Below are 65,952 nucleotides of genomic sequence, written 5' to 3'. Positions count from 1 at the left end.
AAGTTTAGAGTTTCTATAGGCTCCTAGACAATTTTTAAAATTTAAAGATAAAAGGATAATCAATAAAAATCTGTCCCCAAATTGAACAAATAAATGCGAAAGAAAAGCCCAAACAACTGAAATTTTAGGTCACATAGCAGATATATGTTAAAAGGGGCTGGTAAGCCAAATCTGGGTAGAGCAGGTCTTTAATAGAGCAAACATCTTTGATCTTGACCATGAAAATTTATCAGACTGAAACAGAATTTGCAGTGTAGTCTTAAAGTTACACCCTTCTAAGGGCCAAGCAAGATGTTATACTGATGCCATGTTTGATATGAATTAAGCCATTTAAAAATGCTATGAAGGTCTGATCCTGATTGGGCCACTGCTGGACTTGGGGAACTTGTTTCCCTCTTGTGCGCCCTTTCAAATGCCAAAACAGCCCCCCATGGCTGTTTCAGCACATGAAAAGGTGCACAGGGGGAACAACGTTGCCTAGTCCTGCCTTGCTGTGGGGCTGATCTGGGGAGGGGCTGTAGCTCAGTGGTAGAGCATCTGCTTGGCATGCGGAAGGTCCCAGGTTCAATCCCTGGCATCTCCAGTTAAAGGGACTAGGCAGGTAGGTGATGTGAAAGACCCCTGCCTGAGACCCTGGAGAGCCGCTGCCAGTCTGAGTAGACAATACTGCCTTTGAGGGACCAAGGGTCTGATGCAGTATAAGGCAGCTTCATGTGTTCATGTGATCTGGATTGGACCTTGCAGCTTTTTAAAATGGCTGAATTAATCTCTAAAATGTATCAGCATCCGCGGGTTGGACTCATGGACTTCATAATGTCTAGTTTGGCCCAAAAGACTTCAACAGACTTAGAAGAGTATATTCTATTTCGAGTTGAAATCTTACCTAAGCCACAAACTCACAGGAGAAACTACTGACCTCTTGGTGTCAAGCATTCCCTACTTGAAATAATGGGGAGTGTCTAATTAAGAATTACAGCTAGAATGTAGTTTCAGTTTTCTGAACAATCAATGTGCTACATATATTCCAGTGAACCTTGGCCATCCTAAGAAGAGTTACACCCTTCTAACTCTGTTGAAGTCAATGAACTTAGAAGGGTATATAATTCTGCTTTGTAGGGTTGCCAAGCCTGCCCCAGTGATCCCAGGGGCAGAGACTGGGAAGCAGTGAGATTGGGTCAGTTCCCACAACATTGTGTGTATGTGGGGTCACTTTACCTGCAAGTGATGTCAAAGCATCAGTGACATCGGTTTCCCCCTATATTTTCCTCCTGCTGTTCTCTGGATCAAGGGCAGGCAATGGAGAACACTGGTGGAAATGTGGAAACATTGCTACTTAGGATGGCTGTGTAAGTCTGCAGTCAACATAAACGCTGTCTTGCATAATATTCTTAGTTGTAAGCATCATCCCTGCAGGGTGGAATGTACTCTCCCCTCCCCTAGACAATAACAATAATGCTTATTTATCTTCAGAAAAATTGTGTGGAATCATATCATGTGATTCCAATGAAGCATTTATTGACACAGAAAGGGAGCTATAAGGATGGCACTTGTCTGTCTGAACACACTGGTGAAATTTTGTCAAAAAGATGTGCTTACTTGACTCAGCAATGGACATCAGAACTTGTGGAGAGAGCAACTATACCTTCCAGCCATCTTAGTGTTTATTTCTTGTACCTCTTGGCGCAGTTGCACACTAGTATGTCAAACACACTCTCAGGTGGTGGCAGACCCCCCCCCCCCCCATCTAGTGTATAAGCTGCTGTTCAACCTTATTTTGGCTTCCGACCTCCAGTCCTAACCAACGGAACCTTGTGTTCTCGAGACCTTCCCTTAATCACCTTGGTAGTTTGCATATTGTCCATGTTTCAGCAGAGAACCCGCATGGTGGCAGTTGCTACCCACTCTGCTTCCTTAGCACAGAAAAGATGGTATCTCACATCTTTGACATTAACAGTGGAAGACTCTGGAGCATGATAGTCTCCAGGTTTTTGTTTGTTTGTTTAGATCTGAAGAAAAAAACCCACCTATGGACCAACTCAATAAAAGGTCTTCTGTGGGGCTAGAGAATTTCATGGTTAAATAAATAAAACAAACTGAGTCAATTTATAGATACCGGGTACCAATAAATAAAAGGGCGCTGGTGTAAGCTGGTGTTAGCTGTGGTTCTTATCTGTTGTCCGGAAGAATGTATTATTACAGTTCAAACTGAACAGTTTTAATTTGATAGCCATGTTTGTTATATTGTTGCACGTGAGACCCTTCTGAGCAAAATGGAGTACATGTATGCACTCTTGTCATTATTATTATCATGCCAATAAAGGTGACTGAAACTGAGAACTTCATGGTGAACATGTTCAATAGGCAAATACACCATATTTGACAGCAGTGTTCACTTGTGAACTTTAGACCTTTCACCTACTTCAAACAGCTTTGCAGCTGTGCAACAGCTGTTGTAGTAGACCATCATTTCGTTTGGGGGGGGGTTTTCTGTGCAACAGGAAAAATCAGTTCTGTAGCAGGGGCATGGATGGTTGGGTCAGGTAATTAAATATTGTGTGTGTGAGCTAAACTTTCCATATAAGCATGCACACAATAGCCTCAACACAAACAAGCAACGGTCAGTCAGTAAGGCATATCAAAACACAGTGTTTATAATTGCTGATTGATTGGGTGCTGGCTGACACACAGCAACAGCAGGTTTGGGGGAAGGAAACCAGAAATCTCACTGCGCTGTGAAAGGCTGCAAGGATGAACCATTGCTGTCTCTAGTGCACTGTACTGTTTGAATATGTGAAAAGTAACCTGATGAACAGGCTCAAACTGTTCACGAACAGCCAAACTGATTAAAAAAATCAGCTCCCTGTTTGTGACTGGCAAGAATAGGAACTGAACTGCTAGATGTTTGAGCTAGTCTTCTGTGTTTTTTCATTGCTGTTCAGTAATTATAGTGCACATTCCTTCCCTTTGCTAGCAAATGCACTTACACTATCACATCCAATGTATACGGACATTTCAATCAGAGTTTCATACATCTCTGCCAAGGCTTTATCCAATTTTCCTGCAGTCAAACACAATGATGAATAATCAACCTCATCTCAGGATCAAGTGTGGTTCAATGCTATGATTAAAAACCCAAGCACAATAATCTGTGTCTACAGCAAGAACCACAACAGATCAGCCTGGACTCCAAGCAGCAATAGCAATGTCCATCAGAGTACATTAGCACAGAAAGAGATTCAGGGACTAATGTTTTTGGTGATATAGTAAGTTGGCAGAATCCAAGAACAAACGTCACGCCAATACCTTTTATTAAGACCAACCAAAATTATTCAAAATAATGTTTTATTCCAGTCAGTCTTAATAAAAGTTACTGTGGGCTTTTGTTTTTGGCTTTTGCTTTGGGCCAGCATGGCTAACTATAGCCTCTTAAGATTAGACAGTCACCCCTCTGTTGAGATCCACAGAATTTATGGGATTACAGACTAACATATCTTATTTAAACTAACACAGTGATGGGTCTGGTTAAACTATAACTGTGGTATTACTAATGGCCTTCAGCACCTGAAACAGGATTGTGAATCATTAGAGAAAACTGGCACACCACTCATACCAAAAGTCACCTTGCCTGCAACATAAAAGCTGTATCTTTATATTCAAGGCTGCAATCAGAGGTTTCTTCTCCTGTGAAAACAACTACGCAGTGCAATCCACTTTGTAGATCTACTGCAGACCATGACTAGTTTGTATTCTTATTTTTATGTGTGCTCAAAGTGAGGAGTTTGCATTTTGGACAACTTGGGGACCATTAATTTGACCACAGAATACTGGTTACAAGTCTGCTCTCCTCCTGCTTGGATTCTTTGATGCCCTCTTCTATGCTTGCACAACTCCTCTACTCACAGCAAACATTATTCAACATGTCACTACATAACCTACAATGTGAAAGTTTGCAATGACAGTCACCTAGTATGCTTACAGAATGATTCACTCTTCTTGTTCACTATGGGTTGAACAGAATTGTAATCAAGGGAAAAGCAGTCCATTAATATGACGGTTTCCTGAAGCAACCCTTAACATGGCAATGCCATGTAGACATTAAAATGCAACATATCGCTTCAAAATGTGGCATAAAAGCCATAAAATGTCCCAATTCATGATTATGAGCCATTTCATTTCTTGCTGAACTAGTAAATTTAGTCTCCTATACCTTAAAAAAAGACTGATATATCAGGAGAGGTTTGCTTGAAGAATTCCACAAAGGCAAGACTGATACTAAGCAGAGGCTGCTGAAACTGGTGGGGGTAGTGTTCCAGTTATCATAATAGCCAGCCCTCCCTGCTGATAGGCTATCTCCTTCCCACCCTACATCAAATCTGATGGGGGACACCCCCCCCCCATTTTCCTTCCAGTTTGGCTTTATGACCTAAGAGCCATAGGCAACTGAGGTGAAACCTATGCTAAATGATTAGTCCTTTAAATCTGGATATTGGACATTTTTGAAGGGCTACCCCCTGTTGGAAGATGGATGGCGGCCTATTATCATGGGGCAGACTGGAAAACATGCTTCTGAGGACAAGCGTGAAGGGTGCTTCCTATTTTGATCCTGGGTTGGGGGGAGGATGGTACGTGCCCCCTGTATCAAGAAGTTGGTTATTAAAGTACCAAACACTCCAAGTTTTGTAGAGTCTGTTAATACTTACATTTTGGTGTAGAAGATGTGACCATTTAGATCACTAGGCCATACTCACATTTTATAAATACACCAAAGGGTTTAGCAAATTAATATAGCCTACTGCACTCTCGTATTTCTATAACAGTGTTAAGTAGATAATCTCCCAACAGAGAAACATACCTATTATTTCACAGTTGTAAAATTCTAAAGCACACAATCTCAATGGTCTATGACCAAAGTATCACCTTAAATTTGATTTATACCATGTTTTCTACTTGTGTTGAAAAATTCTCAATACATTTTTTAATTTGATACATCTTAAAACATTGTCAATGTTCCCGACAGCATAACATGACAAGAAATCCACAAGACTTTAAGCATGCTTTAAAATGACATTCAGCAAAATTATGTGAAATTTAATAAATAGCATACAGTCACACAAAAATACTTTTCATACTAAATCATTAAGCCTACCTAGACTGGCAAAGAATAAATAGAACAGCAACTGACAGATTTAACCTTCTCAAAAGATGTAGATTCTCGATATCATCTAGTAGCAACAACAACCACCTGCTGGTCACAAAATTGTAAGCTATGAACATTTGTCCCCCAATGGCGGTTTTGCACCAACAATGAAATAAAACAAACAATTTAAAAAAAACTTCAAATACACTGAATATTTTTTTTAAAAAAGCACAATTGACGCCAGATAAACCAGCTCTTAAATACAATGAATAAATAGTAAATTAGTAAAGCAAATTCAATTGCAGCAACAAGTACTGATGAAAGCAAGAACCTAAAACCAGAGCCATAGAAATATTTATATATATATATATATATTTGTTGCTGTATTAGAGAATAGGTAAAGTGATAGTGCTTGTGCACTAAGCTCTTCAAAGACTTTAATATAATTTTAGTGCAAATCCCTTTAAACCAAACAAATTAAAACCCTATCAGGGATAAGATCCATTAGAAGTTCCTCGAGTAACATGTACCTGTTTCAGCTTTTTTTTTTTTTTTAAGTTAACACATTATATACAAGAATGCATATTTTAACTGCGATCTATCTTTAAAGACAGATGGAAAAGTTACTTTGAATTTTGCACCTTATTTGGTTGTACCGTACTAGACCAACTTATTAAAGTCAATGTTATAAAACCTATAAAAGATTTTTTTTGCCCTCAGTTTATCTAAGTTAACTGCTTTTTGAACTCCTAAAAGAAAAAAAAATATATATAGTGTATTTGAGAAATTTTCTCCTCCCTCTGGAAAAAGTTCAAACATGATGACACTCAGTAACAATTAGACAAAATATTACAAACCACAAAAGGAAAAAATATTTAGCAATAATCAGCATTTAGCATGTTCAGTTAAATTATATTGGCAATAGTACATTGGATCTGACTTCAAAGGGGAATAAATATTCTGTACAAACTAGCCAGTCAACCTGGAGTGAGTGGCATGCAGCCAAAAAGGTAGTTGAGCAGCCAAGTTTCTATTGTGAATTACACACCATGTTAAACCTATTTGATGTTGAGGATCATTTCCCATGTTAGCTCACCCTGCCTTAATCCTTAAAGTATGTGTAAAGGAATCAACACCAGATGGATGCTAGCAGTATGCAGTTCTTCAACATGCAGACCATCAGATGACAAGTCTGGAATATGCACATTGCAGAACTCCATAAAGGTCTTTTGTTGCTTGTTATCATCATATGTTATAAAGAGGCTGTGTCTGGTCAGTTCCCTAAACAAGCTTTAAGAATACAAAGAGGAAAAGCGGCTGTGGCAAAAGTCCTCAGATGACCTTTAAAGAATAACCACATTTAAAAAGATGTACATTACATATGCTGAACTGGGAAAACTTTTGCATTATATGCCCACATGACAGATTCATTAAGTCATGCACAATAAAATGTTTTTAAGTATCATGATTTGCCCTGGATTCTTTATTGGAAACACCTCCCCCCCCCCTTTTTCTTGAATTACGAAGTACAAAACAATCACCAATATTGCTCCAACTTGCATACAACTCCACCCATTCAATCCATACTCCTAACAAAGTAGCAAAGCCTCATCATCGCTAGTTTCATTTTTCAGTGTTGCTTCTAAGCAAGTGTCAGGTATCTGAGCAGTATGTACCATCCCACAGTGCTCACAGGGACCATCTCGATTACAGGACCGTGTCCCGTTATGTGTCGTGCTATAAGGCTGTTGGAGCCCTTGTCCTTGTTCTGAGGTGAGATCAAGTAGAGGTCTTGAGCAGTCATTCGCGTCAAAGTCCGATGCTACATCAGAAACTGGAATTAGCATTTCAACATCGTCGTCTTCATGTCTTCCTCCAGCCACCCCGTTATCAAGCTGTCTCAAAGGACTTTGGTTCTGATTTGCTGAACTCGATCTCCCTAAAGTGAAGCGTACCCAACGTAACCCTTGAGTCATGCGACTTAGTGCACTAGAAAACTGATGGCGTCCAGGACTTGAAATTGGGTGTTCCGCACTAGCTGCTTCCCTTCCGCTATCTGTACTACTGCTGGTATTCTGAACTGAGGAAGTTCCACAGACTACAGTGGCTTCCACGGCTGTCGCGGGAGGGACCTTTTGAGGCAAAGTAGCAGCAATGCCACCAACTGCACCCGCAGTGTCTCTTCGTTCGGTTTCTGTGTCTGTATCATCAGACTCCACTGAAAACAGACTTCGGTGAGAGCCATTTCTTTCCGCTTCTCTGTTAGCATTCTGACTGGTAATATCATCCCCATCTGATGAAACTAACGCCAGGGACCCAGAATGACGAGATCTTGCAAAATTAAAGATTCGGTTCCAAATATTGGTTGACCGTCCAGCAATTGGAAGCCTAATTGAGGTAAACCCAAGCTGAGATCGCACTGCTAGTCTCAAATTTTCTAAAACTGAAGCCTGAATGGGGAACAAAACAAACAGATACAAGTTAAAAGCTATGAAGAAAAAAAATACACATGCATACACCTAAGAAGAATGTAGAACTTATTTCATTTCTCCAGGGTGACTGTCTCATGGTGTTTGTTCATAAAGATACAATCTGTTGATTTCTTATTAAAATACATCAGTGCGCAAATTAAGTTGGTCCTGAATCTGAAACTATCATTTTTTTCGGGCACTCATTCAGGTATCAACATAAGAACATAAGAAAGGCTGTGCTGGATCAGACCAAGGACCATCAAGGCTAACCAGGTGCCTCTAGGAAGCCCACAAACAAGACAACTGCAGCAGCACTGTCCTGCCTGTGTCCCAAAGCACCTAATAGGCATGCTCATCTAATCCTGGAGAGAATAGGTACACATCATGACTAGTATCCATTTCTACCAGTAGCCATAGCCCTTTCCTCCATGAATATGTCCACCCCCCTCTTAAAGCCTTCCAAGTTGGCAGCCATCAACACATCCTGGGGCAGGGAGTTCCACAATTTAATTATGCGTTGCATGAAGAAATACTTCCTTTTATTTTTTTTATCTTGGGCACTCCCAAGAGCCCCAAAATTGTTTACTAGGACAGTCCTGGTGGCCAAACTAATTTGTGCCAAAACTCCACCTACAGGATCCATCCACTGCTCCTTTCTGTGGAACAGCGAACTGGCGACCTCTTGAGCCTGGGCAGCAATTAGAGAATCACTTATAATAGGAGTTCTTCAGAGAAATGTGTATACACATTGAAGCCTGGTCTTCATTTATAATAATTTCAAGGGCTACTAAGTTATATACAAATTGTCATTTGGGCACTCAAAATAACTGACCCAGTTTTTCAGTGTAAGTCTGAGTAGCTTTTCCACAATTTCTTCAGCTCTTTCCTAAGAGACAAGGCAATATTGTCTCATTTAGATAATACAGATGGGTCTGTCAAAATATTCTTCCAAACAAATACGGTTCTGTTAGAGACAAATACCTTGCATAGAGAAAAGGTCACCTGACTGCATACATAAGACCACAACCACAAAGAGTGAGAGTCTGCGATATCTTAATTACATATGTGTAGAGAGAATAGTCAAAGAGACTGGGAAAGTCTCTGACTTTTAAAAGAATCAGTGATTACGAATAGGGACTGAGGAGGTTTACATAGCAAGGTTTTTAAGCACCACCATGTGGTTGTAAAACATGGAAGCAATGCAGAAAAGATTTATTGCTGGTACTTAATGAAGAACTCAAAGGTGGGTTGGTAGTCTTATTGTGCAAATTACTTATAGAAATATAATTATTAGTCTATAGTATTCATATCACTATAAATGGACAACACATTGATTGATAATACAATGTAAGGTAGAAGTAGGAATATGCAGACACGTTTCCTGGAAACATACAAGGAAATACACTTTTCTAATGACATCGCAGTAGTTATCACAGAGGCAGTTTAGAAAGAACAATACAAATAATTATATATATTGTTTCTCTTGAAGGCAATTCTTCTTCCTTCATGACAAAGCACTTCTAGACTTGGGAGGGGCAGGGTGGTGGGAGGTTTCAAAAGTAGATTGTGCTATAGCATGGGATTTACCATTTTAAAATGTTTTTTTTAAATTACACTGGGCATGTCTGAGTCCTTAGAAATGGCTTAGTTATTATCACTTGGCATCCTCGCAATTATTTTATAGGGAGTAATACAGCAACCGTGCAGGTTACCGCTTGCCTGGGGTGAGTCACTTGTCCCTTCACAATGCACAGTTAAAAGGTAAACGGTGCATGACACTACTTTATGCTGCCTATAACTGGAGTCTGCTCTGGCCTAAGAGCCAACAGGATCCTGTCAACATCGACTTGCGAAAGCCAGCTGAATTGGTCCAAGAATGGACCAGAAGACAGGCAAGGGGCCCCTAGTTCCCTAACTGTATCAAGGTTGGCAGGGAGCTCCTGGTAGAGCAACAAGACCTTATCCGCAAAAAAGCTCACACATGCCTTCCAGCTAAGTGCCGAATTATTAGTTAAATTTGGTTGTCCATTCAAGGACATCAATGACCTAATTATTCTAAATAATTGTGCCAGGCGAGAGCTAGTGTTCTTGGCTTCTAGAAATCTAAAGTTTCCAGAAGTTTTGAAGCTGTGGAAAAAACATTTCCCCCCCAGAAAAAAAACAAATGATAAATTATGGGGAAATGTGAAATATATGCAGCAATCTCCCGTCAAACCTAAACACACTCTACTGCTTTTGTGCCATAAAATGCATCATTTATAACTCAGTTATATAAAATTGTACTATCTGGCATATTTATGTAACTTTAAAAGTATAAATGCCTTACGCTGCAATCTAGAGGCACTTTCCCTGGCAGTAAGCCCCACTGAATAACAGAAGACTTACTTCTGAGTAGACCTACTTAGGATTGCTTCCCTAATTCTCTTCAAGAAAAACTGCAAATATACCCAAATACTCAAGTGCTGCTGCTCCCTATGGTACTTTAGCAAATCTATCTTAATTTTTGATTTCTGTGACAACATAAAATAAATAAAATTTGAAATCAGAATACAAATGAACCATATGGCTAGTCAACTGATAATACTGACTGATGTGCCAAGCATATGCAACAGAATTATTCAAATTAAACTTATCACACATTAGCTACAATCCAGAGAAAGGCACTGGGGAATGTGCAACCTCTTGGAGAGCACACAACCTCTTACCTGATTTGGTGAACAAACAGGGAAGTCTTCAACAGGTGGAATTAAGCCCTGAGCAATCAACTGTCCATAAGAAGGAGGTGCTTCTCTTCTTAACAACTCAGCTTCAACCCTTGACAACTGCGTCTCAAATGATCTTTTTAAAAAGTATGAAGAAATCTAATCTTTAATAATACAGTCAATGACCAACAGTACGTATACAGAGTATTATAACCTGAACCTATTTGCATATTACCAATCTAAAAAGTAAAGTTACAAATGCAAAATATCACAGGGTTATCGATGGCCCCTGTACATAATATGTTGTACTACTTATTCTTTTCCTAGCAAGCTACGCCAAATTCTAATGGCAGCAGTACAGAATTTAGTGGTCTGGAGAGAAACCTGAGGTTTTCCATCTATTAATAATAGCATCTTGGCCAGAAATAGTTCAGATCAGCCAGGGAAGTTTTTGACCAAAGGAAAAATGAATCTTATACAGACTTCCTGATAGTATGGGCATCTAATCAAGACATGTTCTGTGGTTTCAACATCCCCTGACCCTCAGGGGCAGAGCCCTTCTGCTATGAGGAAATTAACAGTTGAAGCAAGTTTAAGTTTACAGAGGACTGCAATACAACTGTACCCATGGTACACCTTCACAGTTTAACAGAGAACTGTTGCCAATATGCAGGATCAAATCTGAATTTCTGTCTTCCAAGTACTGTGTGAAGTATCACTTTGCTTCCTTCTATTTGCACTAATCAATTAATTTAAGGGCACAGATAGGTCATTCTTAAGATGTGGCCTCCATGTAAATAGCGCAAGCTGCAAAACAGAGGTAGGTACGAGGGGATAGAGATGTATTAGCTGCATCCCACCAACCACCCTATTCAGAGGGAAAAGGGGATTCGTCCAATTTGAGCATGTCTCAGAGATGCAAGGCAGACAGGTAAGGTTGGCTGTCTGATGTGCTTAGTCAAGCAACCCAAACACCACCTGCATTCAACTGCATCAGAAGTGTGGATCCTCAGAGTGGCACTGAAGTAGACAGGAGTTATTCTCCTGGACTCTTCTGGCACAGCCTTGAGCTGAAAGCAGCTGCTGGTAGAGTCCCTTTACATCTTTCTTGGCACAGGAGAGAACAGGAGAATAGCTTCCAATTGACCTCAGCTCAGAAATGCCTGCAAAGATGGTATTCGTCCCGACTTTACAGACATGCTTGGTTGGAAACAGCTGCTTGAACCATGTAATAGAGGAAGAAGGGTGATAGGAAGGTATGCAATGAGTGTAAAGAGAGTGTGAAGAGGGTCTGGAGGAAGGTGAATGGGTAGAGAACAAGGGTGGGAATGGGTAAGAATCAGCAACAGTGAGTCTGAGGTTAATGATACGGGGAGGTGGTGAAATGACCACATGGAGAAGGAGATCAGGAGAGAAAAACAAAGGGGGAGGGGGAAGACAGTACCGGAAGATGAAAGAAAAAATTAGGGAAGAGATAAAAGGCCAGAAGAGATCTAAAGTTAGCAGAAAACAACTGTTTTGATCCCCATCAGCTCACTAATTCATGATCTATCCTGAAGTTCGCAGGATTGGGCACGAGAAGCAAGCTAACAATCTACAACAGAGACCAAGAGGATGCCCTAAACGTTCAAACGAGAAGATCAACAAGCGGTCTTGGAATACTACGCTACAGTTCTGTTGGCCTGGAAGGTACATTTAAGGGCATGGCTACTGTTCATTTCTGTCCAAGAAAAGCAGGTGATATTTCAGAAGCAACTATCAGATGCCATGATGGAATCTGGCAAATCTCCCTAGCAAGCTATTTCATGGTAAATGTGGGTTTAAGCCTCTTAGCTGAAGTTAATGTAGTCCTTGGATAGCATCCAGAGGCCTCCGCTTGTGTTGTATCTTGTTAGGAACAGATTGGCTCTTCCAGATTGGAGGCTGTGGAAAGGGACCAACCCACACCATAACAGTGACAGCCTGTGTAGAGGTCATTTGAAGTCATGCTTCTTCATTGTAGGAACTGTACTAATGGGAGACGTCCAAAGCAGGAAAATAAGTGTAAAAATGCATCACAGTAACCACCCACTGCCATGCCACGACTTCCAACAGTTTAGTTGGGCAAACTAGATGTAACAAAATAGCCGCTGAGGTTTTAATAATACAATACGTACCTTCGTTCAAACATTCTTAACGAATACAGCTTACAAGTGCATCCCAAAGCGATGACAAGCAGAAGCCCACAAATAAGGCTACCAATGACAGCAGCTGTTATTACTCTGGTGGGCACAATCACTGGGCAATTCTCTTCATCACTGCCATCTCCGCAGTCGTCTTGAGAATCGCAGACCCAGCTTTCAAACACACATCGGTTATTTTTGCAGTGGAAGTTTCCTGGCTGGCAAAAGAAGCAATTCTTTTCATCAGAACCATTTGGGCAGTGATTCTGGTAGTTGCAGCGGTCAGAACGTGGGTAGCAGGCACCATTCCGAGAACAAGGGAATTCTTCTTTTTGGCACATGGTGCAGTTGGTTTCGTCTCTTCCATTTGGGCAATGCCAATAGCCATCGCAGCGCTGTTGTTCTGTGTAACAACCCCAGTTTCCGCCACATGGGATTTCCCACGGAAGACAGAAGCCATCTACTTGATAAGTAGCATTGAATCCTCTAGCAGCATTCACCTTATCAGCACAAAAATGCACTCTGATTTGACCAGAAGAAGAAACAACCGTAAGAGGGGCATGTGAGTCAAATGCAGTTAGAACACGCAACAATTTGCGAGGATTCTCTTCCAGTCCATCGTATATTTTGACATAGTCCCCGTAACCTGTACCATCAAGTTTAAAGTCAGTGAAACGCAAGATAACTTTGCGATGATCCCCAGTGTCTATCAGCCAAGTGCAATTGCTCCCTGGAGGGTAAAAGTCTGGATAATTAGGAGAATTGAAAGTACCATAAAAATATTTTAGCCACTGTCCGCAAGTTGGGACATCGCAGTCTATTTCATCTCCAAAGTCTAGACAGTCAATGTTTCCATCACATTTTAAGGATTCTGGAAAGCAAGTATAAACTTTGAGGCGAGACAGACACTGAAACTGGTTGTATGCACATGGCTGGAAGGAAGGAGGAGTTGGAGGATTTGCTTTGGCACAGGTTTCTTCATCAGACTTGTCTCCACATTCATCCATGTTATTACATTTCCAAGATTCTGGAATACATTTCCCATTAGCACAATGGAACTGGTTACAGTCACAGCTTGGTTCATTAGATTTCCCTAAAACAGATTCACATTTAAAAAACACACATTAATTTTGTTTTCTAAATTAACACCACTATATTTTTTCATTGAGGCACATCACAGCTGTAATCATTATGGCTTTTGCCATCAATATAATTAATGTCCGCTGAAGAAGAGTATTTTTAAAAAATTGTTTAGACCAATGTGATAAATTCAGTTTCTTTCGACTGACGATAAAATAATATAGATAAAATAATATATAAAATAATAATATATACCCCCCGAAGATCTTTACGATCATCAGATAACAACCTACTGGTGGTCCCTGGCCCTAAGAGTGTGCGGCTGTCCTCAACAAGAGCCAGGGCCTTTTTGGCCCTGGTGCCGGCCTGGTGGGATGCTCTGGTAACATCAGGGCTCTGCGGGACCTTAAAGAGTTCCGCAGGGCCTGAAAGACAGAGCTTTCCCGACAGGCCTACAGTTGAGGACAGCTGCGGGTATCATCCTCTGCTAGCCTCCCTATCCCCCCCTTGTTCTATGTTACTCTAATGGGGGGGGGGAAACCTACTGCCTATTCCAGGCACTATGGGCCAAATTAAGCGCCATCTGGAGTTTTTAATGGTTTTTAATTGGGTTTTATTGTTTGTTTTTAGAATTATTACTTTTACTGTTAATATTATATGTGTGATGTTCCCCGCCCTGAGCGTGGTCTTGGCCGGGGAGGGCAGGTTATAAATTGAATAAATAAAATAATAAAATAGTTTCAGCAGTTCTGGATGCTATATTTCAAACTCTGGCTTTTACGATTTAATACAAAAGGCACCAAAATACAAAATACACAAGTTTTCTCAAATATTGATACAGGGATTGCAAAATTTGGGACTGGCAGGGAAAGAACCACTTTTAACAATAGGATGCAGCTCCACATCTATAAAAAAATAATAAAAGGCTGGTCTTCAGAAAACGTTAGATAAATTGATACACCATACTTTTAAACATACACAAAAGGAAAGAAATCACCAGACAAAATGGGAATATTGTAACCTTTCTGCATTTGACAGTTACCTGCAAAATAAGTCAGTCTGAAACCTTTCCTAGATATACTTTCATCTGAGTGAAATCTGATCCAAACATGGTCTTGTGAAGAGATGTATGGAGATGGAATAGAAGACCCGCATGCTCTGTACCCTTCCATGTTTTTGTAGGCCCCTATCGTTAGCCAATCGGAACTGCATCGCCGTGATCCCTGAACATCAAAGTCCTGAAAACTACGAAAAGAATGAAGATTGTTACAAACCTGCATCATTTAACAAGTTAATTTAAAACCATACAGATTTTTTAGATAAGTTTTTGCAACTATGAGGTCTATCAAAACCCCAGGGCGCTTGCCAACGATCACGCACGATGTCCCCTCATTTGGCTTCCTAGAGGCACCTGGTTGGCCACTTTGTGAACAGACGGCTGGACTTGATGGGCCTTGGTCTGATCCAGCAGGGCTTTTCTTATGTTCTTATGTGAAAAGAACCTTTCCACTGGAGAGAACTGTCTGTAGTTCATACTTATCTATGATAGCTTACATGTGCTTTCATAATACAAAATTTCATATATACCGTATATACTCGCGTATAAGCCGAGTTTTTTTTTTAATATAAATTTTTATTGATTTTTTAAAGCTATAAATTCTCCATAATTTTGACAACAGCGTAAAAATAATATCACAATCGCAATTATATTGATTGTTGTCTTAATTACCATTAAACATAAAAAATATGACAACTTCCCCATCACCTCCATCTACCTCTTAATAAAGTATTATTAGCCTTCGTTAACATATACTGATCCTAGCATTAATTTCATTCTAAAGTTTCATGTTTTATAAAGTTTTACATTCTGGATCAAAATAAAAAGTAGCCTTCCATTATTCCCAGATCTTGTACATTATCACAATGATTCCTTCAATACTCCCCTTTTCCCCAGTTTCTCCAACTCCACCAGTTCTAGCGTTAAAATGATTTAATCCCTTTATTCTGAAACCTTTGTCCCTTTCCATTTAACATAAATTTAAAATAGCCATGCCACCCGTCCACACTGTCAAAGCCTTCCAATCCAGCAATCATATTTAAGTCAATCCTTTAACCATGGTCTAATACTTCCTTCTGTAACTGAAATAAGTCAGTCAGGTATGGGAACAAGATTTCTTTGTTTTCTCTCATTTCCTCAGGCAAGGTGCATATCCAAAAATAATTCTTTCTGGGCTTAATCCCCATCGTGGCTTCAATCTGTGTTCCTTGATCTGCTCTCTTCTTCCTTGTATCCACACGTCCTTCCATGTCTTTTTTAAATGAAAAGTCCATTTCTTGTATGTCTGGTCTCTTTGTCGCCGGCTGGTTACTTTCTTGAACTTCTGTCTTCTTCTTTATATCCTGATATTCTTCCGTGACTTTTTGGGCAGAAGAATCCATTGCTTGTATGTCCATATTTGTAGTCATCATTTGAATTTTCAAGACTTTTATGTCTTCTGTAACCAGATTCAACTTCTGATTACATACCAGTGATGATTGGTCAAGAGTCATCATCACTGAAATCAATTGAGCCATCTGTGTAGAAATCTGTTTTAATTGTTTAATTGTCGCCTCAGAATATTTAGCAAACATGTCCTGTACTTTTTTTTCCATGATTGAATTCAGTAGAATTCCCTTTGATTTCATAAGAGCAGGGCTATGTATTTAGCCAGATCAGGGAGAGGCTCCAGAGTATGTAACTTTATTAAAAATTTGATGGTCATCTAGCAGGAGTCCAGCATGTAGTTAATAGAGAATACTTTATTGTCCAACTTAATATCTTTTTCGGGTTGAAAAAATAAGTATTTAAACTTAAAAAAACTTTTTAAAGTTAAAAATACCAACGAGTTTTACCAGACGCTCTAGATCGGCTGAGCCAGGAAGTATTCCAGGGATTACCTAATCGTAGACCTTCTATCGTCTCTTCTCTATGGTTATTACCTTCAGGAGTGGTTTTGGTGTAACACGAGTAAGACGAATTTCCGGTCTTACGACCTTCTTCCTGTTGATTTGTAGAGCAGTGGAGAGGTAAAGCACAGAGTCTTCCGGTCAAAGGATCCTCTTTGTTGTACACGTGGCTGGAGGACCTTTTTTTCCTCATGTAACTTCTCAAAAGTTCCTCCCTCCCCTTCCTTTAAGAACGCGTCGGATTGGCAGATCTTACATCAATCATTCAAGCTCGTTGTTTTAATTTAAGTTGATCAGTTTGATAAGGCTCCTGCTGCTTTATCTGATGGATCTCATACAACAAAATCATCCAGTTCAATTAAGGGAGAAAAACGGTTACCAGGAATATTTTCTTCAACCCCCTGTTATTCGATGACGCCAGTGAAAGACGAAGGATTCTTATCTACTCACTTGGGCGCCCGGAGGTGAGGCTTTAATCTTAATGTAGTCCTTATGATGTTTATAGGGTGCTGGAGGGTAGAGTCTAAAGCCGAAGTTGCGCGCTGGCGATTTCAATCCCTTCGTGCCCACGGGACCAAACGTCTGAAACTCCGGGGGGCTTATTAAAGCTACCTCAGAGTATTCAGGAGGTCAAACCGCATATATGGCTGCAGGGAATTCCTGCCTCTCAGCCCACTTGCAAGGGCTGGGTTGGGGTGCAATAAAACACCCCAAATCACACGCAAACTTGGATACTCCCCAGGAGCCCCTGGGAAGACGCAGCACTCAGCCCAGCTCCGGAAGTTTTTTCGCGTATAAGCCGAGTTTTTCAGCCCAAAAAAAGGGCTGAAAAAGCACAACTTGGCTTATACGCGGGTCAATACGGTAGGTGGAGGGAGGGGGGGACTTACCACTGCCTGCCTGCGCGCCTTCCCTGCGGCCTGGGAGCGGCCTGCGGGGCCTCCTACGCTCAGGTAGGGGGCTGCCGCCGCCTGCCCGCACGCCTTCCCTGCGGCCTGGGAGCGGCCTGCGGGGCCTCCTGCGCTCAGGGAGGGGGCCGCCACCGCCTGCCCGCGCGCCTTCCCTGCGGCTTCTTTCCCCCCCATCCCACCCCACCCCAGTGCGCCTTCTGCGCGGCGGCGGTTTCTGAGGAGGAGTGCAAGGGGCTGCGCCGGCGCCCGGGCTTCTTGCACCAGTGCTCGGACCACTTGCGCTGCCGAGACAGGCAGGGACACTGGCGTGGCATCCCAGCACTGGCGTGGCATCCCAACCCTGGGACACCGGCTTGGCCTCCTGCCGTCGTTCTGCCAGCACAAATCCCCGTGCCGTCATCCTGGGGGTGTTCTTGGGGCATTCTAGGTGTGTGTGTGTGGAACTGCCAGTAGGCAGCCTTCTGACCCCTTTCAGGCCAGGAACGTTGCTTCCAACAAACGTTGCTGCGCCAGGTTTTTCCTGGTGCAGCCTCGCTATTTTTAATGGGGAAAATGCCCCATTTTTTAAAAGGCTTCTTTAAGCCTTTCAGCAGCCGGGGAATGGCTTTGGAGGCGCCGCGGCAGCGCCTCAGCCACCAAAAGACTCAGGAATGAGCTGTTAATCGTTCAGCAGTAGTAAGGGCACGAAAGGTCCATTATTGTTGACCATTGGTTAGTTCGTCTGTCTCCAAGAGAAAGGCAAATAGTTTAAACGTACATAGATTTCCTCAAAAATCAATGAACATTCTAATACAAAACTGATATAAGTAATAATTACAAAACCCAGTATGTAAAATAGCAATTTAAATTGAGCTCACTGGCATAACTTGTAAAAATTATTCTTCTACTGTTACATAATTATGGTTAAAATCTAATTTAAACAGCAGCTTCAAATTGTGATAAAATGTGAGAGAAATATTAAGTCGGTTTTGGTAGGAACGTGGCTTTGGTTCCCATCTTAACTCTTCACAAGTGTGAAGGACCTTAATCCTGTAACATTAATGATGCCTGGTGATGTATATTTGGATGTCTAAAGGAAAAATAAAATGTGAAAAGGGGGGGAGCTTAAAAGGACAGACAATAAAGGAGCACGTCCCACATGAACCTGTTAAAATCACCTTCACCTGCCCACTTTCCTTGTGACCTTAGCTTTCAGGAGTGAGCTGAGCAGGCAACAGAATTAAAGCTTTTTCTTATCTGGTGCCTCTTTTATGAAAATTCCCTCCCTATGGACATCTGCTTAGTGTTGAGCCTTTGGTGCCCAGTGAAAATATTTTATTTTCCTGGGCTTCTTGTCAGTTTCTGTTACTCTGATTATGTCTCCCCCGCCCCTCTTCCAATACTGCCCAATTATGTATTATAAAAAACCTGTTTTTACTGCAGATTGTTTGTATGGTTGTACTATCTTTATGGTTTTTGTTAACAGTTTTAATGGTTTGTTCTTAGAATATTTGTTCCTGAGACAACTTCTAAATGGCAGATTTTAGTAGCTTAAAGAAGACGAAGAAGAGTTAGTTTTTATATACCGACTTTCTCTACCACCACTTAAGGAAGAAACAAACCTGCTTACAATCTCCTTCCCTTCCCCTCCCAACAGACACCCTGTGAGATAGGTGGGGCTGAAAGAGCTCTAAGAGAGCTGTGACTAGCCCAAGGTCACCCAGCTGGCTTCACATGTAAGAGTGGGGAAACCAACCCAGTTCACCAGATTAACGTCCGCCGCTCATGTGGAGGAGTGGGGAATCAAACCCAGTTTTCCAGATCAGAGTTCACCGCTCCAAACCACTGCTCTTAACGACTACACCACACTGATTGATTAATAAACCAAATGTACAAAAAGTGATTTCTGCGTAAGCAAAGTATAGACACTAAAATGTACTAGGGACAGATGTAAATTATAACAGTACAGTACACAGATTACCTTATTGTAATAACTTCCCCCGGGTTTGCCCGAATATACCAGCTACAGTTGATTCTGACAGGATATTCAAGAGGCCAGCCTGGGCTAGTGATTATCCCTGTTGGACCTCTGATTTGTTCTGGAATATCTCCACAAGCTGCAATGAAATGAAAATTAATGTCAGATATTTTTGCTAAAGTTTACTGCAGAAGCACATAATTTCCTAAAACGAGATTTCACTTGACATAAAATGCTTAGGCTTGGATCTTCAACTTCTTTTCCACCTGTAGAAGGAAGTTCTGTTCTTGAACTGCTCACAGAAAAGGAGGAAGACAATTTTCACCAATTCCTTCTCTCCGGAGGCCAGGTCTACTGCCAAGAAAGCCAATGGGACTCAGCCGGTGGCCAGGTCTACCAACAGGCTTTTATGGCGGTAGACCAGGCCTCCAGACGAGGACTTTAGACAGGGAGGGGGAAATGGCAGGGACTTACAATTTAATTTTTATCAATAAATAAGATCACTATTAAGTATGATATCAAGTTTTATTCTGTGTACCTATAGTTTAATTAAGACTTAAAACTTTAATTAAAGTTTATTAAGTTAATAAACAGTGTACCTACCTATATAATTTAAGTTTAAGAAATTTGGCTCTCAAAAGAAATCTCAGTCGTTGTACTGTTGATATTTGGCTCTTTTGACTAATGAGTTTGCCGACCCCTGTCCTATCTAGTTGATTGCACTGACCCACTCTCTGTAATCCGCCTTGAGTCCCCGTGAGAAAGACCGTATATTATTAACAACTTTCAAAATTTACTTACCCATGGCACATAACACATAGACACATAATTTTTCACATATGACAGCATACACAGTGGCCATGGAAAATACTGTATATTAAAACAATGATAGTTGTGCATAAATAATCCATTAATAAAAGGACTTTTACCCTTTTCAGTTCAGAAACTGAAATAGCAGATTCAATAAAACAGAGTTTTATGCTGCATAAATGAAATCCTTTGACTTAGAAGTCGGATTTTTCACCAATGTAGTGGTGATAGTCTAGTTTTACTGGTTTCATTTAAGCACCCATTAGGTGGTGCTCTTACCCCATTATTCTTTGGGATTCTATATCATTACTATGAATGTATTCAAACAATCTGTTACCTGAGACTCACATTATGGGACAAAAGTCAGTACTTCAAGAAGAAAAAGTCACAGAAACAAAATGAATAATGTTATAAAGCATAAATGATGACAAGTAAGTGCAGCAGTTGTTCTAGTATTTCCTCTCATTATGCTATCTTTTAAAGATTCAAGGTATTTTATAAATGCCATCTCTAATGTAACACCTAACAATATGTCAAACCACCAGTATCATGGAAATTCAGCTAACTTGATCTGTCAGCTCTTGCTGCTGGTTAACCCCTTATCCTTCACAGAGGTAAAGCTAAATTGTTAGCTGAATTTCCATGATACTGGAGCCAGAGAGCTGACACTCTTGAGTTCTGAGAGACTGAAAGGATTCGAAGCTTGGGACCCAGCCTGGTTAGGAGGCTGTGAAGAGAGTTGAAGCTTGGGACCAGCCAGAGAAGGCTGTGTTAGATTCAGAGCTGGGTGAAGAGACGAAGAAGAAGCGAGATTGTACTCGGTGAACCTGAGGGTTCAGTGAAAGCCAAAGCTATTGACACACACAACCTGTGGTAGTGACAGGAGTGAGAATTGGGTTAGAGAGGGCCCATTCTCAAGTCACAAGGGGAATTAGTCTCTGAGGTAGAGCTATTCCAGTGGCAGGAAGGTGTGGAGGATTACAGCCACTAAGATGGGGGAGTCAGAGAGAGCTAGGCTGGGGACAGAGATGAGAGTCTGAAGCTGAATGACAGACTGAGAGTCTGAACGTCTGAATAACAGTTCTGACAGGTAGAACTAAGCTAGAAACTGAGAACTGAAGGAACTTGAGTGAAGGAAACATCTAAGCTATTTCTCTGAAGCAATCTTGTGCATATACATCTGACTTGAGTTTTCCCTCCAAATTTCTGCCTTTTCTTAAAAACCAATCTCTCTTTAATTCACAGTGGGTAGCCGTGTTAGTCTGTTTGCAGTAGTCAAAAAGGGCAAGAGTCCAGTAGCACCTTAAAGACTAACAAAAATATTTTCTGGTAGGGTATGAGCTTTCGTGAGCCACAGCTCACTTCTTCAGATACAGCTAGAATGTGAATCCATCGGTCTTTTGAGTAGAGGAACAGTATGTAAATGTGAATAGCAGGCTTGATTGGATTAGGTGTGATATGCAAAAGAGTCTGTGATGTCCAGGGGAGAGATGGGTGTGGAGAAATCAGCATTGGTAATGGGCCATGAATGCAAGGTGGATTCACATTCTAGCTGTATCTGAAGAAGTGACCTGCGGCTCACGAAAGCTCCTACCCTACCAGAAAATATTTTTGTTAGTCTTTAAGGTGCTACTGGACTCTTGCCCTTTTTGACTACAATCTCTTTAATAAACTTCCCTGCTTTGTCTGTTTAAGCTGAAAAGCCTCTTGTCTCCCATTTCTCACTGAGGTAAATACGGGTGTGGGACTGGAGGAGAAAGAAATAATCTCCTCATAAATAAACTCAGGCCAACACTTTTTCCCTCCGCATATACGGCCGGGCTGAGTGAGTGGGATATTGAAGTGGTTGAAAGGGGGGTGCGTCATACCTCCATACACACAGATTGGGTGGCTGAGTGGGGAATCACAGAAGAATCTCAAAAATGACTACAAAAATCAGCCTTGTCATTTCAAAAATATGTAAAAATTGCACTTTTAGTTCTTTAAAATACTGAACTTAAAACATTCAATTTAAGGTGCTAGTTCTCACCCATAAAGACCAAAATGGCCAGGGACAGTGGATACTGTAGGAAACAATTATTTCTTGTATGAGCCCTACCTACTGAGATAAACTGGGGATGTCCTGGTGAGCAATCAATGAGGCAAGTTTTCTTGGTGCTGACCTTAGCTACCTGGAATTAGCTCACCAGGAGACCAAACATGCATAATTAAGGCACTAGAAGAAGGCAATGTCTTTGTGTTTATATACACTTTAAATATGTGTTTGTTTACACAGCAGAATCACCTTCTACTTCTGTTTTTAAGCTGCTGTATTGAGTGGTTTTATGAATTGTGCACAACCAAATGAGGTAGGGTATTGAGTTAGCCCAGGTTAGTATTTAGATGGGAGACAGCGAAGGAATTGCAGGGTCGAATGCAGAGGATAGCCAACTCTGAACATCTCTTGCCTTCCAAACCCTACAGGTCACCATAAGTCAGCTGCGACTTGACAGCACTTTACACACATATTAGGTAAACAACAACAACACCTGGTGCAACATACTGCCTTAGTTCAGATATCACGTGGGAGAAAGACACCCCTTTTAAAGGAACAGAATCCTTTGGGTTTGACTCCATATATTCCCAGTATATACACATTTGAAACAAGTATTTACACTTCAAATATAAACTCAACACATAATTATCTTTGTCTTCATTATATTAGGAGGCAGGCAATAGCAAACCACCTCTGAACGTCTCTTGCCTTAGAAACCCCACCAGGGGTTACCATATGTCAGATGTGACTTGATGGCAAAAAAATATATTAATGAATAAAAATTCTCAGCAGCAATTTTGTGTGTTCAAAGCTCTTGACAGATAATATCTCACTAGTCCTTACTGTAAATTAGATAACTGTTATTGGCATGAACACAACAATCTGCAAGCCATGTGGAGGAGAACTTCCTGGCTTCGCATTGCTACCATACCCCACAAAGCCCCTTGCAGGTGAGTATACCTCCACAAAGGCACAAAGGGCAAAGCAAGTGTCTGCATCAGGAAGGAGAGACATTGGCAGAAACTGTCACCTCTTCTGAAGAGGTTATTTCAAAATTGCAGATGAAGGACTGAAACTGAAAGCAGACTGCCCATAGCTACTAAGCAAGATCAAAGCAGAGATAAGGTGTGAATAAGTGACTTTCAGATTCACAGCTTAGTCTCTTAGCCATTATGCTATTCCATTAATAGAAAAGACATAGCACTTTGCTCACACAGATCTCTGAAGTTTCTAAAGCCTAGAACTGATTCTATGCTCCTTTTTGAAGAACTCAATTTTCAATCAATAAGCTTACTGGATGATATACTGGATAAACACTATCAATTCCGTACTTTTGTGCTTTAACACATCCCAAAAAGTCGAGTATTTTTATTGGCAGCTTCAAGACAAAAAGAAGAACTGAACTTTCAGCCAAAGTAAACTGGCTGGAGGAAAAGGTGTTATCATGAACCAAACATTTAAAACTGGATATTTCTTAAAAGAGATACATTTATCAAGAACTCAGGAAAGGAACCGCAGGTATACACAACATACAAGAAAGAGCAACTGTGAAGATTTTAAAGAAATACAGAAGGTATTTTAAATACACAAGGAGGCTCTCCTTTATACTCCATATAATTTCTGAGGGCAAGTCTACACATTATATCGGGCATCTGGAAGCTCTCTGAAATAGCTTTACACAAGTCTTCAGAAGGGCATGGTTGGATATAAGCCATTATTTCAAAACTGCAGATGAAGCTGAGAGAAGACTGCCTGCAGCTACTTGTCTATTTCATGCCAGGGAGTAAGGTTAGCCCTTCTTATTCATCTGGAGAGCCTCCATGTACCCCAGATACCAAGCATGTACTATAGTTGTGTGGAGATTTCCTATCTGAATAAGGAGAGGGAACTCCTTGTAAAATCGTGCTAAATGCATTAACAACAAGATTCTGCCAATGTGGAAACCACTGGAAGCAGCATTTACAGATGACAGCATAATGTACAGATGAGAGAGATTCCTTGATTTGTGCATTTGATCCAGTGCAAAACTTCCCTTGGCAGCAGAGCTCTTTGCAAGCAGAACTGCAAAAAACGGACTGTGCTAAATCAAACTTACTGCACTCCCACATTCATTTCCACTTGTGGCAAGATCTTGTGCAACCAATTTCTTGGCCCTACAATAGATAGGGAAGACAGTGTTAAGTGTTCCACAACACCTTGTGCAACCAGAACTGCACTAAGTCAGTTTATGTTTCCACTTATGCATCACCGCAAGATGATAGGACGGAATGAACTGTGTGATCTGCCTGCATCACAATAATTTAGCAGCCTGTTCCCAAATTTACCAACAGTTCACTCAGACCTCCTTCTGTTGGTCTAGCCTCAGTCCCACCTATGAGCTCTCTACCATCTTGTAATGGAACTTCTAAGTTACACGGAAAAGGCTTTGGTCAGTAGGATGACATTATGTAGAAGGCTGTGCTGCAGAAGCAAAGCCAGAAGCATCAGACTTTAACCAGCAGTTTGGAAGAAAGAACACACATGCAAACATCTGGTGAGGAATAAAACTCTCGATGGCCTGGTTTGCCAAGTTACCATGCATGGAGGCTTTAAGATGGGACTTTTAAGATAAAGTGGAGAACAATTTTTTTTTGTTCAGGTTCTGATGTGATATGCTCTGCTTATAAGGTAATTCCCATAAGCATTAAAGAAAATCAGACTCTCACAGATGTAATCTGTAAAAGTAAGAGACTTACCAAAGACTAATTTACCTTGCTTAATGTGCTGGCGAAGTAGTATAATTCTTTTAGCAACACTGCAAGAGCAGATCTGTAACCAGGGTCAATAAAGAGAGCAATCCTAAGCAGGTCTTCTCGGAATCCTACTCAGGTCTATTCAACAGGGATTACGCCTAGAAAATAGTTTTTAGGATTGCACTGAAAGGCTGCTCTTCAGTTCATTTCCGAATTCAGAAACACCAGCAGCTGCACATACCTGTTTTCTATAATCATTAATGCATCAAATTCTTTGATGCAGGGTTGGATCCAGCCAGCTTTTTCACTTGATCTCACAAAATTACCCTCAATAGCCTATTCCACATGGCCGGCACAGTCTTTTGGTGGTCAAAGGAGACCCCCTTCTTTCACCACTGGACTGGCTGGCTGGATCCAACCCATAATCATTTTAATTCATAAAAGACTTTCTTGTAAGAAATATTTTAAAGATAATGGGATTCATATGGAATCATACACGTTCCTGAAGTACACAGGAATTTGGTGATCTTTGTTTCTGGCTGCACTCCCTGCTGATCTATCAACCCTCATGACTGGCTTGTGCAGGGGGAATGGGGGGGGTGGCTACTGTTGGAAGGATGAGCTTAAAATGCCTCAAGTGTACAGAGAAGCAGCCTCATAGTTCTTTGTACCCTGGTCAATGAGGATGGGAAAACTTTTTGGGCTAAATGTTAAAAATCTACATCTTCCCTGGCTAAGGAGGATTGGGTGAACAAGGTAAAGCATCTGCATAAATAATAGGACTTATCAAAGAGCCAGAGATATAGTAAAGATAGTATAATAGTAAAGTAGTATAATTTCTATTTTATCGACAGTTAATTGGTTTAGCTGTATATGTACTATTTAAGTTCTACAGTTATGTGGTTGAGAATGTACAGATTATTAATAACCTGGATCTGTCTGTTTGTTCTTTTTAATGAATGTGTAGTTGTATTGAATAGTGTAATATAAAATGCTACGTGTAAAGAGTTCATCTACATGCAACAATCTGAAGAGTCATGGCACACTGTTATACTGTTTTTTTATATGATTGGGAGATCTTAGCACATCTATAATCAATGCTTTAACTGTCACGGTGAATGATTACATTATGATAGTAATATTCTATAAATCCGGGTGCATTAACACAATCCTGTCATAGTACTTCATAACCCATGAGATGAAATTACAGTCATATCCATTTCAAAGTATTTTGTAACAGTGGTTGAATCTTTTATGGATTTAGATGTGTTGTATTAACAAGCTTTTGTCTAGATATATTGCAGTGCTTCATATTTGTTCTAATATTTTTGTAAATCTAATTTATATTTAAAACTGTTGTATGACAATAAGAGAAAATGGATGATTTGTGCGCAAAAATTTACTACAGGATATTTACTACCCATTTAGAACACTTTGTGTTTCAGTTAATGAAACAGTATATTACTTAAAAAAAAAATCATACTTCTTTGGAAATAAATAAAAAAATTTTACTGTGTCATTTTACCATGGTGGTAGAAAGAAAATGACAGTCCAGTTTCTTTTCTTACATACAAATCTTCCTCCCACTTTCTTCAAAGAATTTTGCTTGTTATGGAGATGCATAATTTTTCTCACAAACTAGACTCCATGCTCAGTCACGCCAGTATTTTATAACTGCATTATCAGCCTTCTCTCTTAACTGATCATACAGTGGTTCTTAGCTACTAGCAGATCTGCAAATACAGTTTCCTACAAATGAAGAACTTCAAATACATGTGAGATTCCTTACTACCTTTTGCGATGAAGGGAGGAGAGATGCAGGAATGCAAATGCCAAAAGTTCACTCCCACTTCTGGGGACTAAATAATAACAAATTCGGCTCACAGGATTGCTTCAATAGTCTTTTTGCTCTCATTAAAAAAACTGGTGGTTGAATTCCAAGTGCCCTTTCCACCTGCTGTAGGCACATTCTCTCGTGGAAAAGGTACAGGGCAGTATTAGCTGATTCCTTTCCCTTATTGCACCTCCCCACTTTAATCCCCATGATGTAACTGGGAGGTCACTGATCCATTAGGGGGCATAATTTGGAGGGGGGTTTCCAAACACTGGGGGCAGGTGGTGGGAGGCAAGGAAGTCACTTTTTTAGTACATAGGACCCAAGCCAAAAGCTAAAATAAAGTACAGGTTTTTACACTGTGGCAAATACGCTTTTTAGGGTTTGTCAGCAGAATACGCATAGCATGGATCTATGCTGTATAGAAAAAAGGAAACAGGGATTGCTGAAGGTCAGAAGCTTTATCTGAAGGCAGAGGAGGAAGAAAAAACCTAAAAGACTCTACCAGTACTCCATTAGTGTCATACCAAATTTCTACTTCTTGGATTAGGGAAAATCTGCGCATTCGTGAGAACAGCAGTTTGAGATGTTGTTTCCTGTTTTATAAAACAAAACTCGTTATGTGGCTATTTTCACTATTCTTTAACAGTAATACGTCTTTAAAATTACCTTTCAAAATTTTTCATTTAGTAAAACTTTGCAATATAAAATATCAACTCAAGCCACCTTCTCTCTTAGTTTAATGTTTGTATGGAAAAAAATAATTAAGCATTTAGAAAGGAATAATCTGTTCACAAGCATGCAGGTATCAAATTTATCTTATATAAATTCTTCCATGTTCCAGTTGCTTCATTCCTTATTATATGCTGCAAAAGGCAGTAATAATTTTTATAGCCAAATATCTCTTCATAAGATACCAGGTGGCTTTCAATATTTACTATTTAAGCCATGCATGAAATTTAAACATTACCAAAAAATGACTTACCAGTTGACAATTCTGAAATATGCACATTTTCTGAATGTTCTGCAAGAGCACTGTTTCCTAAAATTAAACATAATGAATAAACTAATTTCCAAGATAAAAATTTGTAAAAATTCTTCAGATATACTATTACAGAAAAAGAACAAAGACCGAGCTACTTTAATATTCAAATAGTTAAGAGCCAAGACCCCTTCTACTGAAGAAAGAATAAACTGAGAAAAACAAAACAAAAATTCTTACGCTAAGGCACAGAAAGCTTCTTGGTCATACAGTAGGCAAACTAAACATAGAACCTAGAGGCATCAGAGTCTGATTACACTGCTAAAGATTTTAAAAGATTCCAGATGGCTGAGTCCTTTTTAATTGTCTCATTTGCAACTACTTTGTATTTTCCCCACTGCCTACTCCGCTTAACTACTTACAGGAAGCTGACCAGATGATACAACAAAATGGAAAAGACCATAGAAAGACCAGAAGCATGTATTTTCTCCTAAGAATGCGTTTAAGGCAAACACCACCAGCTTAGATGCAGCCTGGTGGCTCTTCACAGGGTAAGTGTAACTTTTTTTTGCCGTCAAGACACATCTGACTTATGGCAACCCCTGGCCGGGTTTTCAAGGCAAGAGATGTTCAGAGTTGGTTTGCCATTGCCTGCCTCTGCAGCACGACCCAGGTATTCCTTGGAGGTCTCCCATCCAAATACCTGCCAGGGTCGATCCTGCTTAGCTTCTGAGATCTGACGGGATCAGGCTAGCCTGGGCTATCCAGGTCAGGGCAACAGCCAAGCTCATAATCCTGTCACACTGCAATTTCCCCAGAATTTTCCCCTAATGAAAACTCTCTCTACTTGTGTTTATTGGAGAAGCAAAACATGCACCACTTGTCATATGGAAGCAGTGGCAAGTCACTCTATGTGGCTGTTGCCTCAACTACTTTTCTTTCTGGAAAACAAATGCTCAAAGGAGTTTACAAGCATCGACTAAAATTACATCATAAATTACAAATTGCAGGACTGTCCATTACACACTTTCCCAACAAACAGCGAAAGCCTAAAATAATCAAAATCTGCCATCAGGGGACCTTACAAACTAGGTACTATTAAAAGTTCTCCTGAATAAATCTATTTTATAGAGATTGTGGAATGCAGGGAGGGAAGGAATTCAATGTACCACAACTGGAAGTGCATGTCAAAGTTCAGAGACAACAACCAAAAAGACCCTGGAATGAGGAGTCACAGATCTTACTCTGTTATGGCAGCTGATCAGATTATTGTAATCGGCATTCAGGAGAGGCATGTGAATTACAGTTGTGTAGGCCTTTAAAGATTAAAACCAACACCTTGATTTGGATCGGGGGGGGGGGGGGGGAACCTTGGCAGCCAAAGTAAAAATTCTAGTATTGTTATGGGCTTTGGCATTTATGAGACAATTAGGCTAATAGAAGCACATGTATTTTGCAGACTTTTACTATTTTAAGTTTAAATGCAATAACAGAATACTTAGTTAAGAATGTTGGGCCTCCTTCAGGTTATCAACTTTCCCAGTCAGCATCACCTCTATGTTATCTGGATCTAGTTTCAGCCTGTTTTCTCTTAGCCACTTTATCAGGATACCCAGGACTGAGACAGCTGCCCCAGGCTGCTTAGTCAACAAAATATGTATCTAGAGATTGGTATCCTCTACATATTAACAACAAATCTCAAAGCACCAGAAGGTCTTGTACAGGGACCTCACATGCATGTTAAATAACACTGGTTAGATATGTAGCTAATGCGGAATTTCAAAACTTTATTCACTTGCAAGTTCCTTGGGGCCGGGACTTGCCTTCTTGTGATCTGTAAAACATCATTCTCATTGACTGTTCTGGGTAAAACATCATTCTCATTGACTGTAATGAAAAAATCACCATTTGATTCAGCTGAATGTAAATAATCAGGGCCTAAACAAATGGGTTCCAGTGGAACAGCCATGTTAAGTTTGTGTCAACAAAAACAAGAACCCTACAATACCTAACAGATATGTATCGCCACATAAGATTTTTCAGGCTCAAGTTCTTTTTTTTTTTAAGCTAATGTTGTAAGGCAGGCCAACTGCTTTCACTAGACTGCTATGTAACTAGAACAAAAGCAAAAGAAGAAAATACCCAGAAATTATTCTCTTTTCAACTCAAGCATGAAGTCCTGGGAGGGGGGAGATTTCAAACAGCAGCCCCCACTTCAGGGTGGTTTAGTGGTTAAGAGGAGTAGTTTGGAGCGGTGGACTCTAAACTGGAGAACCAGGTTTGATTCCCTACTCCTCCACATGAGCGGCAGATGTAAATCTGGTGAAGGGGGTTGGTTTCCCCACTCCTACACATGAAGCCAGCTGGGTGACCTTGGGCTAGTCACAGGTCTCTTAGAGCTCTCTCAGACCCACCTACCTCACAGGGCATCTGTTGTGGGGAGGGGAAGATGATTGTAAGCCGGTTTGATTCTCCCTTAAGTGGTAGAAAAAGTCGGCATATAAAAAAACCCAACTCTTCGTCTCCTCTTCTTCAGTGATTCAGTAAATCTGGATCATAATCCTGTGTATATAATTAGTACATCAAGCCTGAGAATAAACTATTCACAATCTACTCTATTATTTGTGCTCTGAATGATTCTAGTACCACTGAAAGTTGACTTGAAAACTGAAAGAAGAGTTGGTTTTTATATGCCAACTTTCTCTACCACTTAAGAATCAAACCAGCTTACAATCACCTTCCCTTCCCCACAATGGACACCCTGTGAGGTAGGTGGGGCTGAGAGAGTATGACCAGCCCAAGGTCACCCAGCTGGCATCATGTGGAGGAGTGGGGACTCAAAGCCGGTTCTCCAGATCAGACTTCACCACTCCAAACCACCGCTCTTAACCACTACAACACGCTGGCTCCCAGATTTGTTGCATCCTCTCCAGGCCAGGTCTCTGTCTCCCTCCCCCATTTTGGCAGGAAAAGTCTCTTACTTATACCCATCTCATCAAGCACGGCCACCTACCTGCCTTCAGCTTTCCTCTGCCCGGAAACTTCCCCACAAATGCAAAGGAAAGTCAGCAGCCATGGAGCTCTGCTTGCAACTTCAGGCACCACAAGCAAACTTCAGGTCATAATGGTGACCTGGCACCCAGAATCATCAATGCCTGGTATAGATCCTCTATACAAGGATTCCCTTTCCACCAGGAAGACTTGCCCTTCCTTAGTTGTAATGCTGGGCATAGCAGAGCATATGTTTCCTATATTAATATGCTCCAGCAAATCCAGTAAATTTAGGACTGACATTTTTATTCTTCATTTGATCTTCCTCTCCTGTACGGTCCTCTTCCCAATTGAGAACAGAATAGGAATTGTGTCTCCCTTGTGAAAGAACTCATGCCTAGGGAACAGTTTTCATCATCTTCTATGCAACTCACATATGGGAAAAAATCTACCAACATCTCACTGCAGAAAGGTTCCTCTCTGAGTTAGAACACAGGAGCCTGCCCAAAGCAAACACACTCTGAGATGCTGCATTTTCTTTCATATTCCACAGAGCTGTGAGGAATTATTTTCTGTGAGATAAGACTATAGCATTCTGGAAAAGAAAAAAAAAACGATCCAGGGGCTAGTAAATCACTAAGCTGATTGACCATAAAAGTATGCCACCTTTTTGGCGTGTTCCTTCCATCATAGTTTGACAGTCACACGCAGACTAGGAGTGTGAAGCAATTTAAAAAAAAGTATTTTTCAGATCTGGATGTATTGGAGTAAAAAAATATCAGTACTCCCGGTTTCCTGGGTTCAAAATACCAGTATAGTATTTGGATCCAGGGTTGGGTTTTTGTTTGTTTCCAATGGTTTTCAGCTCTATTACTTCCTTTGGGGAATCTTTCCAGGGGTGGATGGGGGTGCTTTTAAAGGTACTGGCATCAAAATTGCAGGGGAGCTGCTGGTTACTGTCTTTCAAATAGCCCCCAAATTCCAAGTCAATTGGATCAAGGGGTCCAATTTTATGGGCCCCTGAACAACATGCTTCCAGCCATTCTCCATTGTTTCCTATGGAGGGAAAAAAACCATGAAAAATGTAAAAGCCAATGCAGCTGGCAGCCTGTCCCCAAGGGCCTCTTGCAGCCTGACTGGAGGTAAAAATGGGAGGTCCAGGAGAGGTGTCCCAATGCCGATGGAAGGAAAGGAGAAGGACAGCTGGCTGATGGGATTTAAGGCAGGCTCGGGAATGCTTGGGGGAACAGTGAGGAAGATTTGGCAGGGAGATTTTTTCAGGACCCATTTTTCAGTATCTGAAAAATCCTAGATATATCTGGGAGACCCGGATATATCTGGGAAAATACCAGTAAGGGAGCATCCATGACAATGGGGAGGTTGGTGCTGGGAACAGGAAAGGAGAGGAGGCAGCAGGCCAAGAGGAAGAAGGGAAGGACGGCTGCCTACCAGGAGATGGAAGGGATTCAGGAGTGAATGACCATGGAGCTGCAGCTGAAGGGCTGTTGGAGACCAGGTGCCCTGCCTACTCGGGAGGAGGAGCAAGTGGCATGGCTGGGCAGCTGTTTGAGAGCAAGGCAGCTTAAAGGCACAGCAACTGAGGTTGACAGTTGAAAGCTAAGAACTGACAGTGGAAAGAGAGCAGGGAACAGACAGTGGTTGGATACAGCTGAGTGAGCAGCAAGCTGTCGGTGGAGGATTATTTTTTGGAGTCAGAGGAAGACACATTGTTTTAGGATCAAGCAGGATCCATAACCAGATATAAAGGGAAATTGCTCTGCTGTAGAGAGGGTTATCCCTAAGAGTTTCATGGGAAATAGCTCTAAGGAAAAGAGTGATCCCAGACCAGTTTAAAGTAGTAATTTGGGAAAGTGTGTATACGTTCCTCATTCCACCAAACTATTGTTTGAAGAAGGTTATGTGTATGACACAAAGCAGTGACTGCCAAGAGAAATCAATCTCAGTATGTGAACCAACTTAGTTACATCTTGAATTACAAAATATCTCTTTTATATAATCATCAGGTCATCCTTGCTTTTCTGTTACAAGCCAAATTCATTTTATGACACTTTGTTAACCTGACCTATACATTCTCCTAAGAGACCAAAAAAACACCTTTTAAAGTTGTACTTCAACAAGCCTCTTATGTGCCAAATATTTCTAACATATACAAAGGAAAATAAAAAGTCATAGTGACAATTTTATAAAGAAAGTTTCTTTGGTGGATTCCCCAACCCTCCAAATTGTGGGACAGAAAACAAAACACGAGATAAGTCATAGGTTTCAGAAGTGATAGTGGTGGTTGGTGAAAGAGAACAAAGTTTTATATTAAAATAAAAGGCTGTCCATTATAAGCACACTTTAACATCTTTCTTTTAGACTTTTTAAATGATATCATTTTGGCTACTGTGCTATACACTGTCAGTAAAAAGAATGTAACTTGATGGATTCTAATGCAGCACAAACAACTGAAACTCAAGGGCTAAATCATATCATATGTTCAATGTTTGCACTTAGCACACACATTTCATACCTGAAATGTACAACTTAGTTTACTGGAATTAATGAATGGCTTTTCAGGGAGATGTTTCACAACTAAGTATTAGTACTATGCTATATTCTTTACAGTTTCTGTTTAAAGAAGTTGTTCACTACATTCTCTACTTACAGGGGCTCTTACATCTGAAGAACTGAGTCATTCTTCCTGTAGGGTCTTATTTTGTACATATTTCTTTTTGTGACACTCTGGAAACACACTGATGGGCAGCTTTATTCAGTCAGAGTGTACAGAGAAAAGGTAATGGAACATGAGTATATTATCTATCATAGGTACACCACAATCCAAAAGTATCCTTGCTGGTTACATATTTATGTATTTATTTCATGTACATCCCACCTTTTCCCCCAGTAGGGACCCAAAGTAACTTGCATCGCTCTCCTCTCATCCATTTTATCCTCACAACAACCCTGTGAGGTAGGTTAGGCTGAGAATGTGTAACTGGCCCAAGGCCACCCAGCTAGCTTCCACGGAGGAGTGGGGGTTTGAACTTGGGTCTCTCTCAGATTCTAAACAAGACTTAAGATTGGTTCTACATTGTGTCCAACTACCAGCGACTGTTCTGGTAACAAAAACACACATTAACATTGTCACAAGCATTTGTACTGGTCTTAGAAAATTTCATATTTAATAATTTGCATCAATAAGGGACAATTCACATATTTCTTTTCCCACAGTCCTAAAACTGCCCTAGGTACACACATGCCAATTTAAAAATACCATGTCAGACAAGCAGTAAGGGTTATGACCTGCAGTAGTTCCCATAACTAGCAAAACAGTCAGACTCATACATTACATTCATGTGAATGCAGGTTGCAGGAAAGATAGGGCGAACTAAACTTTATTCCATCAGTTTCAGGTGGAATTGCCTAATGCTCTCATTAGTGACTCAAGAGCAAAAAACTACACATACTTTTAGAGAGCAAGTGAAAAAAAATGAATCAAAGTTCTTGAAGAAGTAGATATGATATACACTATAGACACAGGATAGGAAATGTGAAATGCACAAATGAGCGCTGAACAGAAACAAGCCATTGCATTTCAAAGAATAATCCAGAACTGGAACTCAGCAGAGGAATTACACTTTAAAGGCATTACTGCCAAAAGAGATCTAGAGATAAAAACAAATCATCTTACATAAGATCGTAGTGGGAAAAATGCAAAGCAATAGTTACTTGCATAAAGATGATTATGTGACAGATGAAAGAGAAGGATACGCTTTACAGCAGATGTGAAATCATATAGAATTCAGCAAATGTTGTTCATAAACCACCAGAAGAGTACCCAAATATGTACGGACAGTGAAAATAACACTTACAAGAGACAAAGGTAAGGAAACAAAGGTTATAGAATCCAAAATGGCGCTATCTCTTCCATAAACAGAGGGTTTTTAAAAATCTGTAAAAATAAACTCCATCTAAACCAGAAAGCAACTGAATGAATCCCAGATTTGTTTCTTGGTCGACTGTTTTCAGAGACAAAAATTCTCTGAATTAGTGGAATAGTAAAAGCCTGCCAAAAGTTGAGCCATGCAGAACATCAGAATTTTGTGGAAATCAAATTTCTGAAATATGGATAAATAGCAGATCTCAAGGTGCTGGGTTATTCTTCAAGGAGGTCCAAGTTTAAACTACATTGCGCCTCCTATCATTAAGAGCTTCTTCAGAACAAGGCAGGACAGCTCAGTAAAAGCATGTCTATTCCTAGCTGCCGGTTTGGTGAGTTCAGCAATAAACAAAAAGCACAGACAATGGTGTTTACTGCATGCAGATATTGTGATGGTGTCAGCATTATTCCATGCAGCTTGTGCCCCCAACCATGATGCTATAATTCTCCTAATGTGTTATGTGAAATTGATGCACTCATCTATTCCAAGATGCTACCAACAGGGAAAGACATAATAAAGGTAGTCTAGTTCTCTGTTCAGTTAATAGCAAATTGCCACATCATGCCACCAATTGTCCCATCTGAATAATATGCCTCCTTGTCCTATAATCTTCTCATACTACTCTGTTAAAACTAGAATATATTTTAAAAGCCAGTTCCTAACATTCTGTGTCAGCCTAACAAGGGAGAAGCTGGTATGCCCTTGGGAGTAAAGGAAACGAGCAGTGTTCTTGGGCAGCCATGGGGCTTTTCTAAGCTCCTGAGAATCAAGTGAACAGGGCTTGCAAGACTTCACAGGGCTAATTAAGAAGTATTTTCTATTTTTATAACTCATCCTTTTCTAAAACAAATTGTTGAACCTGAACTAGAATTCTGGGTAAGACACAATTCGACACATTCGACACATTGTCCTAACTTAAATCTGATTTGGTTTTTTAATAAATTTTTAAACCCAAGTCGGAAGATATTCCTTTCTCCTGTATATTTCAATTGCTGAGAGGCAGCAGAAGGAAAAAGGCTTTGGCCTCACACACGTGACCTTTCCAAGGCACCTGGTCAGTCACTGTGGGAAACTGAATGCTGAACCAGAAAGGTTCTTATGTTTCTAAAATCAGCTTTGTTACATTCTCCAAACACATCAATTGGATTCATCAACTGAAAGCAAATCAATTAGCTGGCTCTCATCTCTCATCTCTCTTGGGGCTTGCTTTATGCCATGAAGACTAGACTTTGATACCTCCTCTTGGCAATATTTACCTAAACCCACTTCTTAAAATTTTCCCTTGGAGATGGCATGCAGGAGTAAGATTTCACAAGATGAATTTCTTGTTCTGCCTGGGATGATGACAAGCATTCCATTGTTTTCTAATTAGACCACTCCGTTATAGTCTCTTGGCTAACATGGCACTTACAAATAAGCCAAAGATAGCATGCCTATACCAACCATCAAAAAGCAACCACAGCAACTAAAAGGAGTGGAGGTATCAATGCAACTAAAATAGGCAAGAATCTATAAAGTTTTCACACTTTGAGCCATATCCAATGCTTGCTTTTCATTGGTAGATGGGTATTTCTGCTAGTGGGAGGGAGAGATTTTCACAGACTCCTACCTCCAACTGCATACCCCGCATTGACCCTAGGGCTGTTTCTGGGACCCTTGCCCTCCAAAGGAAATATTTAGGGAAGCTACAGAAGGGATAGGAAAATTCTACTTACAGAGCGCTGGATACAACCCTTTGAGAACCGTCAGATGATTTCATGGCTTCCATAAAGTAAACTGACAGATTTTATATTGACTGATTATTTTATTAACTTTCCATCCTGCTTTTCAGCAATAAGGTCCTCAAAGTGGCTTACAATACTTTCAAAACACAATGTTAACATCTCCTTCTCCTATATCCCATTCCAGACATATTTGCTACTCCGTCTCAGAACTTATGTCTTTACTGGTTTAGGAATGGCAGCCCCTCTTTTCAAGGCTTTAATGTCATGGAAGCCAACCAGGGAGGTTTGCTCCTTCAACCCTTCTGAAAGTGGGTTTGCGAACCAGAAGAATCCTTAAACCAGGGCTGTTTTAACAGACAAGTTAGAAAGCCACCAATTTTACACTGAAGTTGTACTAGACTAGAGTAAAACTAGACCCCTATGAAAAGTAAAACATGGTACTGTTATGTAATGGTTTAGGGTATCCTAGAATAATCTAGGCTGAGAACAGCAGCCAAGATGTTTTTGGATACTGTACTAGTAAATACAACCTGCAACCTGAAACTGAGATACATTTCTGGCTGCCAGTACAAGTATGCTCTCCACTAATCAGCAGACACTTTTGAACTCAACATTTCACCCCAGGGGTTCTTCCACTTGCTTTGTGCTAGTGTTAGCACTTTTACAAGGCAGACTTCATATCCTAAGTTTCAAAACAGAGATGTTACATGGTCCATTTTGGAATGCTCTTCTCCTTGATGCTCACCCAATGTCTATGGTTACTCTCTTCTGGGCGCCAGGCAAAACATTTCTGCTTAATATTCTACCACCATTTTAATAGCGTATTTTAGTCTGGAAACTGGTAGTAATTTTTAGCTGCTTAATTATCTATGGTTTCATGCTTTGGTTGGCTGTTTTATGCTGGGTTTTCATTACGATTTTTTAATATTTTATGTTTTTATTATGTTTTATTTGTAAGCGGCTTTAGGCAGGTTCCCTGGACAGGTTGTATGAAAAATTCTCTAAAATAAATTTTCAAACTTTTTCTATTGTTCAGGGTATGCTGGAACTAGGTTCAGGTCTCCTATATCTGACAATTAGAGATGGTATATTTTTATAACACTAAGTGAGTCACTGATGCCTGCGTGTAGACCTCAAGCAATATCAACTTAATACAGTGACAAATAATCATCTTTTATAGGTCCATCTACTCAAGCACTATAACAAATACAAGCTTACAACAAAGGCCCTAATTATACTACAGCTCCATACAGAAAGCAAAAAACAAAACAAAACAAAAATCCCAAGAAAGAAAAAAAGTGTGAACTTCTAAAAAGATGTCAGCTTCTATTTTTTGGTTAACCTTAGCTTCCTGTGTGATAGCTTTACAACTGAAATTGTTTCATCAAAGCCTTACAAGAGTATTATCCAACAGAAAGTGCATTTACTTCATTATCCTTACTTAGCACTGTAAAGACAAAGATGACCTGAATTTAATAAACAAAGAAAAATTACCTCATATTTATTGTTTAACTATAGATGAAGTACCTACAGTTGCCTTGGTAACAAATTGTGAATGTAGACTTAATTGTACAGCTGACAGCAAATTGCAAGATGTAGACCCAAAGTTCAGCGCAACAAAGTCTAATGAATTGGAGAACCCAACACAATGCTACAGAACTCTTCCTTTTGCTCAAGAGCTCCCTCTCCTCACAGTGCTGATATTAAAAAGGGTTATTTCAGCACATGCCTCAACAGAGGAGCAATAACTTAGTCATAAGGAAGACAAACATTCATGAGTTTTCTATCAGTCATCAATCTACTAAGCAAAGGCTTAGAACAATTGTATGCATTTTTAACTCAGCAATTAATATCAACCAGTAGATTTGTAATCAGCCAACAACTGAGCAAAACAAGAACCAGTTCTTGAAAGAACTGATTTGGCCCTAGAAGATTTGTACTCTGCCTAGAAAACAGACTTGGTTGATAAAACAAGTAACCTGCCAGCCCATTTCATTTTATAACTTGTCACTGAATTCTAAATGGAGATAACTAGCAGGGACCAAGATTATTAAAACTGCAAAATTGAGTTCTGCTGTGTCGGCCACACAGCACAGTTTATGAAAACTTATTTTGGAAAGGAAAGGTCCCCAGAAACCAGTTCCCAGAAAAGGCTTGCCTTTTAAAGAGATATCTGGTCATTTCATTTAACTAGCCCAGATGGTGAAAGGATAATCTGTTTGAAGAGCAGTGCCTGCAGCAAGCATTGGAAGTCTTCCCCACCCTGTGTCAAAATAAATGTGATGGGTTCATATAAAGGCTTCTTCTTCTATCTGAATGCTGTGGGGGTGGAATAGGCATGTGAATATCAAAATGATGCCATGGAAATTTGAAAAAAGCAAGTATCATAAGAACCATGTGAAGGTAAACTGCTACTGAAAAGGATGGAGTAGTGAAGGGTATTACACTACTATTCTGCATCTGGCCTCAATTTCCTAGGCAAAGTCTGGGATTGATTGAAGTATAGCCCATGGGCACAAACATGATATATTCCATTTTAGCAACACACATTAAAATATAGAAACACATACCTTTAAACTCCTACATTTTTTTTCAAGAACAGCAAATTCGTTTCAGAGAAGACCATTAAAATTTTCCCTATTTCCTTCTTTGAAAAAGGAACATCATATGCTGAAAGTTATAGTTTGTACTTGAATACTCTATCTAAAAATCATCCCTCTTCTCTTAAAATTGTTATCACAGAAGCACAAGAACTGCCACAATGGGTCTCATTGATGGTCCATCTAGTTTAGCATTTTGTCTGTACAGAATATGGGAAAGAAGCCCCAGGACAAAAGAAGATAAAGGTGTGGCTAGACTTGTTTATAACTGTTAATCCCTTAGTCAGCATCTGAAAAAAGCATTCATGCACTTTTAACTACCATGACAAGGTGCTGCTAACCGATCTCCCATTATCTTCTTGATACATCACCTTGGTGTAGTGGTTAAGAGTGGTTTACTCTAGTCCGGAGAACCGGGTTTGATTCTCCTCTCCTTCACATGAATGGCGGACTCTAATCTGGTGAACGGGGTTGATTTCCCCACTCCTACACATGAAGCCAGTTGTGTGACGTTGGGCTAGTCACAATTCTCTTTGAACTCTCCCAGCCTCACCTATCTCACAAGATGTCTGTTGTGGGGAGAGGAAGGGGATTGTAAGCTGGTTTGATTACCCTTAAAAGGTAGAGAAAATCGGCCTATAAAAACCAACACATCTTCTTCAAAAATATGCTTGTGACATTCAAGTCGTTAATGCTGCTTGTGACAGCAATGTACACAGTACTGGACTAGATGGACCAGTGGTCTGATCTAGCAGAGCTCTTATGTTCTTAACGTTTCATGGGTGTTAATCTCCCCCCCTCTTTTAATTGTAAGGAGGAGAAGAGTTGGTTTTTATATGCCGACTTTCTCTACCACTTAAGGAAGACTCAAACCGGCTTACAATCACCTTTCCTTCCTCTCCCCACAACAGACACCCTGTGAGGTAGGTGGGGCTGAGAGAGCTCTAAGAGAGCCGTGACTAGCCCAAGTTCACCCAGCTGGGTTCATGTGTAGGAGTGGGGAACCAAATCCAGTTCACCAGATTAGCCTCCGCCGCTCATGTGGAGGAGTGGGGAATCAAACCCAGTTCTCCAGATCAGAGTCCACCGCTCCAAGCCACTGCTTTTAACCACTACACCACGCTGAGTTTAGGAGGGGGTAAAGGGAGGTTAAACTCCAAATTGCTGCTAAAGGATAGCATTGAGCTCTAAGGATACACAACAAGTCATAGTTCAGTCGTAGTCTCAAATTTCAGTTGCACCCTTTGACAGATCTTTTCAGCTCCACAGAATCAGGACAGATAATTTGCAGTCTAAAAAGATGCTTTCACAGGAAAGGCATGAAGGTAGATAGTTTATGGTGTTGTCGCAAATAGGATATATAGAATTGTTCCCTTCGGTATTCCTTGAGCTGGATGAGTTGAAAATGAACTGTGCTCAGTCAAAACACTTCCCTCCATCTTTCCTCATTTCCCCTGACAACATGAGGGAAATACATACAAACAACCTGTGGCTGGTTTAGAGGGAATTAGGAGAGACAAGTTTTTCTGACCTTGTAATGTTCTTCAGGGGTAGAGAATCTTTAATGCTGGTAGAGACATTTAAGGACCACAGAACGAATGCACACTAACTTCCAATATCTTCAAATTATTTCTATGGATTTGCTAGAAACAATATTTCAATTGCAGAAGCCATCTCTGCTAACAAATTTCGAGTTATAAAATACCAATATTTCCATGGCCAGAATTTAATGAACAGAGTTATAATCATTGTTTGACAGAAGATCCTACCTTCATAGATGAAGGGAAGCTATATCTTTTCAAAAGGACACAGGGCAACTTTTTCTTTATTGAAAACAAAGCAAGTGAAAACACTTAGTACCAATTTTTCATGTCCCTTGCACATATTAAACACTGCTCTTTTCCACATAGGGTTTTTCATGTTCTGGACCGGTAATGCTTCAATTTAGCCCCGGATTTCACTTCAGTTTTCATGTTTTCCCCGTTTTTTTCTGGCTTTTTTGTGACCACTTTTACCCCAATCTTTTTCTGGAAGCCGATTTTGAGTTGGCTTTTTCCTCCTAGTGCCTAATGTTTCTATCAGTTTTCTTTGTCCCACCCACCTCCAGCCCACTTTTCAAAGACTGAACTGTCGTCATCATTAAACCACTCCTTCCCACACACCCCTAAGATGTTATTTCAGTTTTTTTAAAGGCCCTACAATATCAAGCCTTATTAATCTACTATGCATATTCTATAGGAAGAATACGACTGAAGTACAAAAATAAATGATATCCTGATAAAAGCACAATTTTTTCTTAAAGTTTCACAAGCCCATTTAATTGTTAAATTACAGCACTATTACACTCCATCAACACAGATGTAGATTCGTCTGTTAATCGACTGTGGAAAGAAGAGAGGAAGCAAACATCTGGTTATAATAGGCACAGTAAGATACATTTGCACTCTACCTTAAAAGATAGCTAGAGATGTGTCAATCATAACAGCCCAGATTCACATCATCTTCAGTCCACACTACTCCTTAAACATTCATATAGTAGAAAACAGCCACTACGGTATCAAAGCGTTTTTTGGTATTTGGGCAACATGACAGCATTGTTACAGGAAAGACTTGCTACCTGTTTTCTCAGAGATCATTCCCATGCTTCCTCTAAAGTACCTGCAAGTATGCAGGTACTTTACTCTTGCTCAGTACTGACTTGAGACCATAGGAATGTGCCACGCAAACACGTGATGTCCAAAAGTGATTTCTACAGTATTACAGTGTCCTGTTTCACTGCTTCTCTAACAACTCTTTTTGTGAAATTTAAGTCCCTTCGCCTTCTCTCAGATGGTAACTTGACTTTGTGTACTCTACAAATTAGTCCAAATTAAATTAATCTGGCATAAGAGGTAGAAGGCATAAATATGCATATTCTCTGCTCCCTAAAAGGAGAGTAATTGAGCTACCCTTATTAAGCATGCATGGTAATGTTACACTGTCAAAGACATTAACTCAGATGAGATACAGCATCTTCAGGTTGGTATAGATTTCATTTTCACTGACGAAAGTTTTCTTTGATTTGGTTTATACATGTAGAACGTTTTTATACTAAACACCATGCTTGAATTAAAACATTTTAACCTCCCCTGAGGAAAGGGGGTTTCCCAAATTAATCTGCACTAAATTCCTTAACTTATTGATAATAATATTGCCTCAAAGAGAAGAACATCAAAGGGGAAAGGAAGAGAGAGATTGCTGGGTCTAACCTTTGATTTTTAATGGCTGATTATGATAATAAATACTTATTTTGTATCCCGCTTTTCTCTTGCAAAGCAGGACTCAAAGCTGCTTACAAAAACCAAACAATAGTCTAAAATCATAACACAACAATAAAAGCAGGGTAGCAGACAGGGCGTGGGGTTGAGCAGCTGGAAGAACTCAGCCTTTGGTGGGATAGAAGAAGAAGAGGAAGAAGAAGAGTTCGTTTTTGCATGCCGACTTTCTCTTACCACTTAAGGGAGGCTCAAACCGGTTTACAATCCCCTTCCCCTCCCCACAACAGACACCCTGTGAGGTAAATGGGGCTGAGAGAGCTCTTAATAGAACTGTAACTTGCCCAAGGTCACCCAGCTGGCTTCGTGTCTAGGAGTGGGGAAACCCGGTTCACCAGATTAGCCTCCGCTGCTCATGTGGAGGAGTGGGGAATCAAGCCCGGTTCTCCAGATCAGAGTCCACCATTCCAAACCACCGTGCTTGCACCACGCTGGCTCTCCCTGACAAGCAGAAACACAGACAACATCAAGTAGCAGTTTCTTTTCAAGCATGAGCAACCCGGGGAAGCAGCTGAGTAGGTGGAAGAACTCAGCCCTTGCTGGAACGGTATCTTCTGACAACAGCCACAAAAATAAAATAAACAAACACAAACTACTTTGATTTTATGTAAGACAAATGGTTTTTTTTATATAAAGCTCATTATTACACAGCTTATTCAATATAAACCATGAAACAGGTGCAGATGGCATATTTATGTTAGATTTTATTGTTATTTTAGTGTAGCTTTATGCTCGTTAAAACTTGCTACCTTTTGAATTGACAAGCATCTGCCACCACACTGGAAAACTTCTACATACTAAACTTGTTAAACACAACCGTAATCACTTGAATTATGTCTGCTCAATATATTGGACCTGTTATCTTTGTATCTGTTACTTCCAACATAATATAGTGTATGATACATTAATCATACACAATGGGCAAGACATATATAATGCAATACTCTTCCCCTATAAAGTTTTATTTATGGTTCGCAATCCACAGCAGGGAAACACAAGCCATAGCTCATCAAATGAAGCACAATGGCAAACTTAGGTTCACGCTCAAGCAGAAGTCACAAGCTGATCACACCACATGAGTGGAGGACAAACAGCACAACACAAGGTCCACATAGCATTTCACCACAGTTGGGTGCTGTCTGAACCACACCAATAAGAGATGGAAAAATTTGAAAATAAATAAATAGTTCCTACAGTGCAAGCAGAGAAATACCCTTCTAACTCCACGGAAGTCAATGAGCTTAGAAGGGTGTAGCTCTGTGCTTAGCACATTAAGAAGGATATATCCTTCTCTAGTGCTACAATGATGATAGTGTTCCAATGAACACACAATTCAAGATCCAATACTTATAGCCAGGGCTTTTTACATTTCTAGTCACATCTTTTTGGATAAATTTACACGGTACTCTCTTAAATGGGAACCACTTTTACAAGGTCTGCAAATGGGATGGAAAGGTCATATCCTGCCCATATCCCACTAAACTCCCTGAAATGCTAATGCAAGGGTGACTGGGGAGGCATGGTCAAACTGAGAGTCTGCAGTGTGTGTGTGTATGTGTAGGTAGGAGAATCAAAAAACCCTTTCTGTTGGCATAAAATCAGCTTTGTATTTAACACTGTGTGTGACTACAGAGGCTTTCAGTACTGGCATCCAGGACATATAGCCTGTACCTTAATGAAAGCCTGCCTTTCCACCATGCTCCTAGGAAGCTGAGAGCAGCTGCCATCAGCTCAACAACCATCCTAATTAGGGGGAAAAAGGAGATTGCTACAGGAACTGCTTGCCATCTTCCTGTCCACATGGGGGGGGGGATGAATAAGAAGGAGAGGGATGAACTAGGTCAAGTATCTTCTGTCAGAGAAAAAGGCTGAGAAAAGCCCACAAATCAATGTTGCTATTCTTCCTGGGAAGGAAAAGTTGGATCTTCTTCAGGAGCAAGTGGATGGTAGAATCCTTCAGTGTACCAAAAGGCATTCTAGCCACAAGCACCCAAACCTATTTTAAACTGAGGCCAGTACAGACGTAAGGAAACTTCTGGACATCTGGTATCTATACGATGATAATAGAAGAATTACCATGGTCTCTCCTTATTCTGATTTCTCATACTATCTGCTCTGCGCTAGTTAATTGGATAGCTGCCTCAGTGGCCCTTATGAGGGCATATAGCCGGGATATAAATTTTATAAAATAAATTAAAATAAAATAGAAGACAATAAACAAGCGTGGTTGCTATCTACCCATCTACCACATTTTCATCCAATCCTTTCTCAAATGAGCTCAGGGTGATACACAAAGGTCTTCTTTCCTCCCTTTTATTCTCACAACAATCCTTTGAGATAGTTTAGGCTGAGAGAGAAGAACTGGCCCCCATGTCTCTCAGCAAAGCTTCACATCAGAGCAGGGATTTGAATCCAGGTTGCCTCTGCCCTAATCTGACATGCCACATCTCACTGGATTTTCTGAGGCTCTGCTTGGTATTCATCAAGTCGTCTTCTCTATCCCTTCTCAAAGCCCTTGTCATCAAAGCTTCCCTAAGCCACTCTAGCTTTATACTTTTCCTATTTCTATCCTGAAGATTATCTCTTTCTTATCTATGCAGCTCCTTACTTTCAAATACGTACTGATGCGTTCAATAGTCAAACAACTTCCATCTCCATAAAGATAGTTCTAGAGGGTGGCCATGTGGGTCTGCAACAGAACAGCTAGATTTGAGTCCAGTGGCACCTTAGAGACCAACAAGATTGTAAGAGTATAAGCTTTGGAGAGTCAAAGCTCCTTTCATCTGATACCCCGAAACTCTTGTTGGTGTCTAAGGTGCTAGTGGGCTTGAATCTACCCATGGACTCGAATTTACCCATCTTCATATACTTTGCTTTAATTTAATAATTTATTGCAGTCATAGACCAGTAAATATCCTATTGCACAGCAATGCTACAATCCTAAAATCTAAAACCTTACATTAAAAAAATTGGTAACAGGTCAAATAAAATACAGATAAAATACTGTCAGCAGTGTAAAACTTGGAGCAGAATTACTATACTTATTAAATTTCCTTATCCTTTCCATCAGCCGTTTTCTTACTCCGGGCTTTTAACAGTTATCACACCAGCACAAAAATTGGCCACTTGTTTCAAAATCATGGGGTTTTCGTCAATTAATAATTTATCCAGCCATACCTGCTCTGGACTTTCAGCGAATTTAACTATTATAGGATGGACAAACTTAACCCTCAGACCACTATAATATGGGCATCGAAAAAAGACATGCTTCATTGCCTCCACCTCTCCCATGGAACATGGGCAGAGTCTCTCTAGATATGGTTTGTTTTTGGTTTTTTTTTGTATTTGCCATCCAGTAATGCCAAGGGCATAGCCTCACATCTTGCCAGAGTGGAGGCTCTCCTAATTCGGAGGTCTTCAAGTTGTGAGAGAAAAGGGGCTGGGGCCATAATATAATAATAATAATAATAGGGGACCTGAAACCTGGTGCCTTGTTAAGATCGTCTTGTCGCTCTACGTCCTCAATCCTTTGTTTAACTAAGCTTTTTGCTTGTTCGTAGTCTAACTTCAGAAGCTCACTTGAAGAAAGGCCCACTCTCCCTAAATGGTTTCTAACTGCCCGTATCAATTTAGGCTGGAGAGATTCTTGGCTTAACAGCTGAATACTTTGCTTTATTCCTTAGCATCCGTACTACATCTAGCTTGGCACAGACTAAATTTTGATTCTTACAGAGGAAACCGTTCTTGTGGTATATGAGAGCTTTATAAAGTTGCTGAACTGTGACCTCAGGAAGAAAAACTTAGCAACAAACACCGAAAACTACAGTGCAGTTCACTTGTTGCTCATGCAAGGAATAGAAAATCGCTAAGAACCCATGATTTAGACATTCTACAAAGTTATAAATAAAACTTTAAATACTGTTATGGCTGCTTTTTAAATAAATAAAACCCTTGAGGCACTGGCTCATTCTTTTCCAACAGCTTATCAAAGCAAGTTTTGGAAAGTTAGAGATCTCCAGAAGGGCATTTTCTCCCCAATTAATTTACTAGGACCCATTCTGCACCTTTTAGGTAAAGCCTTTTTCTGTGCTTCTTAGATGTTTCACACAGGTAACAGACTTGAAGTTTTTATGGTAACACTTTAAAAGACATATAGCCCTGTATCTCTTATTCACAGAAAATTCCTGTTAAACCCAGCAGGAGGCTTGAATACCTTAAACACATTTGGACACTGTTAGACTCTAGTTATTCCCTACAGCAGGTATTTCCAGAGCACGAACATTTTAAACTCTGTGCAGAGGCGTATTACCTTGAATATAACAAAGCCCTACAGGCTTTCCCCCAAATATTTGTATGTATGGGTACTCTGCTAGCATCCATACATAAAGATGTTAGCCTAAAAAGTGAATATTTTTACTTTCCACGCGAGCTTCAGTTACCTGCACATCCTCACTCAAAATGCTTAAAACATTCTGCTCATATTTTGAAAATCTTTTCATGAGACCTTGCAAAGGGGCATAATCACAAAAAGGAAATGGGGAGATTATTCACAGAAGGGCATACAGAAGCGGAAACTGCAATATCAGCATAGGTACAGTCAACATTTACTATATCCCTCTCCTCCTGCACCCCACGGCATTAAAATACCTTGAATAGCAAGGTGTGCTTACCAGTGTGATCACTGGAAATCTCTAGGTTGGCATAAAAATCTTACTTAAAAAAACAAAGAAATTCAGAAGTAAAAATCAAAGTAGTTAACAGCAACATGGACAGATATCACAAAAACTAAACTCTCAACTTTGGGTGGCATTTTGGTGATACAATGGCAGGCAAACACATGCAGTTGCCAGGAGGAACAGGAAAAGGAGATGGCTGTGGAGGCCAATAGGAGGAGGCAGAGAGCTGGAGCCAAAGCCAATAGCATGGAAAGGGATGGGCTTTCTCCTTCCCCATAAATCCTTGCAGGTTTCCCTTGTGTAATAATTGTGATGGCGGCCAAAAGCAACCTGATGCAATTCTCAGATTACTCACTATGCACAAGAAGCATTAAGAGCTCTGAGGAAGAAAGGCATAAAGAAGAGGCAGGAAAGACTAAGAAAAGCTGTGCATATAACTCTAACCGAACTACACAATAATTATTGTGGTGATAAAATTTTCTATCTATTTGTTAATAGGGCTCCATCATAGAAGCTAAGAAACCAAGCAATAGAAGTCTTCCTTATCACAAAATAAAAACAAAAAACTTCCAGCAATACAAAAAGAATCCAACATCAATTATGATAAAACTGTTAATAAAACCTGACATGACAAATATATGGGACGAACTCATGAAAAAATAAAAAAAATCAACTGCATAATAATAGTTTTGCTAACCCTAACTTGCAGTTTTTTATTTATTTATGTTATTTATAGCTCGCCTTTCTCACAAGTGGACTCAAGGCGGATAACACATAGTTGTCAATCAACAAAATGGGACATTCAATAACTAATGCATTAGGATATTAGAAGTCTGGAAGAAACAAAAGCATAGGGTAACTATTCACACGACCCATTAAGGGGTACAGAAAATACATAATAGGATCGCACTTACAATACGCTATACACAGCAGTACAGACCACAAGTCCCAAACGTTTATCCAAGTAAGTTTGTGAACCAGTTTGTACTGTGCAGCCTTATTATAAGAGCAGAAAAGCCCTCTTGAATAGTTCAGTTTTGCATACTGTATATACTCACGTATAAGCCGAGTTTTTCAGCCCAAAAAAAGGGCTGAAAAAGCTGAACTCGGCTTATACACGGGTCAATACGGTAGGGGAGGGAGGGGGGAACTTACCACCGCCGCCGCCTTCTCTCGGCCGGGAGCGGCCTCCAGAGGCCCCCTGCGGCCGCAGGGAGGCAGCTCAGCCGCCCCTGCCGCCTTTTCCTGGCTGGGAGCGGCCTCCAGAGGCCCCCTGCGGCGGCAGGGAGGCCGCACCGCCGGGCCCGCGCCACTTCCCGCTGCCAGGAGCGGCCTGGGGGGGCCTCCTGCACCTGCAGGAAGGCCGGCCCTGCCGGATCCGCCGCTTCCCGCCGCCAGGAGCCCGGTCAGGTAAGCCTGCTGGGGGAGGGGAGGGGTTATAAGCTGACCCTCGGCTTATACGCGGGTGCCTAATTTTTCCCCATTTTGGGGGAGAAATTAGGCACCTCGGCTTATACGTGGGTTGGCTTATACACGGGTATATACGGTACTTTATGGAAGGCCAGGAGAATGGGAGCTTTCCTGACCTCCTTGGGCATGTCATTCCACAAGGTGGGAGCCACAACAGAGAAAGCACACTTGTAGACATAGTTGCCACAAAGGCAGCGAAGGTTTATGAAACTCAAGCGTTACCTCTCTCCCTTGTATCTAGAAAGTAACTAGCAAACATGCCAAAGGGTAAACTGAAGCCTAGCCTGAAGTCCTCAAGTGAGGATTCAGAACATTTTTCAAATAAATAAATACAGGCATATGGCTATTTAGATTCTACAAAGTGGATTTTGCTGGTAAGATATAAACTGAATCAAGAAAACTAAAACTGATTTACACTGTTAACCTTTTAAAAAAACATTAAACTCCTGCTTAGATTTTTTTAAAGCCTCTGGATTTTACTGGAACTTGCTGAGTAGAAACTGTAGCCTTAAGTGAAGCAACGGTGACTTTGAAGAAAGCTCTATAACTAGCAAATTTCCAGCTGTTATAAAAATAGGAAAGTTTACAAACAAGTGAAAGGATGGGACTTAAATGTTCAAAATTATAAAAGTGGTAATACCAGAAATAATACTCCAAGGAAACAGGAAATAAGAAACAAATTCATACTGAAATTAGAGGGTACTTAAATAGATAAGACACAGTGGTCGTTGCCCAGAAAAATATCAGGCTTATAGGAGAGAAACAAAACATGAAATCAGCAATGTGGGGAAGGGCTGTGGCTCAGTGGTAGAGCATCTGCTTGGCATGCAGAAGGTCACAGGTTCAATCCCCGGCATCAGGTTCAATCCCTGGCATCTCCAGCTAAAGAGACTAGGCAAGTAGGTGATGTGAAAGACCCCTGCCTGAGACCCTGGAGAACTGCTGCTGGTCTGAGAAGACAATACTGACTTTGATGGAACAATGGTCTGATTCAGTATAAGGCAGCTTCATGTGTTATGAACACCAGCATCTACACTATTGGGGAGGGGCTGTGGCTCAGTTTGTACAGCCTCTGCTTGGCATGCAGGAGGTCCCAGGTTCAATCCCCAGCATCTCCAGTTAAAGGGACTAGGCAAGTAGGTGATGTGAAAGACCCCTGCCTGAGACCCTGGAGAGCCGCTGCCGGTCTGAGTAGACAATAGTGACTTTGAGGGTCTGATTCAGTATGAGGCAGCTTCATGTGAACTGAAAGCTTCGGAAATGTGATCTCATGTCACAAAAAGAAAAAATATACTAAGCGTATTAACAGAAGAGCTACATCTAAGGCTTGACTTGTACTGTTCCTACCAGACTCTAATATGGAGTGTAGTTCTCTTCTACAGGCACTGCAATTTAGGAAAAACACATTTATAAATTAGGAAATTAAGAAAACAACAAAGCAGATGGCAACAGGCTGTCAGGTACCCTTGAATATGAAGTGCCCTGCTTGAACTCTGAACTAATTGACATAAGATATTCCATTCCTTCCAGTTCTATGAACCCAATTACATGGTTCTTTGGAAGACATTCTTCAAAACCACATTTAGTTGTATATAAAGAACAGAAAATCAATTTCAGCTACCTATCTGGTCACCAGAATAACTTGACTTTATACCAGCCTTCTGGGTTCTTTTGAAAACAGAAAAACTATTTAACCCAACACCTTGCATCACAGAGATTCTGACTGCCCCTTCAGGCTATTTGGACATAAGAAGTTCCACTGGACAGGGATTTGAGGCAAAGAGTCTCCGCATCAATGGCCATAACTTAACTGTGTCTTTCTAGCGGCAATGACAGATTGACTTAGTCATGTATTGATTACTACACTTCAAAAACTATTGACTCAGTCATGTATTGATTTTTTTTGTCATCAAGCCATAGCTGACTTATGGTGACCCGATAGATTTTTCAAGGCAAGAGATGTTCAGAGGTGGTTTGCCATTGCCTGCCTCTGCATAGCAACCCTGGACTTTCTTGGTGGTCTCCCATCCAAGTACTAACCAGGGTTGACCCTGCTCAGCTTCTGAGATTTTATGAGATCAGGCTATCATGGTCAGTCAGGGCCATGTATTGACTACTACATGTCAAAAACCTATTATTTCCTTAATCATACAAAGGAGTTTTAAATTCAAGACAGGATTTAACCTTATATATAATCACTTCAAACTGTCCCCAGCACTTCATGTAATCAGGTTAGCCATAACTTGAACTTCACAACACCATTCTACGGTAGGAAATTCAGCATTGTTCACTGTAGAGGTATAAAACTGAGAAACATCATATTGCCTGAGATAATAACAAAGAGTAGATTTAGAGAGTAAGTCTGCTTACTTGAATATATATAAAGAGGAAATAATGCTCACCAAAGAGGAAGATAAATAAATTCTCCCCCCTATACAAAACTACTATTCCCAGCATTCCGTGGGAAAAGGAAATTATTGTTAAACCAGTATAGCATCCATCTTTACACCAGGAGTGTAGAAAGAGATCCACATTCTTATTCTCCCATACTAAGAACCTAAGCAAAACTGGAGAGAGCTCCAAGATATTCAATACACTCTTACTTCTCATAGATCTGGTCTCAGGAAACCCCTGTCAAAGCATAATACAAATCAATTATTTCTTTTAAAATTAAACCAGATTTTTAAAAATGTAATTGGATATATTTTTAATCCAGCTATAATAAGAGTGTTTTAAAGAAATAACTTGTTTTAAAAGAGGATCCAAATGTAATACAAATTTTTGCATTTACCTTTTAAAACAGAATTCACAATCTTCTATGAATTAAAGTGTGTATTTCCAAGAAAAAAATGGGGAAAATGTACTTTTGAGGTGAAACATTATAAATAATAAAAGATGGCCATGTATTTATTATTGAAGCACTTAATGAATATTTATGACTATCAACCAAACAGCATAGATATTTAGTTTCCAGTCAAATAAGCACAGCTTTTTGCTATAATTTTGCCCTTAAGAAGCACATACCAATGAGATAATTTATGGTATCAGATTCGCACCTGCAAAGTTCTAGGTATTTAGCTCACATTTCAGAATACTTAACTCTAGACTGCTGATATGACTATGACCCTTGATTTGCACCAGAACGTGATCTTACTTACAGTGCAATCCTAAGGAGAGTTACTCCAGTCTAAGCCCATTCATTTAGGGTTGTGCTGTTGGTGTCCTTGCGAGTGTATAGAAAGGAAAACTGAACTCCATTAATTACACTGCTGCCAACTCATCCCTGAAAAATTCTACTTGTGCAGTGAGCTCCATGATTTTCAGATTATGCTTTAGGCAGTATAAGGTTTTATTTAGTTGCAAACAAATATTTCTTATCATAAAAACAAATTGCTCGTCATCTGGTAAAGAAATCCATGATTGACAAATGGGAAACGATGATCAAATCAATTATTTAAATCAGGGCTCGACCAATTCCAGGCGCCAGGTCACCACAGGACCTAGTAATTTTTATTGTGGCACTGCACAATTTTTTATTGCAGTAGCAATAATTACAAAATTTAATCTTTAAATCTGCAAAAACTGAAGGGTAAAAAAATAGTCTGGCTCCTGAAGATTTGGGCTGGCTTGTAGCCCCCCCCCCCACAACTGTCAATGCCCAATTTAAGCAGTTCTTTTTTCCTTTGATTTAAACTGGGTTGAATCTATCAATCTTCTGAGAAACTTGACAGCGAAAATGTTTCATTTATATAGCCCTCTACACACCTTTTAACCGATACTGGGATACTTGCACAAAAACGCTTGACATTACAGGTTGGATCCAACTTTCATTCAATCCCATCCAATTCCCCTCCTTACTTCAGCCGCATTTATACATGATTTTTGTCCATGCAGGTCCCATAATCCCCAGACACAGCCACTGCGGCTTTTAAGTACAACATTTCAGGAGATCCATGGCCAGATCTTCCACATCTTATGTACAGTAGTCTGGCCTTCAAAAACATTGGGGGAGGGGGGGCTTAAAACATTTGGAGAATAAGATGTTCTGGTACTTTTTGCAGATGATGAGGAAGGAACAGAGACATCTTGGAAGGCCTCCATACTACAGGAACTATAAATCTCTGCAATCCAAACTATGGTTAGCCCTCAAGTGTGGACGACAACCAGAAAGGTTCATGGTTTGAGGGCAACTGTGAATCAATACACTGACGCTCTCCTTCATGTAAACCACCTGCCTCAGGAGAAATTAAGCTCATATGGCTTGTCTAAAAGGTTTTGCTTTAACAATTATTCCCACACATTATTATACAATGAAGTTGCACCACATGCCTCCTCTTGTGCCAAGTCTCACTAATAGTGAAGTTGTCACAAGGAGGTTCTCTATCTTAAGTGAGATTTGTTGCCCTGCTGTTACTAGCAAGGCACCATTGTTGCAAAGTTTCCCCAGAGCAAAGCTATTTATAGATCTCAGGTCAAATGCACAAGGATCACTTATTTAAAATTAAGTATACAGCAGAACCTGATGACTTAGGACCATTGTTTCTATGTATTCTAGGGCAAGCTATGGCCTAAGAATACCCAGCAGGAATCCAAAGAAGGCTTTTTGTATTTCAAATGGGTACCATATAAAGCCAGGCAAAATGCAAAACCTGAAGTAATTTGGCCCACTATCTTAAATCACCATCCTATTTAAGAAAAGAAGCTCTATGAAATTGTCTGTCTGGGATACGATACATTATGTCTTTATGTATATCGAAGATATCAGTGTGTTTATGATAGATGAAGTATAAAAGAGAGGATAAAATAAAAGAGCACAGGCCAAATGTGAAAGCTTCAAGACCTCTCCCGGAGAATTATTAGACTGGGGCCTCGTTCTATTATCTTTAATATTTACATTTTATATTGCCGCCTATTAAATGTGTGCGTCTGTATGTGGGACAGGGGAATAGTTGTATAGAGATTATTAGGGACGGGGGGATGGGAACGAGGAAGAAATCTAACACAACCAGGCCCCGTCTGTCCTAAATACACAGCTCAATACTATTTCACTATGGAAATCCAAAGACTACCCCCCCACGCGCATCAGGATTCCCATGACCAGTGGCAGACTGGGGCTAAAAATATTGGTTGCCAGGAGACAAAGGGGGCCCACCCACAACTATAAGGCTATAATTTTTATAAGAAATAAAATTTTCAAAAAACACATAAGTGGAAAAAAGGTACAATTAAACATTTTAGTTGCATATAGTAATAGTATTGGAATTTCTATTATATTTTCAGGCTGCTAATAAGTCATCAACATTTTTAACGTATTGTCTAACGTTTAAGGGGGGCCCAGGTCATCAGGGGACCACTTGCCATCGGGCAAGCCGACACCCTGGCCAGTCTGCCACTGCCCAGGACCACTACAAGAGACAATACAGTCCTATTGTGCCATTTGCGCAGGGGCAAAGCGGGGGCCACAAAAACAGCTGGGCCCGAGGTCCCGCCACTCATTTTAGGACCAACCCCCACCCCTGTGTCTGAATATCAATCGCGCCTGTTCAAAGCGCGTTAAGTCAGACAACACTGGCATGGATACTAAAAGGAACCAGTAGAAAAGGGCAAGAGTCCAGTAGCACCTTAAAGACTAACAAGAATTGGTTCTTGTAGGTTATCTGGGCTGTGTGACCGTGGTCTTGGTATTTTCTTTCCTGACATTTCACCAGCAGCTGTGGCCGGCATCTTCAGAGGAGTAACACTGAAGGACAGCATCTCTCAGGGTCAAGTGTGTAGGAAGAGTAATATATCTTGACACTGAGAGACACTGTCCTTCAGTGTTACTCCTCTGAAGATGCCTGCCACAGCTGCTGGCGAAACGTCAGGAAAGGAAATACCAAGACCACGGTCACACAGCCCGGATAACCTACAAGAACCGATGAACTCTGACTGTGAAAGCTTTCGACAATACTAACAGGAATATTTTCTGGTAGGGTATGAGCTTTCGGGAGCCACAGCTCACTTCTTCAGATACAGCTAGAATGTATCTGAAGTCATTCTAGCTGTATCTGAAGAAGTGAGCTGTGGCTCCCGAAAGCTCATACCCTACCAGAAAATATTCTTGTTAGTCTTTAAGGTGCTACTGGACTCTTGCCCTTTTCTACTATCTGTAGAAGATATCTGAAGAAGTGAGCTGTGGCTCACAAAAGCTCCTACCCTACCAGAAAATATTCTTGTTAGCCTTTAAGATGCTACTGGACTCTTGCTTTTTCCTACTATCTGTAGAAGATATCTGAAGAAGTGAGCTGTGGCTCACAAAAGCTCCTACCCTACCAGAAAATATTCTTGTTAATCTTTAAGGTGCTACTGGACACTTGCTTTTTCCTACTATCTGTAGAAGATATCTGAAGAAGTGAGCTGTGGCTCACGAAAGCTCACACCCTACCAGAAAATATTCTTGTTAGTCTTTAAGGTGCTACTGGACTCTTGCCCTTTTCTACTATCTGTAGAAGATATCTGAAGAAGTGAGCTGTGGCTCCCGAAAGCTCCTACCCTACCAGAAAATATTCTTGTTAGTCCTTAAGATGCTACTGGACTCTTGCTTTTTCCTACTACTGCAGACAGACTAACACGGCTGCCCGCTGTGAACTAAAAGGAACCGAACCGGGTTTGCTGCGGGATCTCGTCAGATCTCAGAAGCTAAGCAGGGTCAGCCCTGGTTAGTATTTGGATGGGGGACCCCCAAGGAAGTCCAGGGTTGCTGTGCAGAGGAAGGCACTGGCAAACCACCTCTGTTAGTCTCTGGCCATGAAAACCCCAAAAAGGGGTCGCCATAAGTCAACTGCGACTTGACTGCACTTTACACACACACACACTGGACTGTTCTGTTTGGGGGGAGGAGGAGGGGGGGAAGTGGCCGGAGTGAAAGCAAGGCGAGGAGGAGGGGGGAGGGGGGGAGGAGGAGGGGGGGCGAGGAAAAAGAAACTCTCCTCCCCTACCGGGGGGGGGGCGAGGAAAAAGAAACTCTCCTCCCCCTACCAGAAGCTCAACACCCTACCAGAAAATATTCCTGTCAGTCTTGAAGGCGCCACTGGGCTCTGGCCCTTTCCCACCGCCTCCCCCTAGCAGACCAGCGAGGCGGCTTTGTCTCTCCCCGCCCCCTTCCTGGGCCCGGGCAGCGCTCGGGGACAAAGGGAGGGAAAGGGGGGGAATGGAGCTGGGGCGGTGGGGCGGTGGGGCGGTGTGTGGTGTGGGGGGGGGAGCTGGCTTCTCTTCCGCCCTCCCCCGCCCCGGCGCACCTACCGCAACAGGAGGAGACGACGAGGAGCAGGAGCCGCGCTGACCTCCACGCAAGGGACCCTTCCGTGCTCCAGCCAGGGGCCATAACACCGCCGCGGCGGGGGGAGGAGGAGGAGGAGTTGGAAGAGCCGCCGCCGCCGCCGCCGCCGCGGGAGGGCCCAGCCGTCGCTGCCCCCGCTGGGGTGTCCGGGGGGCCTCAGCAGCGGCCAGCCCCGCGCACGCGCTCTGCGCCGCCGCCCGCTCGCGGAGCCATGAGCTGCGGCCGCCGCTCCAGCTGCCGGCCTCGGCCTCCTCGGCGAGCTCAGGTGGGAGGGGCTCCGGCGGCGCGGCTGCGCACTGCAAAGCCGAGCGCGTGGAGCCGCCGCTCTGCCTGGGAGATGCGCTGAGCCGGGAGGGGGAGGAGGGGGAGGAGGGGGAGGAGGGGGAGACGACTCCGGCGGCTGGCGGGGGCCTCCCCGTCCCAGCGTCCCCCGCCCCTTTCTTCTTTCTTTCTTCCCCGGGCGTGCTGCAGAGGGCGACGCTGCGCGCCCGTTTCTGTTCGCGCCGAAGCCAGGCCCGGTGCGGAGACCGCCGGCCCGGTGCTTGTGCGCCTTTACTGGGAAGTGGTAGGAAAGGGCCGGAGTCCAGTCGCACCTTCAAGACGAACAAGAATATTTTCTGGCAGGGTGGGAGCTTGAAAATGTTGTAAAAAAAAAAAAATACTGTTCGCACTTTCTGTGTATTCCCAGCGATGTATTAAGAGTTTGGAAATGTTGTGAAAAAATACTGTTCACGAAAGCTCCTACCCTGCCAGAAAATAGTTTTGTTAGTCTTTAAGGTGCTGCTGGACTCTTGCCCTTTTCTACTACTGCAGACAGACTAACACGGCTACCCACTGTGAATTATGTATGTATATATATATATATATATATATATATATATATATATATATATATATATATATATATGTGTGTGTGTGTGTGTGTGTATGTATATATATATATAAACTCATACCCTGCCAGAAAATATTTTTGTTTAAGGTGATTCTGGACTCTTGCTCTTTTCTACTACTGCAGACAGACTAACACAGCTACCCACTGTGAATTATGTATATGTGTGTGTGTGTGTGTGTGTGTGTGTGTGTGTATATAAGCTCATACCCTGCCAGAAAATATTTTTGTTTAAGGTGCTTCTGGACTCTTGCTCTTTTCTACTACTGCAGACAGACTAACACGGCTACCCACTGTGAATTATGTATATATATATATATATGTGTGTGTGTGTATGTATATATGTGTGTGTGTGTGTATATATATAAGCTCATACCCTGCCAGAAAATAGTTTTGTTAGTCTTTAAGGTGCTTCTGGACTCTTGCTCTTTTCTACTACTGCAGACAGACTAACACGGCTACCCACTGTGAATTATCTACTTGGAAGTAAGTTTTCCATATAATGGGCACTTTCACACATGCCGAATAATGCACTTCCAATCCGCTTCCAGTACACAATCTGCGTGTTCTGCACCATGGTAGAAGGTGCTGTTACCGCACTAGGTCTTCCCAGCGATGTATTAAAGAGTTTGGAAATGTTGTAAAAAAATACTGTTCGCACTTTCTGTGTATTCCCAGCGATGTATTAAGAGTTTGGAAATGTTGTAAAAATTACTGTTCGCACTTTCTGTGTATTCCCAGCAGTGTATTAAGAGTTTGGAAATGTTGTAAAAAAATACTGTTCGCACTTTCTGTGTATTCCCACCGATGTATTAAGAGTTTGGAAATGTTGTAAAAAATACTGTTCGCACTTTCTGTGTATTCCCAGCGATGTATTAAGAGTTTGGAAATGTTGTAAAAAAATACTGTTCGCACTTTCTGTGTATTCCCACCAATGTGTTAAGAGTTTGAAACTTATAAAAAGTACTGTTCGCACTTTCTTTGGCCCCTTTCGCTGTGAAGACGTCTTCCAACTATTTTTTAGCCGTGGCATCCAAAAACCCTTTTAAAGCGATGTTTTTTATAACATTTTCAAACTCTTTAGTACATCACTGGGAATACCTAGTGCAGTAACAGCCATCGCTAAAATGGTTGGAAGACGTCTTCACAGCTAAAGGGGCCAAACAAAGTGCGAACAGTATTTTTTATAACAGTTTCAAACTCTTAATACATCACTGGGAATACCAATGTTGTAAAGTTCACTCGAAAATGTTTTGGAGACAAAATGGTGGGAAATGGTGCGGACAGACGAACATAAGAGCTTTCATTAAATGTCTCACAAACGTTTCATCCTTTAGTGCCAGTTCATACAGTAAAATCCAGCTTCAAAGTGCATTGAAAGTGCATTATTCGGCATGTGTGAAAGTGCCCATAGGGTTTTGCTTCCAGAAAAAAATGCTCTTACAAGTGACCGAGGCAACCTGCTGTTTCTCGTAGTTTGAGAGGAATGGGTGCCATCGCGTGCTTGGAACCGTATGGAGAGCCAGCGTGGTGTATTGGTTAAGAGCGGTGGTTTGGAGCGGTGGACTCTGATCTGGAGAACCGGGTTGGATTCCCCACTCTTCCACGTGAGTGGTGGATGCTAATCTGATGAATCGGGTTGGTTTCCCCACTCCAACACACGAAGCCTACTGAGTAACCTTGGGCTAGTCACAGTTCTCTCTGAACTCTTTTAGCCCCACCTACCTTACAGGGTGCCTGTTGTGGGGAGGGGAAGGGAAGGTGACTGTGAGCTGGTTTGATTATGCCTTAAGTGGTAGAGAAAGTCAGTATATAAAAATCAACTCTTCTATTAGTGGATCAGATATTGAGTTCCAACTAGGCTGTCTTGTCAGGCAAGAAGTCTTTTACATGGCCTATTACCTGGTCCTTTTAACTGAAGCCAGAGATTGAACCTTGTGCATGCAAAGTAGATGCTCTCTCTCTCTCTCTCTTTGCCATCAAGTCACGTCTGACTTATGGCGACCCCGTAGGGTTTTCAAGGCAAGAGATTTTCAGAGGTGGCTTGCCATTGCCCGCCTCTGCGTCACGCCCCTTGTATTCCTTGGAGGAATCCCCAATGCTTGCCAGGGTTGACCTGGCTTAGCTTCTGAGATCTGACAAGCCTGGGCTATCCAGATTGAGGAGTGTGTGTGTAAATTGCTGTCAAGTCGCAGCCAACTTAAGGCAACCCGGTAGGGGTTTCAAGGCAAGAAGCTAACAGAGCTATTGCCTTCTTCTGCATTGTGACCCTGGTGTTCCTTGGTGGTCTCTCATCCAAGTACTTGCCAGAACCGACCCTGCTTAGCTTCTGAGATCTGACGAGATCAGGCTAGCCTGGGCCATCCAGGTCTGGGCGCACATACTCTACTACCAAGCTATAGGCCACGGGTGTCAAACTCATTTGTTGCGAGGGCCGGATATGACATACATGTCACTTGGTTGGGCCAAGATGAGGAACAGTGGTGTAACTGTGTGTGCCTTGGCTGGTGAGCCCACAGCAAGCTCTCTCGCCCAGATCGGGACTAGGGGAGGAGGCTGCCTCGTCTGGCTTGCGAGCCGGATAAGAGCTCTCAAGGGGCTGGATCCGGACCCCAGGCTGTATGTTTGACACCCCTGCTGTAGTCCCTACCGTGCTTCCAAATAAGTGTGTACAGGTTTGCAACCCACTCAGGCTGTCTTTTGCATGTACTTTATGTGAATTGCCCTGACTGGATTTATTCCAAAATAAGTGTTTATGATTGTAGGATCCCATGCATTAAGTTTCGGGTGGGTAGCCTTGTGGTAGAATTTGAGTCCACTAGGATCTTAAAAACCAACAACCGTTATCTTAAAGACCAACAACAAGGGTATAAGCTTTCATGAGTCAAAGCTTACTTCATCAAGTACCTGACAAAGTGAGTTTATGAAAGCATATACCCTGGAAAACGTTGGTGTTTAAGGTTCTAGTGGACTCAAATTTTGGTCCAGGCAGTAAGGTAAGGCTAAATCAACTAAATCTATTGAAGCCATAGATTTTTTCTCACACATGACTGCCTGAGCTCTCAGTCATGACAACGTCCAATACAACCTACTTTTTCACCAGAGAGAGAAAAACATTCAGTTGAATGTCTTGAGAGAAGAAGTCTTGCTGCCCAGTCCTTATCCTACAGAACAAATGTTAGAGGTTTCCACCTAATCAGAAAGATACTTCCCCTCCTGGACCTCCGGAACACAATGATAATTTTATCCCTCTCATAAAAAATTTTTTTGTTTCGAAGTGGGCTTCTTGGTGAATTGAGCATTCTAAACAACAAAACAGAAAAAATATTAGACATAATTTTGGGAATATCATGGGTGTTACACACACACATACTCCCTTTCTCTCTTGTGCCAAATGGCTATTACAGCCAAACTACACATTTGTGTTTTTAAAGAGTTGGAAAACTGGATCCAACTCGGGATCCCCTCAAGCCTCACAGCAGCTGAAGGGAATGGATTTTGAAGAATAAAAGGGGACCCAAACAAGCTTGGAATGATGCTGCAGGGGAGGAAAGGCTTCTTCCCTTGCAAGTGGTTTTCACACACCAAAACAGTGCTGGGGGCGGGAATGATTTCTCCATTTTTAGGACACAAATTTTTAAAAACCCAAACATGCAGTTTGCCCTTTAGCCTCCGGGATACAATAAAAGACCTGTGATTTCCATGATCCCTTGCTGCTTATAGCCTTCCCTACCTACCCTTCAGGAGCCCCGTGGCACAGAGTGGTAAGCTGCAGTACTGCAGTCAAAAGCTCTGCTCACGACCTGAGTTCGATCCTGACGGAAGTTGGTTTCAGGTAGCCGGCTCAAGGTTGACTCAGCCTTCCATCCTTCCGAGGTCGGTGAAATGAGTACCCAGCTTGCTGGGAGTAAAGGGAAGATGACTGGGGAAGGCACTGGCAAAACTCACCCCACAAAAACAAAGTCTGCCTTGGAAACGTCAGGATGTGATGTCACCCCATGGGTCAGGAATGACCCGGTGCTCTCACAGGGGACCTTTACCTTTTTTTTACCTACCCTTCATTCTGTCCACTGTCAATCTCAATAGAAACAGAAATACAATGGAATGAGTTGTTTCTCTCAAAATGATCGGCTAGTTTCTTGTCCAGTAGCATCTTAATGATCAACAGGATTTTTGGGGTATCTGATGAAGGGAGCTTTGACTCTCAAAAGCTTATAAAATGAAAATCTTGTTGATCTCTCAGGTGCTAGTGGACACAAATCTAACTATTTTACTGTACACGAACATTGCTACCCTCTGAAACTATCTTCAAAATTATGTTTAGTAATAGCAATTAGTTAGAGACATACACTGAGCCTTCCATCCCCCACCCTGTGGGAACTCTCAATATCTAGATGCTCATATCCTTGTTCCCCTTACTTTCTATAGCCCTTTGGAAGGATGGTATGCCTGGGTCATCTCCCGCCCCCCGGAACTGTATTCTTCTAGTTCTGCTACCCATAAGATCTCCTTACTCATCCATTCACAATTTTTCACTATTTATTTATTTAGATAATTAGTATGCCGCCTCTCCAAAATCTACTAGAGCATGCTTACAGTTTACATTGGCTTCCTTTTCTATATGCTTCTTCATACCTTTTAACAACTTCACCCTTTCATGCTTGTCTTCTCTTCCTTCTTCACTCTTCACAATGGCTTTATTCATCTTCTGTTTTCTGCCGCCGAGGAACACCTCGATATCCCAGTTGTGTCCTTTCCTCATTGGAATTCATTGCAGTTATGTATTTGGTACTTCCTTACCATTACTATGCTTAAACAACACATGACCTACTTCCAACATCCAGTCTCCTTCTTTAGTGTCCTTTCTTATGTGCCCACCCCACTACCAACTTTTTCTTAAATCACAGACCTTTAAAGTGGGAGCCTGGGGACAAGGTGGGCATTGTACAGCAACCAGATATTTCAGGGAAATTTATAAATATTAGAATTATTTCCAGAGCCAGCGTGGTATAGTGGTTAAGAACAGTGGTTTGGAGTGGTGGAGTCTGATCTGGAGAACCGGGTTTGATTCCCCAATCCTCCACATGAGAGGCGGAGGCTAATCTGGTGAACTGGATTTGTTTCCCAACTCATACACATGAAGCCAGCTTGGGCAAGTCATTCTCTCTCAGCCTCACCTACCTCACAGGGTATCTGTTGTGGGGAGGGGGAGGGAAGGTGATTGTAAGCCGGTTTGATTCTCCCTTAAGTGGCAGAGAAAGTTGGCATATAAAAACCAACTCTTCTTCTTCTTCTATGGCCATTTGGGAGGACACTTTTTAGGATGATTGTGCTGGAGAGGTGCTTAGCACTACATAATTCACACCCCAAATTGGAGTATGTGAGGAGATTCTGTACACAGATAACTCCCATGCATTACTCCTCAGATAAATGTGTAATAAATGTAGTAGTTTTGCCCTGACCTGGATGGCCCAGGCTAGCCTGATCTCGTCAGATCTTAGAAGCTAAGCAGGGTCAGCCCTGGTTAGTGTTTGGATGGGGGACCACCAAGGAAGTCCAGAGTTGCTGTGCAGAGGAAGGCACTGGCAAACCAAACCACCTCTGTTAGTCTTTTGCCTTGAAAACCCCATAAGAGGTCACCATAAGTCGGCTGTGACTTGACGGCACTTTACACTCTCTCTCTCTCTCTCTCTCTCTCTCTCTCTCTCTCACACACACACACACACACACACATTTTAAAGAGATTTACACTGGTCCAATACAATCCTTCACATTCACTGCCACAAAAGGAGAATGCATACAGATGCACCTTAAAAAGAGGGTCTTGGTTAATGTAAAATTAATAATTAGCATTAGAAACTAGCAATACAAGTTTTTACGCTGATGAAGGATGTATGTATGTATTGTTATATTGAAGCTCGGACAGCTTCTTTTCTCTTTTTTCCCTTCCTTTTTTTCTGTATCCCATTATATAAAAATAAAATATAATTAAAATGGGGTCTTGGTGTTGTGAATACACTTGAGCTTTCTTTAATGTATGTGAGAGAGTAGCATGTGATCTAAGCTACAGCCTGGTTGATATTCCATTGCTTCTGTCCCTCCCCCTCCTGCTGGGAATGGGATAGGCCATTATAGTCTCAGGCACTTGCCCAGATGATGCTTTCATTCCCAGTAGCAGCAGGAAGAAGAGACAGAGGCCAGGCAAGCAAGCAGTGAAAAAGGTGTCCTGCAGTGTTTTCACTGCTTGCTTACCTGCCCACTCACAGCAGTCTCATCCTACTACAGGCAATAAAAGTATCCCACAGCCAGATGCTTGAGATGAAAGAAGCCTGTCTCAAGCAGGTGGCAGAAGAAGAAGAAGAATGTGCCATCAAGTCGCAATTGACTCATGGCAACCCCCACCATGGGGTGTTCATGGCAAGAGATGAGCAGAGGTGGTTTGCTATTGCCTTCCTTTGCATAGCAGTTCCAGTCTTCCTCACTGGTCTCCCATCCAAGTATTGACCGTGGCCAACCTAGTTTAGCTCCCAAGCCCTGACAAGCTCTGGCCAAACTGGGCTATTCAGGCTGCTAGTTGGCAGAAGGGACACCTAATTCCTGGGGGTGGGGGAGGGAGAGGAAAAGTGTCGGCAGCAGTGGAACTCTGCCTGCTAGCCTATATCTTTTCACGTGTGCTACAGTCACACTATGCTAAGTGTTTCTGCACTTCTGTTAATTGTTTTTGATGATGATGTATACACAGTCATGTATACTATTGCCTATTTATTTACTTCAACTTTGTTGCTGATACTCAAGGTAGATTACAATTTTTTTTAAAAAGAGAAAGTAGTAAAAAAAAAAAAGGAACATACATACAATGCAATAAAATCCCTAACATTTTTCAGACAATAAAGCACAGCCCTATTCTGTTTATAAAAATGGCTTTCGGAACAATTCTGTTTTACACATTCTGCACATTGATAAAAACGTGGGAGCCTTTTAAAATATAAGGCAAAATTATTCAAGCTAAATGATTGGATATGGCCAAAACATATTCTAAAAGTCAACATCACTAAAAAGTTACATTCTGTGTAAAGATCTGTATTATGCGTGCTATATGGTAACAACGTCACTGGAATTAACAAATTTATTTACTTATGTTACTTCGTTTATACCCTGCTCTTCTCTCCAGTGGTGTCCCAAGGTGGCTTACATGATTCTCCTTTCTTCCATTTTATCTTCACAACAACCTTGTGAAGCAGTTTATGCTGAAAGTGTGTGGTTGGCCCAAGGTCACCCTGCGAGCATCCTTGGCTGAGTGAGGATTCAAACCTGGGTCTCCCAGATCCTAGTCTGAACATCTAGCCACAAAAGCACAATGAAATTAGGCACGCATAGGGAAAGAAGTATGTACACTGTTGCTTTTGTTAGCCTCTCTGTATGGTTTGCTTAAATTCAATGCATTTTTCATAAAACATTGTTTAGGAATTCATAGAATGCTTTGACCTGAACTGGCTACCATCCAGTCACTTTATAATAAAGTCCTGCGATGCGTGGGAGAAAGATGGGTATATAAATATTTCAAATATATAAATAAATAAAGCCAAGGAGACAGTTGGATGCTAAGTTTCCCATCTGTATTTTTTGGATCTCTCTTCTTAAAGGAGATCAATAATAATCTTAGCGTGTGCCCCATTGTATATCAATCAAGATAAAACTTACGTATTAATCTGATAGAGGCCACTGTGTGAACAGACTGCTGGACTTGATGGGCCTTGGTCTGATCCAGCATGGCTTTCCTTATGTTCTTATGATAACTTTCAAAGCAGTCATGAAATGCAATCCGAAACCAGTGACGTAGATGCTATCTGATGTTCACTGTTCTCGAGTGGGTGAAACACAAATAATCCAATTTCTGTTGATTTTAAAAAATATATTTATTTAGGGGGAAATTATGCTGCTTCTCTGGGGAACCTGCCCAAGGTGGCTTACAAAATAAAATGTAATAAAAACAAAACATTTAAAGTTATTAATTAATTAAAATTCAACGTTAAAGACCCAGCCACAGCATAGAAACATTGACCATTAAAACAGAGACCACTGAGTAGTTTAAAATAACAGTTTCCAGACTAAAAATACACTTAAAATGGTGTTAAAAGATCAATCCATTGAATCAAAAGCCCAGGTGAAGAGAAACTTTAGGGCCTGGTGCCTAAAAGAGCAACATAGGCAGCAGGTGAGCCTCGAAGGGAAGGGAATACCACAGGCCAGGGGCCACTACTGAAAAATCCCTGGCTCTTGTTGCTACCCACCTCACCTCTGAATGTGGGGGCACTGAGAGCAGAGCTTCTTAGGCAGATCTTAACTGGTTGGCTGGATAATGCAGGCAGAGGTGGTCTTTCAGGTATCCTGGCCCCAAACCATTCAGGGCTTTAAAGGTAAGAACCAGCCATTTGAATTGTGCCCAGAAACAAATGGGCAGCCAACGCAGAGCATTCATCATCAGTGGGCTTGCCAACCTCCGGGTGGCGGCTGGCCCATTTCCTGCAATTACAACTGATCTCCAGGCAGCAGATTAGTTCGCCTGGAGAAAATGGCTGGTTTGGAAGGTGGACTCTGGTATTATACCCCATTGAAGTCCCTCCACAAACCCCCCAAATCTCCAGGTATTTCAGAACCCAGAGCTGGCAACCCTAAGCATTCGGGGTGATACGATCCCTGTATCCCACCCCTGACAAGTAGCCTGGCTGCTGGATTTTGGGCAAATGGAAGTTCCTGGCCCATTTTCAAAGGCAACTCCACATGAAGCACATTGCAGTAATCTAAGATGGATGTAATCAGAGCATGGATTGCCATGGCCAGATCACACTTTTCAAGGAAGGCTGTAGCTGACGTACCAGCCAAAGCTAGGCTTGCTAGCTCCAAGTTGGGAAATACCTGGAGATTTTGGGGGAGGAGCATGAGGAGGGTGGGGTTTGGGGAGGGGAGGGATTTCAATGGGGTATAATGCATAGAGTCAACCTTCCAAAGCAGCCACGTTCTCCAGCTGAACTGATCAGCTACCACCTGGAGGTTGGCAACCCTAGCCAAAGCTGATAAAAGGCACTACTGGCCACAAAGAGACTTGGGCCTCCAATTGTAGGCTGGGATCCAGCAATATCACCAAGCTATGAACCTGCTCCTTTCAATGTGCACAACCCTCTCCAGGACAGGCTGACTCCTCATCTTTGTCATTGACCAGTTACCTCAATCTTTTCTGGACTGAGCGTCAGTTTATTGGCCCTCATC

General features: G+C 41.4%; 1 protein-coding gene across 2 annotated transcripts; it reads right to left on the bottom strand.

Annotated features, from left to right (window-relative positions):
* Positions 1–6,638: 6,638 nt before the first annotated feature.
* LRP12 (LDL receptor related protein 12) lies at positions 6,639–55,841 on the bottom strand. Of its 2 annotated transcripts, XM_056854385.1 has the most exons (7): positions 55,760–55,841; positions 27,763–27,819; positions 19,370–19,505; positions 14,595–14,797; positions 12,467–13,565; positions 10,314–10,446; positions 6,639–7,587 (listed from the first exon to the last, which is right to left on the bottom strand). In XM_056854385.1, exons 1-7 carry the CDS (start codon positions 55,839–55,841, stop codon positions 6,727–6,729), a joined length of 2,571 nt encoding a protein of 856 aa, XP_056710363.1. In that variant the 3' UTR covers positions 6,639–6,726. The 2 variants fall into 2 exon arrangements, with proteins under 2 accessions (XP_056710363.1, XP_056710364.1); XM_056854386.1 differs by lacking the exon at positions 27,763–27,819.
* Positions 55,842–65,952: the final 10,111 nt, after the last annotated feature.

The sequence above is a fragment of the Euleptes europaea genome, chromosome 8, assembly GCF_029931775.1.
Source record: "Euleptes europaea isolate rEulEur1 chromosome 8, rEulEur1.hap1, whole genome shotgun sequence".
NCBI lineage: Eukaryota > Metazoa > Chordata > Lepidosauria > Squamata > Sphaerodactylidae > Euleptes > Euleptes europaea.
This window is presented reverse-complemented; position numbering and strand designations above follow the sequence as displayed.

Excerpts from the sequence above, each read along its gene's own strand:
- LRP12 (XM_056854385.1), bottom strand. The coding sequence starts at position 55,841 with ATGGCCCCTGGCTGGAGCACGGAAGGGTCCCTTGCGTGGAGGTCAGCG. Across the intron at positions 13,566-14,594 it reads CAGACTGACTTATTTTGCAG|GGAAATCTAATGAACCAAGC; the intron begins GTAACTGTCAAA and ends AATCTGTTTTAG. Across the intron at positions 7,588-10,313 it reads CTGTTTGTTCACCAAATCAG|GCTTCAGTTTTAGAAAATTT; the intron begins GTAAGAGGTTGT and ends TTCCCCATTCAG.